The sequence below is a fragment of the Rhipicephalus sanguineus genome, chromosome 3 (genome assembly GCF_013339695.2).
Source record: "Rhipicephalus sanguineus isolate Rsan-2018 chromosome 3, BIME_Rsan_1.4, whole genome shotgun sequence".
Classification (NCBI taxonomy): domain Eukaryota; kingdom Metazoa; phylum Arthropoda; class Arachnida; order Ixodida; family Ixodidae; genus Rhipicephalus; species Rhipicephalus sanguineus.
This window is the reverse complement of record NC_051178.1, coordinates 29,556,232-29,628,320: the sequence shown is the minus strand read 5'-3', so window position 1 is coordinate 29,628,320 and position 72,089 is coordinate 29,556,232.

Here is a 72,089-nt window from a genome sequence, read left to right as displayed (position 1 = left end):
GTGCTGCAGAACAAGAACCGGAAACAGGGGGCGCGCTCCTCGCCGAGCTCCCGCTATTCAGCGGCCGCTGAAAAGGACAGTTCATTACATGGACACACCGAGAAGAGCACCTCCGGCGAAGTGCTGTATTTTATTTCCAGATGCCCCATTCGAATTAAAAGAAAAGGCTAACGGCGGGGCGCCGCAATTATTGCGCGGCGGCGGCGGCGGCGGCGGCGTGATCTCTCTTGGGACGTCGGCGGCGGCGCGAGCTGCGTGACCAAACACAGGCGGCGGCGGCAAGGTCTGCGGCGGCGCGGCGCGGCGCGGCAGCGCACACCTCTACGCGTGAGGTACTGATAACAGGCGTGCAGATAGTTAAGATTGCTGTAGGAAACTGTATTCCTTGTCAGACAGGGTGAGTGACGGGGCTCTAACACACTCTGAGGTTTTGCGCATCATCATGAAAGTCTCGAAAATTTCTCGAGCGCGATTGTCATGGTACTTGCATAGTAGCTTGGTGTCTTGAAGCAGAGGTGCGCATCCGCATATGGCACAGTGGATCGCTAGATTACTGCCGTGCTTATTCCTCACGTTGTTCGCATGTTCCCGCAGGCGGTTGTTTAGGCATCGTCCGGTCTGGCCGACGTACGTCCCACCGGAAGTGGTGGGAATTTCATACATTACACCACTTTTGCATTCCACTAGGGGTGACACGTAGTGCTTCCTGCAGGGGTCGGCGTCACAGTGGGTCCCGTTCGCACGTTTGCACAAAGACCCTAGTTTACGGGGGCAACCTGCACACCGGCACGCCCTGTAGCCTTTTTGATTCGGTGGGAAACCGCATGTACGTACGGGATGACCGCTAACTTCGACTTGTTGAGTTCGGGCCGAGCCATTACCTTGGGCGACTTGAGCTCCTGAAGTAGAACCTCTGCCAACGACGAGAGAAGAGGTTCCGGAAAACCGCTTACTTTGAGGCGCTCCATTTGTTTGCAAAAGCTGCGGTTAACTTCGTGGTGGCAGGAGTGGGTGAGAGCATTCTTCAGGGCTCCTACTGCAATGGCTCGTTTGAAGATTCTTGAGTGGGCCGAGGAAAATGGCAAAAGCTGCTTCTTTGAGCGCGGCGCGTATGCCCAGCAGGTGTGGTTTTGGCTGAGGGGGAGCTCAAGGTCGAGAATACGGATACAGACGTCGACTGGGGTCTCTTACGTGAAGGCCTCGGAAGATAGACTGGAAGGCACTGAAAATCAGCTGCACATGTGCGAGGGTGTCTTCCGAATTAGCGCTGAACAGAACAAAAAAAATCGTCCACGTAGCGAAACACTTTGGTTGAGCCACCTTATACGAGGTGGTCCGAGAGCTGTCTATCGTAGTGTGCCAGTAGCAAATCATTTAAGCTTTGTTGGCAGGCAGCGCCCGTCCTCGTTTGCTGTTTCTTCTGTCCATGTTTAAATTAGCGCTGTGTTTTTAAGATGAATCCGTACCAACGAGCTCGCATCCAACTCCTCTAGAGTAAAATCGTATTTTCTTGCAAAAGCTGCAAACTCGTGACTTACAAATTGTGGCCCATTGTCGGTGCACACTTCCATGGATACGCCATACCGTGCGAACATGGAACTCAGTGCCGTGATGGTCGTCCTCGCAGTGGCATCGGCAAGTTTCTCGACTTCAGGGAAGTTACTAAGCGCATCGAACGCCACAGTGTATGAACTTCCTGGGTAAGAGAAATATCTACACCAACTCGATACCACCCGAAGCAGGGACTGGGCGCATCAGCAGTGGCTCCTGCTGTTGCTTATAAGCATATTCATAACACGTGGGGCAACTCTGGATCACAGTAGTGATATCGTGGCTGAGACCAGACCAAAAAACAAGACGACGGGCCATTTCTTTGCATTTTTGAAGACCGAGATGCCCAGCATGAGTTCTTGCCAGGATATCACGGCCCATGAGTCTTCGTATTATCACTTTCGTGCCTTTTAGCAATATGCCATTCACAACGGAAAGTTCAAAGGAAAAATGCTTTAGCTCGCCTTCGATATTTTCGCCAGTTGAGAGGCAAGAGATGATTGTCCGCAGGTAGTCGTCCTTTGCCGTTTCATTCACCAGTTTATGGCGTGGGTCTTCAGTGACCAGGTAGCCAAGGATGGCAACTGCGTGTACTTCGACGTCGTCCGTAGCCCCACTGTTATCGTCCTGAGGAGCCGGAGATTATCGCGACAGCATGTCTGGCAGGATAAGGTGCTTCCCTGGGACATACTGTAAAACAAAGTCATAGTTTAGAAGTCTCAGAAAGAACCTTTTCAGACGAGGAGGCATGTCACAAATTCCTTTTGCAGCTATAGACGACAGAGGTTTGTTGTCCGTCTCGATGACAATCTTCTGTCCGTAAATAAACTGGTAATATTTGTCGCAGCCGAAAGAAATGCTGAGCGCCTCCTTTTCAATTTGCGCATAACGCTGCTCTGTGTTCGTTAGCATACGAGATGCATATGCCACTGGCCACCAGTGGCCGTTGTCACACTGCAAGAGCGCTGCACCCACGCCGTCTTTTGAAGCGTCGCAAGTTATCTTTGATTGCTTCTTTGGATCAAAGATCGCTAGCACTGGTGGTGTGCTTAGAATCTGCACGACGCTTTTCCACTCCCTTATATGGTTGTCAGTCCATTCGAACTGTGCGTGTGGTTTGATAAGCGCTCGCAGTGAAGCCGTTCCCTCAGACAGGCGTGGCACATATTTACCAAAATAGTTTAGAACGCCAAGCATACGCTGCACATCTGATTGGTTTTTAGGCACGTACGTTTGAAGCAAACTTTTTACAAGTTTGGGGTTTGGTGATATGCCCTCGCGAGTACCCCGCCACGGTGGTCTAGTGGTTATGGCGCTCGACTGCTGACCCGAAGGTCGCGGGATCGAATCCCGGCCGCGGTGGCTGCATTTTCGATGGAGGCGAAAATGTTTGAGGCCCGTGTACTTAGATTTAGGTGCACGTTAAAGAACCCCAGGTGGTCGAAATTTCCGGAGCCCTCCACTACGGCGTCTCTCATAATCATATGGTGGTTTTGGGACGTTAAACCCCAGATATTATATATTATTATGCCCTCGCGAGTAATGGTATCACCTAGGAACTGCACTTCAACGACGCCAAACCTGCATTTTTCCGCGTTGAATGTGAGGCCCGCTTTTTCGGCCGCTTTCATGACTACCACTAGCCTTTGGTCGTATTATTTTTTTGGTTGCCCCCCACACCAAAATATCGCCGATGTACACGTGTACACCAGGAAGGCCATCGAAGATCTCGCTCATTTCTTTTGAAAAACTTCGGGGGCGAACGAAATGCCGAACGGCAACCGCAGATAACGGTATCTTCCAAAGCGGGTTGCAAAGGTGCATATTTTTGACGTTTCCTCGTATACCGAAATCTGGTGAAAACCAGAATTTGCGTCTAAACAGCTAAAATAGGCTGCACCACCCGATTCCTCTTCTATGTCCTCGCGATTTGGCTGCTGATAATGCAGCCTTTTGACATGCTCGTTTATCTTTCTTGGGTCCATGCAAATGCGAAGCCTACCATCTTTTTATTGCGATAGCAATTTTATGGGCAGTCTCGGCTGGTTTGTGCCGTCGCCGCCGTCATGCACCGTATATGTGTAAGCATGTATATATATATATATATACATATATATATATATATATATATATATATATATATTGTACCGGAGCATATCGGTGTCAGCTCTGTGCCAGCGTGAAAAAAGACGTTGACGTTCGTGTGGTTCGTGCTTGCCGGGTTTCTGCCTGAACCAGCTTGGCTGTCTCACGCCTTCTACAGAATAATAACAAGTGTTTGTGGGAGAACACGCTTGTTGCATTTGGTGTAGGTGCTGGATAGTCCCCTTCCGCGCCCTGGAGCTCCGCAGCCGTACGCTACCATCGGATTCCAGAATGACTGAGCGCGTCGATCCCTCGCAAGCCTCTTCCACCCCACCGTCGGTCATGTGCTCTGGTGTATTTCGTCTGCGCGACCCTCCAGTCTACAGCGGCACTGAAGACCGTGATGTCGAGGACTGGCTGGCAGACTACGAACGTGCCAGCGCGATTAACAAGTGGGATGACCCTGCGAAGCTGACTCACGTCATCTTCTACTTGACTGACTTGGCCAACCTATGGTTCATCAACCACCAAGACGATATCCCCACTTGGTCGGCTTTTAAAGAGACCGTGACGTCGTTTTTCGGTCGTCCAGCTATGCGGAAACTTCGCGCTGAACACGGCCTGCGGGGACGATCTCAACAAATTGGTGAGAGCTTCACGAGCTACATTGAGGATGTCATCGGCCTCTGCAGGCGGGTGGATGCGAGTATGTCGGAGGCTGACAGAATACGACATATAATGAACGGCATTGACGATGACGCATTTCATATGCTTGTGGCCAAAAACCCACAGACTGTAACCGATGTAATTCAGCTCTGCCAAAGTTTCGATGAGCTGCGCAAGCAGCGAATTTCTACACGTCGCGCTAACATACAAACAGCTGACCTTTCATCTCTGGGGTCCAGGAGTATTGGTGCTGACTACACCGCATTGCTGCCACAAATTCAGCAATACATCCGTGAGGAAGTTGCTCGTCAGCTCTCCCTTGTGGCCACCATCAACGAGCCCCCCACTGCACTGGACCACTCACTTCGTCGTGCTATCCAGACACAAGTTGCTGAGGCTCTCCCTTCGCCGGTGCCGCCAGCACAAGTTGCTGCGCCGCTTACTTATGCGGAAGCCGTCACCCGAGCTCGTGCCCAAACGACACCCTCTTCATTCAGCCCAACCACCAACTACTACAGGTCGCCACTTCCGGTACACACGGTAAATGTACCCTTCTCGCCTCCCCGAGCACCTGTGAACCCTTGGCGTACTCCATATAACCGGCCCGTCTGCTTCGCCTGCGGTATTCCAGGGCATGTTGCTCGCTATTGTCGTCGCCGTGGACTCCATTTTCGTGATGCTCAGCCCTCCGGCTACATCCCTCAGCAACCAGAACCTCATGTTACACCTGATGCACCTGACTCCCGCTCACGTCGACCCGAATTGACCTCACGTCGGCCCGACTTCACCTCACGTCGATCTCCTTCGCCCCGCCGCCGGTCTATTTCCCCCATGCTTCGCCGTTCCAACCACGCCCAGGAGGAAATCTAGCAGTCGCAGTTCCTGAGGCAAGAGCTGCGCCACCGACGAAATTTTCAAGGCCTCATCTTTCGCCCCCTAACGAGATTGCGGTGTTTGTCGACGGTTTCGCCACAAACGCTCTTGTCGATACAGGCGCCGCTGTTTGTGTAATCAGTGAAGTGCTATGCCGCAAACTGAACAAAGTGACGACGCCACTGTTTGACCTTTCCCTACGCACGGCGAGTTCGCAGCACGTCAAACCTTCGGCCACATGCACTGCGCGTGTTGTGATTCAAGGCGTGCTTTACATAGTCGAATTTGTCGTCCTTTCACACGCGTCGCATGCAGTTATCCTTGGATGGGACTTCCTTTCCGCTAATGATGCGGTTGTCGACTGCGCTCGTGCACAACTCGCCTTGTCTCCGTTCAGTACCACAACTGTAGATCTCGCTTGCTCGCCCGAAAAGGTGGTTGTCGCTGCTGACGTCGTCGTCTCTGCTTTCTCTGTCGCCATTGTGTCCATTTCGTGTGCCTCTGTTCCCAATTCGACCGCCCTCTTTATGCCGTCTAAGGAATGCACTCTTCGCCGGAACCTTGTCGTCCCGTTTGCCGTCCTCACGTTTGCCGGTGGTTCCAGCAGCGTTTACGTGTGCAATCCGTTCCCTTGCCCTTCTACTTTATTGCAAGGCGAATGTATCGGGCGTCTTGACGCTTACGATGCCATCTTCCCTTTCGATGTCCCTTCCGACACGACGCTACTGCCCGTGAATGCCGTCACGTCTGCCGCCGCACCCTCACTACCTGACGAAGACGTACTGTTGCGCAGCGTGGACACCACGCTTAAGCAAGATCAGCGCAATCAGGTCGTTCAACTCCTTGACCGTTTCCGCGCCTCCTTCGACCACGGCCAACCTGCCTTGGGACGCACGTCAGTTGTTGTTCACCATATTGACACTGGTCATCATGCTCCGCTGCGCCAGCGTCCCTACCGAGTCTCCCAGGCTGAGCGCGACGTCATCACTCAACACGTCGACGACATGCTGCAATGTGGCGTCATTCAGCAATCACACAGTCCTTGGGCTTCTCCAGTCGTCCTGGTGAAGAAAAAGGACGGCTCAATCAGATTTTGCGTAGATTATCGGCGACTAAACAAGATCACCCGCAAGGATGTCTATCCCCTGCCACGCATTGATGACGCCCTGGATTGCCTTCAAGGTGCGGAATTTTTCTCTTCGCTAGATTTGCGCTCTGGATATTGGCAAGTGCGGATGGCTGAACCAGACCGTCCAAAAACGGCGTTTGTGACTCCTGACGGCTTATATGAATTTAACGTAATGCCCTTCGGCCTTTGCAATGCGCCTGCAACTTTTGAAAGGATGATGGACAGTATTCTCCGGGGACTCAAGTGGCGCACCTGCCTTTGCTACTTGGACGACATAGTTGTCTTTTCTCCTAATTTCGAGACTCATCTCACCCGCCTTGAGCAAGTTCTTCAGTGCCTTAGAGCAGCCGGGTTGCAATTAAACTTGAAGAAATGCCATTTTGGCGCTCGCCAACTTACGATCCTAGGCCACGTCGTCTCAAAAGAAGGAATTCTACCAGACCCTGCCAAACTCCGTGCCGTTGCCGAGTACCCCAAGCCTACTACCCTAAAGGAGCTCCGTAGCTTCGTCGGCTTGTGTTCCTATTTCCGCCGTTTCATCCGTAATTTCGCCTCTATTATCTCTCCCTTGACGCAGCTTCTTTCCGGCAGCGCTGACCTCTCGGCCTGGACTTCCCGTTGCGACGACTCATTTACGACGTTGCGCCGTCTCCTCACATCTCCACCAGTACTCCGCCACTTCGATCCCAATGCGCCTACTGAAATCCACACGGATGCTAGTGGTGTCGGTCTCGGTGCCATTCTCGCTCAACGCAAGGATGGCTGCGACGAGTACGTTGTCGCTTATGCCAGCCGTACCCTAACGAAGGCAGAGTCAAACTTTTCTGTAACAGAAAAAGAATGCTTGGCCATTATTTGGGCTATAGGGAAATTTCGTACTTATCTTTACGGACGCCAGTTTAATATTGTCACCGACCACCATGCCTTATGCTGGCTATCGTCCATGAAAGACCCTACTGGCCGCCTTGCTCGTTGGGCTTTACGCCTTCAAGAATACGACATTCGTGTTGTTTATCGCTCGGGACGCAGACATTCAGACGCCGATGCCCTATCCCGTTCTCCGCTACCTCCTGACCCTGTCTGCTTACCCATTGACACCTGCGATTCATCATCTTTGAGCGTCAATGACATGCCGGCCGAGCAGCGCAAGGATTCCTGGATCGCTTCCCTGCTCGACGTCCTCTCTCGCCCTTCGCCAGCATCCACCTCACGCTCCCTCCGTCGTCAAGCAAAACACCTTGCTGTGCGTGAAGGCTTGCTCTATCGCCGAAATTACCTGACGGATGGCCGTAGGTGGCTGCTTGTCATTCCCCGTCATTTGCGTACCGATATATGCGCCGCCTTCCACGATGACCCCCAGTGTGGCCACGCTGGAGTCTTCAAGACTTACTCCCGCCTTCGTCTAAGGTACTACTGGCGCGGCATGTATCGGCACGTTCGCCAGTATGTTCGGTCATGTGCCGCGTGTCAACGCCGCAAGACGCCTCCTCACAGTACAGCTGGCCCTCTGCAACCCTTGCCATGCCCGGCAAGACCGTTCGACCGCGTCGGAATTGATATTTACGGTCCTCTTCCAAACACTCCTCAAGGCAACCGGTGGATCATTGTCGCCGTAGATCATCTCACGCGCTACGCGGAAACATCTGCGCTGCCAGCTACCACCGCGAAAGACGTTGCCTGCTTTCTTCTTCACCATCTCATTTTGAGACACGGTGCCCCTCGTGAATTACTAAGCGAGCGTGGCCGCGTGTTTCTCTCGAACGCCATCGACGCACTGCTAAAGGAATGTCGCATTGTCCACCGCACAACCTCGGCATACCATCCTCAAACAAACGGCATGACGGAACGCTTTAATCGTACCCTTGGAGATATGCTCGCGATGTACGCCTCTGACGATCACACTAATTGGGATCGCGTGCTCCCTTTCGTCACGTACGCCTACAACTCTGCGCCACAAACTACCACCGGCTTCTCTCCGTTCTTCCTTCTATACGGACGGGAACCCTCGTGCTCCATGGATACCATTCTCCCCTATCGACCCGATGTTTCCGAAGCCACGCCTGTTTCCGAAGCAGCTGCTTATGCCGAAGAGTGTCGTCAGCTCGCTCGCTCTTTTACCGCGCAAGACCAATGGCGCCAAAAAAACTCGCCACGACGCCTCAGCATCTAGTACCCACTATACGCCGGGAATGCAGGTTTGGCTCTGGGTCCCGTCCACCACTCCCGGACTTTCTACCAAGCTTTCGTCGAAATACCACGGCCCATACCGTGTGGTGCAACAAACATCACCCGTCAACTATGACATCGAGCCGATCGATCCACCATCCGACCACCGCTGCCGAGGGCGTGAAACAGTTCACGTATCACGGCTAAAGCCGTGCTACGACCCCCCTGTCGTGTCATCTCCTTAGGTCGCCAGGATGGCTCCTTTTTGCGCGGAGAGTAATTGTACCGGAGCATATCGGTGTCAGCTCTGTGCCAGCGTGAAAGAAGACGTTGACGTTCGTGTGGTTCGTGCTTGCCGGGTTTCTGCCTGAACCAGCTTGGCCGTCTCACGCCTTCTACAGAACAATAACAAGTGTTTGTGGGAGAACACCCTTGTTGCAATATATATATATATATATATATATATATATATATATATATATATATATATATATATATATATATATATATATATATATATATATATATATATATATATATATATATATAACTCCCAAAGAAATATAATTCATAAAAAATTACACCATCTCCCGCTAAAGGGGACCATGAGGCGATGCGAAGCCAGAGCACTTGCACGATCGCGTTCCGTTGGCGTTCGTTGGGCATGCTACCGACCTCGCGTCGTGGAACCCGAAGAGGGACGCTACGCGAGACGTATCTTCCATCTAGCCTGGCCGTTAATTCTCACAGGGCGAGTGGGGAACGCGGTCGACAGGCGGGCGAGAGGGGGGCAGCGTAGGAGAGGAGAGAGAAGCGGAGGGGACGCGCATGCGCTCGAGCTTATCGCGGCGTTGCGCAGGAGAGAATTTCGGCATGTCTAGCCCGCGTTTCAGAGGAAGAGTGGAAATGGAGAGGGGAGAGGGGGAGGGAAAGTGGAGAGGGGAAGGGGAGAGGGTGTGTGGAGAGGAGGTGTGTGGAGAAGGTATGCGCATGCGCAGTAAGGGTGGTCACGCCGCACACCACCACCACCACCACCACCGCCGGATTGAGCTCCGCCTTAAGATACTTCGCATCTAAAATGCTTCCGAAGCGCGGAGTCAAACCAGCAACCCCTCGCTCCGCAGCGCGTGGCGCTAACCACTACGCCACAAAACGCAGATCCTTCAGGTTGCTGACGGCGAGCGTTATATACACACCCTTTACCGCTGGCAGTACTCAAAGATTGCCGGCGCTTATAAGCGTTTCTTTACCAGCGAGATGGCACGAGGAGCGCAACAGGCGCATTTAAAAGTCGTCGGCCAGCTCCCTCACTTCTTCTAGTATTGTGCTTGTGGTGGAACCTTGTGCTTCCGCTGTCTGCTCGCGCGGTGATCTCGTGGTGAGGGGAGGAGGGATGTTTTAAGCTTTCACCGTGATGTCCGCACTGATGTTACACGGGGCGTACAAAAGTCACTCGAGCTCAAGGGACGCCGCTAAACGAATAAACAGAACATCAGCGCGAACATAAAGTGTCACAGCTCGACACTTGAAGCACGATAGTTTCCTTCGCTGCTTCGGCCGACTTTGCAACAGGAGCGCTGTTCAAACTGAGAGTATCCATTGTCACAGCTTATTCGCGATCGTTCGGTGTGTATCTGTGCGTTCGTTTCGTGCGTGCTTCGCTTCATAGTTCGCGCCCATCTTCTGTTTGTTCATTTAGAGGCGTCCTTTGAGCTCGAGGGGCGCGCTGGAAATTTGAAGCTGCTTCCCACTCTTCGCGTTGCGGTATCCTTTGTTGCTATCAGATTTATTGCTTAGCTCTTTTCAATGAAACTAAACGCCCAGCAGCCTAAACGAGTTTCAGACGCGGGGGGGTAACCACCGCACCGGATGTAGTACTGACATACGTAGAGCCGCTGCAGTGCATTCCGCTGATAAGTCACCTTTGATGGCGGCGCCAGCGCGCCCCCGTCACCTTCATGGCATAGGGCATGTTCGTGAAGTGAAGGACATCTATGCTCCCCTGCCCGCCTGGTCAGCCAGCGTTTCCCACCTCTTACTAGCAATAGTAGTTGCTGCCGGGGGGCAGATGTTTCTGCAGCGTAGCAGCGCGTCCACCACGGGCCACTTCGCGCTGTCATGTCCCTGCGTGTCGTCCGAACACCGGCCGAACAGCTTCAACGAAATGCTACTCGTCCTGAAGCAAGGCGGGCTCGCATACGTGCCCAGACGCAGGAACGACGTGCTGCTGCGCGTGCATCTAACACAGCAGCTGAACGCCGAAGGCGCCAAGACGCGGTCCTGCGAGAACACGAGGCTGTGCCGAGGCGACAGCGTCGACAAGACCCGGCACCTCGAGAGCACGACGCGGACAAACGTCCGCGTCGTTTGCACACCGGGCCCGTGACCTCCCCCCCCAAATTTTTTTGCCATGACATACAGAGCTCAAAATTAAACTCGATCACGTCTGCCTGCCCGAGCCCCACTTCATATCAAGGAGGTGCCCCCCACCGAAAAAAAATTTCTGGCTACGACCCTGAGCGGAGGCACATCGTGCCCGTCATCAAGATGCCTCAGTGCTGGAACGCGAGGCCGAGGCGAGGAAACAAAGCCCGAGAGGACCCTGCTGTTCGAGCGCAGGAAGTGGCTACTCATCGAGCTCGGCGTGACGATGCACGATGCACGTGACGATGCACGTCACGCCGAGCTCAAGTAACCGCGTCTTGCCCACTGCATCACATTGGACAGCAGCCACCGCACATTTCGAAAAACAGTTCTTCAATAACCCATTTGGACATACATGTGATGTTTGTGATCGCCTTTGATTTACAGCTGACCTCTCGCCCATCCGCGTAGGTCATGTGCCCCTGCTAGCTACCGAGTTTCTGAACGAAGACGTGCATTCCTTCATGCTGTGTTAACATGCCGCGGGGCACTGCAAAAGAATGCAATACCAGACCTCTCTCGGAGTAACGGTTACGTTTACCCGGCCATTCCCGCTGAGTTGCCTCCACTGAACTTCGTGAGTGAGCGTTTGATTGCTCCCCGTCTACCATTCATGGAAATTCGTCGCCTTATGTACGGAGGGGGACAGCATGGCATCGTGGACCCCGTCGTTAACGTTCTCGTCGAAGTAGAAAGAATGGTTAAATCGTTACTACGAAACGTCCACGAAGAACATGCCATCAATGTTCGCATTAAGCGAAAGCTTCTCAGCAAGACAACATACCTCTCTGGTGTTGTGAAAAAATCTGAGTTGAAACCCTCGCTCGATGTTTTGTGTCGGAGTACATTGTACAAGTACTTTGGTATCACTCTGGACGTTTCTGCTTTAGATGCTCTTCCCTACTACGATGCATTCCAACTGCATTCTACTACGATGCATTCCAACCGAGGTGCGCCTCGCAACGCACTTCGTGTCACTCGATACATGTTTGTTGCCGCGCCTTCGTACTCAAGTGCACAAACACACGCACACTTGCTACAAGCGCGGAAACGCTCGTTGCCGTTTTGGCGCTCCTTTTTGGCCCACTGAAAACTCCATGGTGCTGCTTCTCTATCCGCTCACAGAAGACGATGCCGAAGCCGCGTGGCACTTAAATAACGCTTCTTGCAGATGCACGCCGCTCTAAAAAATAATGACTACGAGAATATCACTCAATTCATTCAACACCACGCAGTCACATCCCATGAAAAGTACGTCTCCGTGCTCCGCGCTGGCATTACGCGCCCGACCTTGTTTATCCAACAAATAGTGCAGCGAAAATGGATCAACGCATTCAACCTGTGGGTCGCCTCTATGCTAGACTCAAACATGGACTTTCAGGTGATCCTGAACGCGTACTCGTGTGCGACTTATGTCGTAGATTGCGTGAATAAGTCTAATGGCGCAGTCTCAAACCTACACAAAGCTGTCTCGGACATTTTGGCAAACACTCCAAACATACCTTATGGCCAGGCGCTTCGTGTACTTGACGTTAAGATGCTCAAAGCTAACAGGGCTTGTTGCTGAGCTAGTTGGTTCATAACTTGAGGAAAAACTGTAATGACGCAAAGAAGACGGGGACGAAGCGAAGACACGAACAGACAGACGCGGGCGCCAAAGCTCAAAGCTGTTGAGATGAGTGCTCAGGAAGCTGCTTGGACTCTGCTCCGACAGGGTATGTCAGAATCAAGTAGACGGATCTTGCATATTGCCACACGCCTCCCGGCAGAGTGCACACGCGTTCGCAAAACACGCGCGCAGATGGAAGCAGCTGGTCTCGACGCGGCGTCAACGGATGTGTGGTGGAAATTTGGGGTGTTGCGGAGATAAGAAGACCGCCGCGACAACTTGGAACACATGTGCTTGGCAGACTTTGCAGCGCTTAACATTGTCCACTCCTACCAAAAGCGTAACGATCCAGCCGTCATTCGTTACCGCGGCTACTCCGTCGGCGACTCACTTAACTACAAGCGAGAAGCGGTAACACTGTTCCTTCGTTTCCGCCGGGAAGTGGACATTTTTGATGGTAATGCTTTTGAACATATTTACGCCGAAAACGTGGACGCCTTGCTTCTGAAGCGATCTGAATATGACAGCAGGTTTGACCAGGGGAGTGAAACTTCCTATACCATCCATGGAACGCGATATTCGCTCGCAGCGCTGGACGAACGCCTGGTCTTTGGGGGCGGTGCTAAACATGGCGGCGCATTGCAGACACGCGCTCGGGGACGCCTTCTTGATGAGGACTGAGGATCCGAGTGGCGGGGGGAGGGGGGCAAAGGCCTCTCCCATGTTCCGCCAATCAACCCGGTCCTGTGCTTTCTGCTGCCACGTTATACCTACAAACTCCTTAATCTCATCTACCCACCTAATTTTCTGTCTCCCCCTCACGCGTTTGCCATCTCTCGGAATCCAGTCAGTTACCCTTAATGACCACCGGTTATCCTGCCGACGTGCTACGTGCCCGGCCCATATCCATTTCTTCTTCTTGATTTCAACTATGATGTTCCTAACCCCCGTTTGTTCCCTGACCCACTCTGCTCTCTTTCTGTCTCTTAAGGTTACACCTACCATTTTCCTTTCCATCGCTCGCTGCGTCGTCCTCAATTTAAGTTGAACCCTCTTTGTAAGTCTCCAGGTTTCTGCTCCGTAGGTAAGTACCGGTAAGATGCAGCTGTTATATACCTTCCTCTTGAGGGATAGTGGTAGATTACCATTCATGATTTGATAATGCTTGCCGAATGAGCCCCATCCCATCCTTATTCTTCTAGTTATTTCGCTCTCATGGTTCGGCTCAGCGGTTACTACCTGTCCTAAGTAGACGTACTCCTTTCTAAAGCACCAGGCAACATTGCTCGAGTCAAGTCGAAGACTATTCGCGAAGTTGCAGGCCCTGTCGTGCCTGTCGACTCCGTGCCCATCGAACTACGCACCGCCACCATCACTTTGGACAAAAAACGCATATTTCTTGCCGTCGCAAGCAATTCCCCGTAATGCATGCGAGTGCTGTCACCATACGCAAACCTTAGGGGAGAACATACAGCCAGGTGGTGCACGATAGAGTGCCTCGATGCGCGCGCCCCCGCTTAGAGTGGTGTCAGCTTTTGAAAGGGCAGGTGCCGCCTCCTCGGCCTTGGCGGCAGCGTGGCCGCCATTTTGAATCCCCCGCCCGGTCGCTTGTGCGTGGCGCGCGTGCTATTTTTAGGTCGGCGCTCGTATCCCTCCAGTTTTATGCGCTCGCTACCGTCACCATCGCCGGGTGTTGCGTGCCGCAGTGCACCAATCATTACAGAAATTCGCTGGGAGCAGTATCGTTTTAGAAGATACGAGGTTTCTTTGGACAGTAAAAATCAAACGTGACAAGCGGCATCCGAAGAACACATTATGCACTTGCAGCGTAAGTTTCCGTCCGGTATTTCGAATGCACATACAAGGATAACTTCTGCCGGTCTTAACCTTGCGTAATAATTGGACACACTGATATCAGCTACATGCTTAAATGCTTTGGTTCACGTGTGCATGAATCCTGCATTTTTCTTCGCAAACATTCTTTACTGCACTTGGTTGGTCCTGTATCTGCCTTTGAGTTTTGCTTTTGCTATTTTTGTGATTTGAAACGTATCATGGAATATATTATGCGTGTTTTTCTGCAGATCAGATCCTTCTTTTTTCCTAATAACAATTATTTGTGAGAATTTACGTCCCATGAACCCCGATATGATTACGAGTGGCGCCGTATATAGTGGAAGGCTCCCAAAATTTTGACCATCTGTTGTTCTTTAACGTACACCTAAATCTAAGTACGCGGGCCTCTGTCATTTCACCTCCATCGAAATGGGGCCGCTTCGGCAGGGGTTCCATCCCGCGACCTTCGGGTTCCCAGTCAAGCACCATAACTAAAACCACGGCGGGTTATTGTTTTTTATATTGCTTTCCGTGTTTCAAGCACGCCTTGTGTGCTGGTCTGATGCCCATGTATGTATGTGTGCAGTTAAATGTTTTTTATCCTTCCCTGTTTCTGTGTTTCAAGGTTACATTTCCGCCCCATCTTAAATAATTGCGCAGCTCCCGTTTTTTTAATCATTTACGATCACTGTGAATCGACTAGTGGCAGTTGTGTTTTATTGTGTAATTTGCGTCTTATTTGTGTAATTGCTTCTGTCAGCGCAGCATTAATGCGCACAAATAAATGGCCTGTACACTGGATATTAACACACACACATTCAGTATCTTATTTCTTTGAGCAAGCATAATTGATTTATTAATAATGTAAGCCCTGAAGGCTCATACAGGAATGCGCATACAAACAGTTCTCGCGAAGCGTCTATACAAAGAAGACGCATGAAAACAAGAAGAAGAAGCATTGTGTACAGTAGACACGCTATGTAAGTAAAAAAATACAAGAAACAAAGTCAAGTTGTACAATGAGTACGTCATAGAAAACCAGTTAATGAAATAACAACTCACAGGCTCATATGCGTTCGCTTAAGACGGCTCGAAAGCGAAAGCCATCTTCTTCTCAGTTTTTTGCGCACAAAGCGCGGTTTTGCATTGCCTCCAAGATCGGAGGCACCTCACCTGGTTTTGCACTGCCTCCGTGATCTGCCCACTTTTGACCAAGCTACGATGTCATGTGATAACGGCATCATGTGACGTCACGCCAAAATTTGAGAAGCCATGATGACGTCATCACGTGACGATGATTTTTTGCATCCCTCGTCCCCAACGTCGTGGTATGCTGACGCCGTAGACGCGGCACGCCGACGGTCAAATTGCCCCGCCACGGTGGTCTAGTGGTTATGGCGCTCGACTGCTGACCCGAAGGTCGCGGGATCAAATCCCGGCCGCGGCGGCTGGATTTTTGATGGAGGCGAGAATGTCTGAGGCCCGTGTACTTAAATTTAGGTGCACGTTAAAGAACACCAGGTGGTCAAAATTTCCGGAGCCCTCCACTACGGCGTCTCTCATAATCATATCGTGGTTTTGGGACGTTGAACCCCTGATATTATTATTAATTATTATTACGGTCAAATTTCGCGTTTGATGAGGCATTTAAGGCTTTCTCCTTAAAAGATACGTCCGCCACGGTGGTATAGTGGTGACGGAGCTCGGCTGCTGACGCGAAAGTCACGGGTTCGATCCCGGCCGCGGCGGTCGCATTTAAGTGGAGGCGAAATGCTAGAGGCCCGTGTACTGTGCGATGTCAGTGCAGGTTAAAGAGCACCAGATGGTCAAAATTCGTGGAGCCCTCCACTACGGCGTGCCTCATAATCATATCATGGTTCTGGCAAGTAAAACCCTAGACACTATTATTAATAAAAGAGACAAATAAACGACGCCGTGCGTCTGCCGCACAAAGTGTAAAACAGTGTTGGAAACACTCAATAATATGTGCATGCAATTGGGCAGGCGAGAAAACCTCCAGAAAAAGAAATTGCACATACAAAAAGAAGGAAAAACGCACTGATACTGCGCGCAATGAAGTTTTACGGCATACTGCTCAACAACGTATCCATCGTTTTGATAAGGACTCGAGGTGCAGCTCGAGTGTCGATACAGTAGCGACTACAGATTGTGAGCAAGAAATGTCAGCAATAATAATGATAAAGAAGCTTTCGTTTCATTTTACCAGGATATCCGCACCATACTGTCCCTCCGCCATTTATTCTGTGTTCAATATGTATGATACGATTTATAATAAACGAGTAAATTGTTTGCAAACTTAGCAAAATGAGCCACCTTAATCGCGCTTAGGTAGCTTCGCAACACTAAAGTGTGTGTGTTCAGATACATATACTGCTGCTGCTGACATGTATACAAACACTTTAAACGATTGTTTGTGTATTTGGAATACAGAGCTTACGAGAAAATTAGGTAAGACTTTAGACTTTGTCGTTTCCGGCGTAAGGAAGAGGATTGGTTTTCAACATAACAGAGTCTACGTCTACCTCTAGCGCATAACACATGCACAGGCCGTCAGCTTACATGAATTACACGCTTCCTTAATAAACATTTAGGCAACAACAGCAATAAAAGCTGCCCAAGCTTCAAAAAAGAAAAGAAAAAGAGAAAGCTCACTAGCGTGCACTTATTTCCGGACATATCCGCGCACCGCAAGCGCTTTGTGTAGCGCGTTTCGCATGCTGCCGAGCTGCGGCGGGATTCGCAATGGCGGCCGTCGTAGCAGACGACGCGCCTGTCCTCACCCTCAGCGGAGCGCGCGGGCATCAAGGCACCCTAGTGCACGAGTATCACAGGCGCCATCCTCAGTAGCTCGTCTACGTTGCTTTGAGTTGAGCCACCACACTTGTCACGGATCTCCGGACAGCAATCGGCCAGAAGGAACGGACGAGGCGAGAGCTTTACACACAACTATTTAATTACACAAAAAAAGAAAAAAAAACACACATTGTTATCCCAAACCACTGAAAACATTAAAAAGCAACACTCAAAAATAAACTAGCGCTAAACATAGTTATCGCTCAAAGAACAATTGAGTGAGAGAAACAAACAACTAAAATTACGAGGCGTTCATCGCTTACGCCACTCACGGCGTTCTGTCCCGTTGGAAGAGTCGAGGCGTTGCGGGGGGCACAAGCGTTGCAGTAGGCGTCCCAGTCGATGTACCAGGCTTTAACCGTGGCCGAATGCGGACTGGCGTTGTAGACGAGGGTGGGCAGCACCGGGTTCAGTGACCTGAGCGTCGCAGGTCCTGGAGATGGCCAGCGTCTCCCGGGAGGAGAATCTGGCTCGGTCTAAGCCTACGGAGCGGTGCTGTAGGTCGGTGCGCTCGGTGCACGAGCCGATGGCGCGTCCTGGGCGTTGCTGGTAGTCCCAGGTCCGTGGACGTGTCCTCGAACAGGCAGTGGCTACGGTGCGATGCCGTAGCCCGAGGAAGAGCCGGAGCGCCCGGAACACAGGCCGGCGACGCTCGTCCCCAGCTTTCCAAGCTCACGCGCTGCCGTTCGAACACTCCAGGCCCCCTATGGCCACGTCACCTTCGTTTTTATATGTCCTACTTCGTTTTCATCTTCTCCTCGTCGTGCGGTTATACGTCAGGCTACGCTTGACGTCTTCCTTTTCTTCTATCACATTTTCTTTGTCACCTCCTATATGTGACAATGGCCCCCTTCTTCAAGAGTTTTCTCAGGAAGAAAACTGCTTCAAACCTCCGGTATCTTCACCCGAGTCACAATCCGATCTTTTCCACGATCTGTCTTGATCTAACACTAGAACACCACCACACTCCTAATAAACTTATCACTGAGCAGTTTCAGGGACACTTCACCAAAACACTAGAATCACTCACAGTTTGCATTGTTCAAAAATAACTTTGTAAGCACATGATGGTTAAGTCAACACTAAACTAGGTTTGCTCTATGCACAGGCTAATTACATCATCACAATTCCTTTAGTGCGTGCCAACCAATATAAGCGTTCAAGCTTAAGTCGTCTCTTTCGGACCTTACGCGACTTTCTTCGGCGTTTCCTTACTGAGCGCCGTTGCGAACGCCCAGTACCACCCGTGCTCTTATTCCTTCTCTCAATCATCGCACGCCGCATCCACACAACTCTTCTATAATCTGTCCTAACTACACGTCCCCGGCTGAGCATTTGCGCATCTCTTTTGTCATTCGGGTATCTACGGTTAACTTTCGGGGCGATTTTATTTCTACAATGCTTTGCCTGAGCAACCCCGTGGGTATCAGCCAAACCCATGAATTTCTTGCTCTCCAGTAATACTACGTCTTGCATACGACCTGTGCTTTTCTCCTCAAGACGCGTTCCTTTCCGCGAAGTGCTTCTCTCGATTTCTGCGACGCCAGTCAAAGCAGCGACCGTTTCTTGAGGTCCCTGATCATCATCTTCAGTGCGTCGCTCACTACCAACCTCATTACTGGATCTGCAAGCCACATCTGAGTCCACTTCTTTGTTACTCCTAACTACGAGACAATTTTCCTTTTTACACTCTCCACGGTAACTAGTCATCTGTTCCACAGGACCACAGCTGTGGGCCTCAGGCTCTGTAAGTTCCCGCAGGAACTCCACCTTTGGAATTCCTCTGCTATCATCTGTGGCCTTTGCCAACCTCATTTTGTGCTCCCCACCTTGACCTAAAGCTGTCCGCTCACACCAATGCAAGTTAACATCCAGGTCTTCTCGTCTGTCGTCTAAAGGAGCAATCACTTTTCTGGGACAGACTCGCGTCGATGTTGGAGGTTCTGTCTCTGCTATGGAGCCCCTATCATATGTGCTCCTCTCACTACCTCGCTCTAAAGTCCGCTGTTTCCGCAGAATTAACTCCTTCTCGTGCTCAATCCTCCTGATTTCGCGTTCCTCCTCTTCGCGCATTTTCTCGCGCCTCTCCTCGCGTGCCTGCGCTCGTTCACCTCTCAGCCTCTTTTCCTCGCGATCATAGAGGCGTATTGCTTCTTCACCCGACAGCCCAAGCTTTACTGCTAACTCTAAAATCTTCGTCAAGTCCATCCTCCCTGCCGAATAGAAATCCGTGAGATCCACAACAAAAAATACGAAAAAGAATCCTGGCAGGCTCGCCACTTATTTTTGTCACGGATCTCCGGACAGCAATCGGCCAGAAGGAACGGACGAGGCGAGAGCGTTACACACAACTATTTAATTACACAAAAAAAGAAAAAAAACACACATTGTTATCCCAAACCACTGAAAACATTAAAAAGCAACACTCAAAAATAAACTAGCGCTAAACATAGTTATCGCTCAAAGAACAATTGAGTGAGAGAAACAAACAACTAAAATTACGAGGCGTTCATCGCTTACGCCACTCACGGCGTTCTGTCCCGTTGGAAGAGTCGAGGCGTTGCGGGGGGCACAAGCGTTGAAGTAGGCGTCCCAGTCGATGTACCAGGCTTTAACTGTGGCCGAATGCGGACTGGCGTTGTAGACGAGGGTGGGCAGCACCGGGTTCAGTGACCTGAGCGTCGCAGGTCCTGGAGATGGCCAGCGTCTCCCGGGAGGAGAATCTGGCTCGGTCTAAGCCTACGGAGCGGTGCTGTAGGTCGGTGCGCTCGGTGCACGAGCCGATGGCGCGTCCTGGGCGTTGCTGGTAGTCCCAGGTCCGTGGACGTGTCCTCGAACAGGCAGTGGCTACGGTGCGATGCCGTAGCCCGAGGAAGAGCCGGAGCGCCCGGAACACAGGCCGGCGACGCTCGTCCCCAGCTTTCCAAGCTCACGCGCTGCCGTTCGAACACTCCAGGCCCCCTATGGCCACGTCACCTTCGTTTTTATATGTCCTACTTCGTTTTCATCTTCTCCTCGTCGTGCGGTTATACGTCAGGCTACGCTTGACGTCTTCCTTTTCTTCTATCACATTTTCTTTGTCACCTCCTATATGTGACAACACTGGACGGACTTTTCTTAACAAACGCAGAACAGGACTTCACAGTTTACCATGGTACAGAAAATCGCGATGGGGCCTTGTCGGACGAATTTCGTCGATTGGAAAGTCGTCGACTTAATTCAATCACCGCCAAGTGCCTCGCCGTCCTCCAGTCACCGTACACATTAGCAATTTGCAGCATGAACGTGCGCTCGTTGCCCGCGCACGCCGTCGATGTCTCGCACGATCACATAATCCCCAAGATACCTCTACTGTGCTTCATGGAAACCTGGATGGATACTGCCGTCGAACTGCAAGGATACAAGTGCGTCAGCATCGAAAAACGACAAAATCACCGAGCTGCTGGAATCGCCGTTTACGAACGCTTCGACGACACCGCACTTTCACCGCGCAGCGTTCCATACGAATTCATCTCGCTGCCCCAGATGAGTTGCGGTGATGCATGTGCCGTGAAAACATACCACGGCTTCGTCGTCGCAGCAGTCTACATTTCGCCAGCAACATCGCGGGAAGACATCATTAACTTATTGCTGCACAAATTCAGCGCGATGTGCCAACAGGATGTGCCGGTGATCGTCACTGGATACTTTAATGTGAATGTACTTCGACGTGAAAATGAGTGGCTTGTGGCGTTTCTCGGTGCTGAACTTGGACTCCACCTCCTGTCTGACGTCACACAGCCAACTACATGCAACAACACCTGTCTACACATTGTGTTCGGAAAGGGTGTTGCGTCACGTGTGCACTGCGTGCCATTGCCAACGCATTTAAGTGAACACAAGGCGCTTGTCGCGTTCGTCGAATGAACTATGTTTAATTTATCTTCACCTGTGCCGCAAGAAACTTATTCACTTAGCAAGTGCATGTTTTTTACAATTATTATTTCTCCTGAAGCTGCGAGTCTCACTTCGTATAGCATTACAGTTTCTTGCTATCGTATTCTTGCTTCCCCTTGAGCCGAAATTGTGACTTTTCTTAACCCAGACCAACGGGGTTACCCAGTCTGTGGGGCCATCCTATTTCATGATGATGCCTGCACGCTTCATTCTTTGAAGTTCGTCTCGAAGTGGCTCTCCCAGAGACAGGGGAACCCGCCGGGCTGCTTGGACGACTGGCGTTGCCGAAGGTTGCATGACTATGCTGTAGGGCTTCTTAAGCCTAGCCCCTGGAAGACATGCTTGTAATCCCTAATTGCTTCGTACTCTAAAGCCTTGACAGTGGCCACCGTCCGTTGAAAGACCCCCAACGATTCGCTTGCCTCCAGTCCCAGTAAGGCTTGGTGGGCGTTCTTCACGACGAAAAATTTAACTGTGGTGGAAGAGTTACCGAGAGAGATTTTCAGTTGCGCCGTTCCAAAGTGGAGTAATCACGCCCCCGGTGTAAGCTCGCAGCACCGCACCTGTGGGCGTTAACTTTTCCGCCCCTGGAATCTTGCGGTACACCGCGAACGGTAGCAGGTTGGCCTGTGAACCGGTGTCCACCTTGAAGGCGATATTTCTTCCAGCAATTTCAGCTTCGAACATCCAATCTTTGCTGCCTTCTCTGTCAGTTCCAATTTCTAGAACGTCAAAGTCGTTGTCACTGCTGTCCTTGCTCACTTGGCCAACTCCACACATTTCTCGACAACAAACTGCGAAGTGATGAAGCTTGCGACATTCATTGCATATTTTGCCGTAGGCCAGACACTTTCTTGGCAAGTGTCGTCTATTGCACTTTTTGCAACGGTACTGCTTGCAATCCTGATCACTTTTGCCTCGCGCTGTTGTCGCGGGCCTTGAAACAGCATCGATGCGGTTCTCCGTGGCGTTGATTCTGCGAATGATTCTGCCACCTTGCACAGTTCCTCAGCTTTCAGCAACGGTAAAGACTTTTCTCGAAGCATTTTTTTTCTCGCAGCTTCGAGTCATTCGTGCCAAACACGATTTGATCCCTAATCAGAGAACCTCGCTGCCTACAAAGTTGCATTGTGCGGCTTGCCTTTTGTGGTCGCGGACAAACTTCTCGAAAGGTTCTCCCTCCGCCTGCTTCCTTGACCGAAACACGTAGCGTTCGTGAACTTTGTTGCCCACGTTAGCACAGTAGGACTCGAATTTCCCAGCGAGCGTGGTGCAGTCGTCCTTGCTTTCGTCTTCCTCAAACACGTCGAGAACATCATCACCGGCTACGTTTAGCAGCAGCGCCGCTTTCGCAGCTTCGATTCGAGGATGCTCCTTCGTCGTGGTCGCCAGCAGGAACAGGTCGAACTTCTGTATGAAGCGCCTCCAATCTTCGGAGATGTAGCCGGTCAGTTACAAGGGGGCCGGAGCCTTGATAAGTTCCATTGTTGTGGCTGGTATCCCACTTCTGACTCCATATAACGTGTCGCGTGTCTGACCAAGTACAGAGGCAACTGCATGTTCACGGGAACAAGAAGAACGGCAGGGTTTATTAACACGTCTTTATATAGGTGGTGGGGATGTGGCAGTCTCAGTGATAAACGCACGGATCACGATAACCCAGTCAACACGCTGTCACGATAACACAGACAGCGCATGTCCGATACAGTGGTGAACGAATCTTCGCGAGATGGACAAGCCCCACAAGAATGCGAAATGAGTCGTTTAGAACCACTTATAAAATCTGAGAAATCGCCTTTGAGCTCCCATCACACGGCGCAATAGAGCTGGCTAGTTGCGTAGAGATCCTGATGGAGTGAATGGTCCTTGCCAGACTCAAGTAGTTCTGGAACTCTATAGCGTATACCCATATGCCGTGGCCTGTTTTCGATGCGTACGTTATTCCATTGATAATGTCATTGATCTGGTAACATACGTCTAGCACCAGAAAATGAGCAGACGGTTATTCGTTGCGCTATTCTTCGATATAAAGTGAGTATATGACAATTTTTCTCATGACTCCATACTTCATGCTTTCCAGTCGCTTGGTCTTGGTGGTGGAGTGCACCGTTGGATCTTCCGCTACCTGCACATGAGATAATTCTTTGTGTAAACTGATGATGGGCCGTCTTCTTAGCACTAAACACACTGCGGTGTTCCTCAAGGTGGCGTTTTAAGCCCCACATTCTTCAACCTTGTGGAACGTATACCGAGTTCTGTTCATATATTAGTTTATGCCGATGACATCTGTGTTTCGACATCGGGTGTAACACGGCCTCAAGTATTTGCGACGCTCTAAAAAACCGCCATGACGTGTGCGCTCGAACGCGAGTGCCGACGTCATGTCGGACCTTACATTCGCCTTGCAATGCTTAGCTGCATGTCAATTATTGCTTCATTAACAGCCCCTTGCTAACTGCTCCGCGTTACATATTTCTTAAAGTGCATTGGGCCTGCGCAAATGTTCTGAACTATTTTATTAGCATTCCTTATTTTTTCGATGTTCACAAATTGTCAAAGTTAATGATGCTAAAGCCGACCACTGTAGATGAAGCATTGAATTTATTTTTTTTCTTTATCGAGTATTTCTATAGCATGTGACATGAACAATGAAGGTGCGTTTCTGGATGATACGCCCTGAGTGTTCCTGGACCTTCACAGTCTCATCTCACTGATGGGAAGATAGTGTGCTCCTCTCTGTGCGTACAATTGCACCGCCGTTGCACTCCAATGTGCAGTGATGTAACCTATAGCTCAAATTCTTTTTTACTTGTATATTTTCAAGCGTGCGGCCTAAAAAATTGCTGCTGTATTGCAGACTTACCTTTACTAATGCAACGCATCCGGCCAGCTGTTCCTTAGAAAATCCAATATATGACAGTGGTTGTCCTTTACGGGGACATAAATCAAAGAGCATACAAAGGTAACCCTTCCTTTGTCCTGGGTGTAGGAATTGCATGTGAAGCATATGTAGAGGTGGAGTCATGTGAAAATGCACAGAAATATGAGAAAATATCAGCATATTCCTAATAAAAAGTATTTTTGCATCGCCTGTCTACTGGATGACTGCGCTGCCCCGCAGCGTGTTTTTCGAGACAGGTTCGTCGGCGCAGTATTAGAACGCATGGTGCTGACTAGACTGGAATGGCTGTTGGAGAACAATGCACCTTGCCAGATTTCCTGAATGGCTTTCGCAGGGGTCCATCATCGATAGATGGCGTTCTAGAGCTAGTTTAGTCTGTGTAAAAAGGAAAGACGTCAGAGATTAGCAGACGCAATTTTTTGGGTATAACAGGAGCATACGATGCCGTCCTTGACGAGGGCATTCTAGTTGCGATTCATGACGTTGGTATAGGAGGTCGATTCCTAGCATGGATAGGCAGCTATCCTTCCTAAGTGCGGGGCAGCATGCCAGTTATTCCCATCTGGTTAACATCCCTGCCCTTACTATCTCCCCTGTTTCGCTTCCTTTAGTGGACGTACTATATTATGTCGACTTCTGACTGTGGCACGGGTCGGCTCGACGTAAGGCATGGAGTTCCACAAGCCGCTATACTGAGCCCCATACTTTTCACCACAACACTCATTCATCTTTAAAACCGTCCAGGCTGCACCTATTCACGATGCTTCTATACACGAAGGCACATTACTTCTTCAGACTTTACACCCGCCCTGAACCCCGGAGTGCCACCATGGACACTAAATAAGCCATTGGTGTGCCTTCAGATGCCTGCGTTTTTGAAAAAATAGCATATTAGTAGTGCTTCCCTCAAGCAACACACCTTGGTACATTTGGCTGAACGGTGCGACGACTCTTTGCACAAATGCACCAATGGATCTGTGACTCCGTCCGCTTCGACTCCAGCCTTTTTGATCCCTCAACTGTCCACTTCCCAGAAGTTCATGTTAGATCAAAAGTCGGCTTCGACAGCCGCACAACGTCTTGCTACATGGGAAGCTGTTCAATTATTATCCAGGCAAACTACACGTATCTGATGCAAAATGAGCGTTCAGCCATTGATTCCCGCTCGAGAAAATTCCAGTATATTTTGCATAGGCTTTAGGAACTATTCAAGCATTCGACCTTACGCAGAAGAGTGGTCCCTCAATCACATTTCGATGGGTTCCTGGAACTGTGATTTAGTCAGCAACGAGCGAGCTGCTAGCTGACACTGAAGAACCGCTGTGTACAACGGCCCTCGAGATAACAATACCGTGTTCGAGAAATTACATAAACTCTTTTTTGAGATCGCTCATGCTCGAGTGCAAAGCAACTTACAGCTCTCAACGAGACCATCGATACAGTCATCAGCGGGAAGCAGATTCTGATATGACGTTTCGCCTCCTGACTGAAATCAACCGAATGCGGCCCAATGTGCTCCACCAGTTTCGCCTGGGCGTTGCGATCACCTAACGCTAATGATTATGATATATGGTGTTCATTGGAGCAAGGGCCATTTGATGATCAAACAGCGCCAGGTGGTGCGCCGAGAGATGTGAACCATGGTGATACAAAGCGGCTGTACAGGGGCCAAAAATTCTCGCGCTAAAGGCGGGTAAAACATAGAAGTACTAAAGTTATGAGAGTGACGTGACATGTGTCCAGTAAGGATCAATGACAAGTGGTCGTGACAATCAAATGACGGTGATATGGTGTTATCCCGAATACCTCGTCAACGGCCCTTGAGTCCTAGGACCACGAGGCAGGTGATTTTCCTAAAGCAGGTACCGCTGCAGCAACCTCTATTCAGAGGTCGTGCTACGGGTTGCCCGGAAATGTGACATGAAAACTATGTACATCCTTTAAAAAAATTGGCCGCGTGTCTGCGTGCTTTGCTGCAAATGTCGTCTAAAGACGACAGAAGAGACGCTGCGTGAGATATGAACGCCATCTGGCAATACGTCGGGAAACGTGAATGCTGTGTTGCGGGCTGGTAGTCCCGGCGCAGTAGCAGGCCAAGACCGGCGGTGACCAACGCGACCGGCGGGGACGCCAGCCAGCTCGAACACGAGGTTTGGCGCGAAGCGCCGAAGCAGAAGAAACGTCCGCACTCAACGAGTACTCTCCACACACTCTTTTATATTCACGTCACCTGGGTAAAGCAGGAATGCCAGAGCGGCGCCCCATGGCATTCGTACAGTGCAATACTGAACCGAAACCGAAACACAACAATGAGCTCGTGCAGAGGGCACGGAGGAAGCCAAGTTTCGGCGCAGTCGCATTTTCAGCGCAGCTTAAGAAACTAGGGTCTCTAGAATTACGTATCTGTCTATTTTCTATTAAAGGAACACATCACCTAATACTTACCTAGTGATGTTGCGCCTCAGATATGCGTAATCTTTGCTTTTTGCTCAACAATGTACACAAGTATGAACCTAGTCAGCCGTTCACGATGGCTGGCCCTTGGGCAAGTGGTTCAACTTTGGCCGAGTGGCTGAATCGAGGGACGTGCCGACAAACAGAAAGACAGACAGAAAGACAGACCAACATTTCTGCGTTTAAGTTCCCCAAGAAAGATTATCGTCTTTAAAAACGGACAATGAATCATATTTAACAAGCGGATCCCTTCTGATGAACATGGTAGGATGCAGTGGCTATTGCTGTCGGTAGGGTAATGAAAAGTGATTTTTCCTGATAGTGTCGAATTCATTGCACTGGATTAGGTTGTGGAGCACGGTAAGTGGTTCTCCACATCTTTCACACATGGGTGGATCACCACCGGACAGAAGATATGCATGTGTGTTGTGTGTGGGTCCTATGGGTGCCTTGTAAGTGTTACTTGTGTGCGGCGCGACCTTGATACTGCTGGTCAGTTTCCAAGATTCGGCTTCTTAACAAGTAACTTATTTTGAGTTTGACTGTCCCACGAGCGCTGCCGGTAAGCCGCGAGGTTTCGTTTGAGGAAGTGTTTAAGATCTAGTGCAGGGACAGCTATGAATATATCGGTAGCGTTTTCGTGGACGGATGCAGCTAGCCGGTCCGCCAACACATTTCCTTGTATTTCGTGGTGCCCTGGCACCCAGCACCCTAGACATGCTGTTTGAGTGTGTAGAGTGTGCATAAAAAGTCACAGTTTCGCCGCAAGGGCGAAGCAATGAATGCGATAGCAAGGAACTAATGCTATACGAAGTGAGGCTCGCCAATGGATACTCTCAGTTTGAACATCGCTTCTGTTGCAAAGGCGGCCGAAGCAGCGAAGGAAACTAGCGTGCTTCAAGTGTCGAGCTGTGACACTTGATAGTTCGCGCTCATCTTGTGTTTGTTCGCTTAGCGGCGTCCCTTGAGATCGATTGACTTTCGTAAGCTCCGTAACATGAGCGCGGACATCACGGTGAAAGCGGGAAACATTCCTCTTCCCCTCACCACGAGAAAACCGCGCGAGCAGACAGCGGAAGCGCAAGCTTTTCCCATGCGCAAATATAAGAAGAAGCGAGCGAGCTCGCCGACGACTTTTAAATGCCCCCGTCGGGCTCCTAGCGCCATCTCGCTGGTAATGAAGAAACGCTTATTATCGCCTGCTGTCTCCGAGTCCGTCCAGCGCTAAAGGGTGTGTATATAACGCTCGCCGTTAGCTACGTGGAGGATCTGCGTTTCGTGGCGTAGTGGATAGCGCCGCTCGCTGCGGAACAAGAGGTCCCTGGTTCGATTCCGCGCTTCGGAAGCATTTTTCTGAATTATTTTTCTTTGGGGCTTTTATATATATATATATACATACTTATACATATACGGTGCATGACGGCGGCGACGGCGACGGCGACGGCAAAATCCAGCAGAGACTGTCCATATAATTGCTATCGCAATAAAAGTGAGTAAAGCGAGACAACGACAGGAAGTTTGTGCGTTTTAAGAGTTTTCAAAGCTTTTACAGCGCTTAAGGAATCAGCGTAAATAACGGCGTGGTGTAAGCTTGTTTCTCTAATCTGTTTAACGGCCGCCAGTACCACATAAGCCTCTGATGTGAAAATGCTTGCGTTGGGGTGGAGGACATCGGCATTCGAAAAGGATGGACAGACTGCTGCGTAGGACACACCAGCGTGGGACTTCGAAGCTAAAGAATTCAGGAAAGTTGTATTTGTGCTGGAGTTCGATGAACTACGTACAGATATGTGCAATAGGCGCGTGTTTTGCAACTTCCTGAAATGATACATCACAGTCACGGCGGCAGCTGTACAGCGGTTGCCATAAACGCGGTGGTTTAAGAGTGGGACTCCAATTTTCCCAGCAAGGCCTCGCACTCGTAGCCAGTAGGGCGGTCTCAATGCTGGATGGTTGTGAAAGGGATACGAACTAAATAGATCATTTACAGCACTATACGTGGGGTGTTCACTGTTTGCATTGCCCTTTAGAAAATATACGAAGGAGATTTAGAATCTCTGCAATTGAAGTGACGATTCGTTGAATTTGACGTAAAGGCTTTCTAGGATGGGGGTACAGAGTCGATGAAATGCTACACGACGACATCATGATGATGATATGTGGTGTTTAGTGGCGCAAGGGCCAATTGATGGCCAAAGAGCGCCAGTTCATGAGACAAAGGATGTGAGCAATGGTTGCGGTAAGTAGCTGTAAAGGGGCCTTAAAATTCCTCGCGCTAAAGGCGGGTAAAACATATATGTATATATTAAAATCATGACAGTGACGTGAAGTATGCCTAGTGGAATGAATGGCAAGTGGTCGCAAGAATAAGACTATGAAGATATGACATCAGCACGAATGCCTCGTCAATGCCCTTGAGTCCAAGGGCCGCGAGGCAAGTGCTGTCTATAACGTATTCACCGCAGCAGCGACCTCTGTTTAGAGGCCGTGCTACGGATCACCTTGATATATGACATGAAAACTCTGTACGTCGTTTAAAAAAGCACACAGTGACTGATATGTAAAAAGCGGGTCCCTACCGATGAACATTGAAGGATGAAATGGAAATTGCTGCCGGTAGGGTAATAAAAAGTGCTTTTTTCTGATAGCATCGAGTTCCTTGCACTGAATGAGGACGTGAAGGACAGTGAGTGGCTGACCACATCTATCACACAAAGGTGGCTCGCCACCGGACAGAAGGTGTGTGTGTGTACTGTATGTGTGACCGATCCTAAGTCTGCAGAGTGTAACTTCTGTGTGGCGTGATTTTGATACTGGCGGCCAGTTACCGAGATGCGGTTTGACAACGTGTAGCTTATTTCGTGTATGCATATCCCATGTGGTCTGCCAAAAGGCTCTGAGCTTTCTTTTCAGGAAGTGTTTTAGGTCTAGTGGGGGAATAGCTAAGGATGTATTGTGACTGTTTTCGTGGGCGGATGCTGCTAGCTGGTCCGCCAACACGTTGCCTTGAATCTCGCGGTGCCCTGGCACCCAGCACACTACGACATGTTGTTCGAGTGCGTATATCGTGCTCAAAAGAGAATACAGCGAGACAAAGACGGGGTTTTTGTGTGTTTTCAGAGTTTTTAAGGCTTTTACCACGCTTAGAGAATCTGTGTAAATCACTGCCTTTTGTAGTTTTAATTGTTGAATGTGTTTAACGGCCGCAAGTATCGCGTAAGCTTCTGCCGTGAAGATACTTGATTCAGGGTGTAGAATACCGGAATCCGTAAAGGATGGCCCGACGGCTGCGTAAGACACAGAAATATTAAACGTTGAGGCGTCTGTAAAGAATTCTGCACAAGTGTATTTGTGTTGTAGTTCAAGGAAGTATGTACGAATATGTGCAATAGGCGCGTGTTTCGTTACTTCCATGAAAGAAAGATCGCAGTCTATAAGCTGCCACCGCCACGGCGGTAGTTGTGCAGCGGGAGCCAATAGACAGTGTTCGGATAGTGGCACACCCGTTTCCTGAGCTAAGCCCCTTACACGAAGTGAGTAGGGCTGTCGCATCGAAGGACGGTGGTCGAAAAGGGCAGAACTAGATATATCATTAATTGTGGGGTGTGAGGGGTGTTCGTTGTCTGCGTTCACTTTGAGATAGTATAGAAACGACATGTGTAGTGGAGCAGATGCACGAACGAGTATGCGCCTGTGAAAGAGGACGAAAAGACGACCCGCGCTCTGATTGCACGAGAGCCTGTACCGCCTCCGTCAGCGTTGCATTGCGTTGCCGTACGGTCCTTTTTTCGTTGCGACCTCGTTGCAACTTCATTACTCCAATAAACCTCATCACATTTGGTGGAGGTTGCTGAGATCCCCAAACAGACCTGGAGCTCCGCTCTCGCAAGTTGGCCGAAAGACCACCGGACAACATGACTGACGCAGTCACTGCCCAGCCAGCACCACCGGCTGCCCCGTCCCCTTGCCCCGGCTCTACCCGTCAACGAGACCCGCCCATCTTCAGCGGAAGTGGTGAGCACGACGTCGAAGACTGGCTCTCCTTATACGAACGCGTAAGTGCCAGCAACAAGTGGGACGACGCCTCTAAGCTTGGCTACGTTATCTTTTACTTGGCTGACGTCGCTAAACTTTGGTTTACCAACCGCGAATCCGCCATCGCCAACTGGTCAGCCTTCAAGACCCTCGTAACTGAAGCATTTGGCCGACCAGAGGTCCGCAAGCTCCGCGCTGACCAGCGTCTACGCCACCGAGCGCAGCAGCCTGGAGAGACATTTCCCAGTTACATTGAGGATGTGCTAGACCTATGCAGGCGGGTTAACCCATCTATGCCGGAAGACGAGAAGATCAGGCACATCCTCAAGGGTATCGAAGATGGCGCATTCCAGATGTTGCTGGCGAAAAGCCCGACCACTGTGGAAGTGCTCGTCAGCCTGTGCCAGAGCTTTGACGAATTGCGTCGTCAGCGTTCCATCGCCCGGCAAAGTCTCCCATCACCAGATTCGATCTCGGCCGTCGCAGTCGCAAACGGCAACGTTTGCCAGGGCACACTTACCAACCAGATCAAGGACTTCATCAGAGAGGAAGTGGCCCGACAGCTCTCCCTGCTACCTCATAGCGACTCGTCCACCGCAACCCTGCCTCCGACACTGCAGCAGGCCATACGCACCGAAATTTGTGGCGCCCTCCCTGCAGTTCCGGCCCCTTACCCGCGCACTTCCATGCCGTCCCGCCTCTCGAGTTCCGACTACGCAACGCCTGCTCCATCTCAACCTCTCAGCTACGCAGCTGTGGTCGCGCGGCCCCCACCGCATCCAAGCTCCTTATCGGCACCACCCAATCCCGCCTCGCCTCCAGTTTACAGGCCCCCACCACACTTCTTCCGTCCATCAGATGCGTGGCGCACTCATGACAACCGCCCTATCTGCTTCGCGTGTGGTATCGCTGGCCATATTGCGCGCGTCTGCCGCCGCCGTCCCACACCTGCGTACGCCTCCTTCGGCACTCCTGCCTACGCGCCGCAACATGCCACCACATCTGCATCCGAGCAGAGGCACTCCGACTCGGATCGCCGCTCAGCAAGTGCTCGTTTCCCTTCTCCTCGTCGCCGGTCGCCATCGCCTATGCGTCGTCGCCCACCTTCTGATGAGGGAAACTAATCAGTGCAGTTCCGGAGGCAAGAACTGCAACTTGTGCGCAATTCTCAAGGCCTCCATTTTCGCCGCAAAACGTTATTGATGTCGAAGTTGAGGGAGTCGCCGCACTAGCACTTGTAGATACCGGGGCCGCCGTTTCTGTGATGAACGCGAACTTTTGTCGGAGGCTCAAGAAAGTGACAACATCTCTCTCTGGCATGGTGCTGTCCACGGCTAGCGCGCAACGCATTCATCCCTCAGCTGTGTGTACGGCGCGCGTCATCATCCAAGACATTATGTACATCGTCGAATTTTTTGTCCTGCCATCTTGCTCTCATGACGTCATCCTGGGTTGGGATTTCCTTTCACGTCATGACGCTATCATCGATTGTTCACGTGCGGAAGTGTCCCTTGTGTCAACATGTGAATTTTCATCTCCCGACCGTTCTCTCCTTCCCTGCAAACTCATCGTTGATGCCGACACCACCTTGCCACCGGAAGCTTCAGTCCCTATTACCCTTTCGTGTACTGCTCAACCTGACGCCACGGTCGTGTTTACGCCATCTCCATTGTTTACTGAACGCAAGGGCATCGTTCTCCCATTTGCCGTTCTCACAATTGCGTCTGGGTCAACCGTAATGCTGATTACAAACCACTGCAACTACCCCATTGCCTTACTCCGTGGTGAAAGTTTAGGATCCGTACAACCTGTCGACCACATCGATGATCTTGATCTTTCCGATGACACCACATGTTGTCACATCGCCACAATCACTCCCGCATCTCAGCCATCAAGTTCGTCAGCGTTCGACAACGCCATTGACGCAAACCTCTCCCCCTCTCATCGCCGCCAACTTGTTGATATCCTTAACAAGTTTATCTCTTCTTTCGACTGTCAACAACCTTCGTTAGGCCGCACCACGACTATCAGTCATACTATCGACACCGGCTCCCACTCGCCCCTGCGACAGCGGCCTTACCGCGTTTCCGCCGAAGAGCGCCGCGTCATTACGGAGCAAGTGGATGACATGCTTCAACGTGGAGTGATACAGCCTTCTCAAAGTCCTTGGTCATCACCTGTGGTATTGGTAAAGAAAAAAGATGGCACCATTCGATTTTGCGTTGACTATCGCCGCTTAAACAAGATTACGAAAAAAGACGTCTACCCGCTACCGCGAATAGACGATGCTCTTGACTGTTTACAAGGCGCCGAGTACTTTACATCCTTGGATCTGCGTTCTGGGTATTGGCAGGTGCCCATGGCTGAGTGTGATCGCCCTAAAACAGCCTTTGTAACGCCCGATGGCCTATATGAGTTCAATGTCATGCCATTTGGGCTCTGCAACGCGCCTGCAACATTTGAGCGCATGATCGATACCATCCTTCGAGGCCACAAGTGGAAGACTTGCTTGTGTTACCTGGACGACATAGTAGTCTTTTCAGCAGATTTCCCGACACACCTTGATCGTCTGCACGAAATTCTCACGTGCCTAACTTCTGCGGGCCTACAACTTAACACCAAGAAGTGCCACTTCGCAGCACGGAAACTAACCATCTTGGGACATGTCATCTCAAAAGACGGCGTTCTTCCGGATCCCGATAAGCTTCGAGCTGTCGCCGAATTCCCAAAGCCCACATCGATAAAAGCCCTCAGAAGTTTTGTCGGCCTCTGCTCCTATTTTCGCCGCTTCGTGCGCAACTTCGCGTCCATCATCGCACCTTTGACGAGTCTGCTTGCCAACAGCAAAGGTATCTCTGCATGGTCACCTGCATGTGATGACGCATTTCGCCAGTTGCGCCGCCTGTTGACCTCACCACCTATCCTTCGTCACTACGACCCCACTGCTCCCACAGAAATTCACACCGATGCAAGTGGCGTCGGTCTTGGTGCAGTTTTGGCACAACGGAAAGGCACCAAAGGTGAATACGTTGTCGCTTATGCAAGTCGTGCTCTCAAGAAGGCTGAATTGAACTACTCCGTGACAGAGAAGGAGTGCTTGGCGATAATCTGGGCATTGACGAAGTTTCGCCCGTACCTTTACGGCCGTCCTTTCGACGTGGTTACAGACCACCACGCTCTCTGTTGGCTTTCCACCTTGAAAGACCCGTCGGGACGCCTGGGCCGTTGGGCACTTCGATTGCAGGAATACGACATTCGTGTCGTATATCGTTCCGGTCGCAAGCATGCGGATGCTGATGCACTCTCCCGCTCGCCAATAACACCAGATGTGGCTTCTCTGTCACCCCTCTCTAACACCTGGTCACCACTCGACACCACTGACATGCTTTCGGAGCAGCGTAAAGACGCATACCTTGCCTTGTTGCTCGACTACCTTACCGATCCTTCTGCTGTCCCTTCGACGAGAGCGCTACGCCGTCAAGCAGTCCACTTTTCCGTGCGAGACAACATTCTGTACCGCCGCAACTACATGCCAGGTGGTCGGAAATGGCTCCTTGCTGTCCCTAGTCATATGCGCTCTGACATCTGCGCGAATTTCCATGCAGATCCCCAAAGTGCTCACGCCGGCGTCTTGAAAACCTACGAAAGGCTACGTCAGCGATATTACTGGCGAGGAATGTATCGCTTTGTGCAGAAATACGTTCAGTCTTGCCCTACATGCCAACAAAGCAAGACACCTCCGCGACACCTTACTGGCACGTTGCAGCCGCTCCCGTGCCCGGCTCGCCCATTTGACCGCGTGGGTATCGACCTCTACGGCCCCCTCCCGTATAGTGGCTCTGGAAACCGGTGGATTATTGTCGGCGTCGATCATCTTACGCGCTACGCTGAGACTGCAGCTCTCCCGGCAGCGACCGCCCGCGAAGTTGCACTTTTCATTCTCCGCAGCTTCATTCTACGCCATGGTGCTCCGCGGGAACTACTCAGTGATAGGGGTCGCGTGTTCTTGTCAGAGGTCATCCAAGCCCTCCTCGCTGAATGCAACATCATTCACCGGAAATCTACCGCCTACCATCCACAGACAAATGGTCTCACCGAGCGGTTCAACCGCACACTCGGCGACATGTTGAGGATGTATATCTCCTCCGACCACACCAACTGGGACACTGTACTACCTTTTGTTACGTTCGCTTACAACACCGCGACGCAAGCGACTACCGGCTTTTCCCCGTTCTTTCTCTTGTACGGCCGCGAACCTTCCCACCTACTGGACACCATACTCCCGTACCGCCCTGATGCCTCTGAGTGCACTCCAGTTTCTGAAGTCGCCAGATACGCCGAAGACTGCCGTCAGTTGGCTCGTTCCCTTACAGCGGAAGCTCAAGGTCGACAAAAGACGCATCATGACGACGTTCGTCACCCAGCTCCTACGTTTCCTGCTGGCTCCCTTGTTTGGCTTTGGGTACCCCCCCACGTCCCTGGCCTTTCCTCTAAACTTCTGGCGCGGTACCATGGTCCGTACCGTGTCATTCATGCCACCTCGCCGGTGAACTACATCGTCGAGCCCCTCACACAGTCGCCAGATTTGCGCTGTCGAGGGCGCGAGACTGTACACATAGACCGTCTCAAGCCCTACTACGACCCCCTCATTCTACGTACTCCATGAGTCGCCAGGATGGCTACGCTTCACCCCGGGGGTATTGTAGTGGAGCAGATGCACGAACGAGTATGCGCCTGTGAAAGAGGACGAAAAGACGACCCGCGCTCTGATTGCACGAGAGCCTGTACCGCCTCCGTCAGCGTTGCATTGCGTTGCCGTACGGTCCTTTTTTCGTTGCGACCTCGTTGCAACTTCATTACTCCAATAAACCTCATCACTGCAGGTGGAGCTGCAGGTGGAGCTGCAGGTGGAGCGACCACTCGTTCGATTCGACGTAGAGGCTTTCCACGGGGCTGGTGCGAAAAGCACCCGTAGAAATACGAATGCCCGAGTGGTGGACAGGGTCAAGCATCTTCAACGCGCTTGCTGTCGCAGACTGATATATTATCGCCCCATAATCTAGGCGCGTGCGTATGAGACTTTTATAAAGATTCATCAGACACTTCTTGTCACAACCCCACGAAGTGCGTGACAGTACCTTTAGAATGTTCATGGTTTTTATGCACTTGTTCTTTATATACTTTATGTGTGATATGAAGCTTAGTTTCGTGTCTAGAATTACGCCGAGAAACTTATGCTCCGTTTTCACTGGTAACCGCTGACCATGCAGATCAACGTCTGGATCGGGATGTAGGCCTCTCATTCTTGAGAATAATACGCAAGTACTTTTTTGCGGGTTAAGGCTGAACCCGTTCTCGTCTGCCCATTTGGTTACCTTGTTTAAACCAAGTTGCACCTGCCGCTCGCACATTGAAAGGTTGCAAGATTTATAACCGATCTGCACGTCGTCAACATATGTGCAATAAAACATATTCCGTGGAATACACAGACGTAGGGAATTCATTTTTATAATAAAAAGTGTGCAACTCAGAACACCACCTTGCGGCACTCCAGTTTCCTGGACAAATATTCGGGACAAGACATTACCCACTCGAACACGGAACGTGCGATTGGACAAATAGCTTTCGATTATGGTCAACATCTTTCCTCGGACACCTAAGTGGGATAGGTCTCTTAATATTCCAAATCGCCATGTGGTGTCGTAGGCCTTTTCCATATCGAGGAACACCGAAAGGAAGAATTGCTTGTGAACAAAAGCGTCGCGAATTTGTGCCTCGATACGGATAAGGTGGTCAGAGGTAGATCTACCCTCTAGAAAACCGCACTGGTATGGGTCAAGTGAGTTGCTGGCTTCGAGGAAATGTAGAAGCCGCCGATTTATCATTTTTTCAAAAACCTTGCACAGACAACTTGTTAGGGCTATTGGCCTGTAACTGGATACTGAGGATGGGTCCTTACCCTGCTTCAGAATCGGAATTATGATGGCTTCTTTCCAGGCAGAGGGGATCTCGCCGGAAAACCAAACAGCATTGTACAGGGAAAGGAGGGTTTTTTGGGTTTCAGAAGGCAGGTGTTTCAACATTTCATATACAACACGGTCGGAACCTGGGGCGGATTTATTGCATGAGTTCAGCGATGCTTGTAGCTCAGCTATGCAGAAAGGTTCATTGTATGCTTCGTGTTTTGTGGATTTACGCTCTAGTTTCTCTTTTTCGATTCTTGTTTTGTATCGTTGGAAAGCTCCCGTGTAATGTGACGAGCTCGACACCTGTTCGAAGTGTGCACCTAGGAAGTTCGCCTGGTCTTCCAAGCTGTCACCTTGTGTGTTTACTAGGGGAAGTGAATGTGCTTGTCGGCCTGCTACCCTACTAACCATATTCCAGACTTTAGCCTCCTGTGTATATGAGTTAATTCCCGATAAAAATTTCTGCCAACTTTGTCTTCTTGCCTGTCGGCGAGTTCTCCTGCCTTGTGACTTTATGTTTTTAAAACTGTCCAGATTCTCGGCTGTCGGCGAGTCCCGAAGCAGCCTCCATGCTTTATTTTGTTTTTTGCGCGCGTTTCGACACTCGGTGTTCCACCATGGCACACGTCGTTTGCCGGGCAGTCCAGCTGTTTGTGGGATACATTTCGTTGCGGCATCAATCAAAAAAGCTGTAAAGTAGTCGACAGCTTCATCTATGCTTAAAGCACGCATGTTGGTCCAACTTAAGAGAGCCATTTTACGAAACTGTTCCCAATCGGCTTTGTCAATTTGCCATTTGGGAACCTGTGGAGGACATACATTGACTATTGGGGTACTCAGAACTATAGGAAAATGGTCACTTCCATAGGGATTATTAATGACTTTCCATGTTAGAAGGGGCAGAAGTGATGGAGATGTGATGCTGAGGTCTATGGACGAGTAGGTATTGTTCGCAAGGCTATAGTATGTTGGCTCTTTTTTATTCAAGAGACACGTGCCGGAAGAGAAAAGGAACTGTTCAATTAGACGACCTCGCGCATCGCAGCGGGAGTCACCCCATAGACAGCTATGCGCATTAAAGTCCCCAAGTACAAGGTAAGGTTCAGGGAGCTCATCTATTAAAGACTGAAATTCATGTTTTTGCAGTTGGTAATGTGGAGGTATATAGAGAGAGCAAATGGTGACGAGTTTGTTCAAAAGAACCGCTCGAACAGCCACTGCCTCAAGGGAAGTTCGAAGTGGTAAATGTGTGCATGCTACTCCTTGATTAACTATAACGGCTACACCCCCGGATGGCGCGAGTGCATCATCCCGGTCCTTCCGAAAAATAATGTAGCTGCGTAGAAAGTTCGTGTGTTTGGATTTTAAGTGTGTTTCTTGTACACACAGCACCTTTGGTGTATGTTTGTGTAATAAGTTCTTGGACATCGTCGAGATTTCTAAGCAGTCCTCTCACGTTCCATTGTATAATTTGTGCTTCCATATTGGATGTCAGGTAGTGCTGTGTGTACGAGAAGAAGTGGGTGTTGTTTAGGTCGAGATTTAGAGCTCAAGTAGCAGGGCCGTCGTCGGGCCCCATTATCGGCTTTTTGGTTTTCTTAGCGCGCTCCAGGGAGCTACGCCGCTCTTTCGGTACCAGAGGCACCGGAGTTGTGTCCATTGCCTCGTTTGAGGCACTGGACGCCCGCGTATGCGAGCTGCTGGCTTGTTTGTCCGACCTCGCCTGGCGAGGCGTGGTCGTGAGACCCGACGACCCTGGAGTCGCCGGCATCTCTGGCTTGGCAGGTGGGGACTTCGCCTGGTGTGACGAAGTCTTGGACGCCACCGAGCCGGAGGCCGATGTGCTCTCCTTGGCCTCTACGGTGCCGGAGCTTGTAGTGGCCGCCGGTGTGGTCAGATTCAGAGTAGGCGGGGCAGCCTTCGCTGCTCCCACCATGGGGGCGGGTGGCGTTTGCCTCGGCACGCTGCGAGTGGTCCGGGCAAACGCGATAGGCCGTTGTGGTGCTGCCCCCCGTCGCACCACTTCGGCAAAAGACGTTCTTGCTGGAAATGACGATGAAACTCGCTGTCGTGCTTCGCGGAACGTTATGTTTTCTTTTACTTTGATCGTGAGTATTTCTTTCTCTTTCTTCCAGGCCGGGCAGGCCCTGGAGTACGCAGGGTGATCACCTTCACAGTTCGCGCAGTGAGTCCCATCGCCAGCGCAGTCATCAACAGAATGACCCGTCGTTCCGCATTTTGCACAGGTGAGCTGCCCTCGGCAGCTTTGAGACGCGTGACCAAATCTTTGACATTTAAAGCATCGCCGCGGGTTTGGTATGAAAGGTCGTACAGCAAGCTTGACGTAGCCGGTTTCTATGGCCTCGGGTAGTGTGCTGGAGGCAAAAGTAAGTATCAAATGCTTGGTCAGTATTTCGGTGTTGTCGCGCCTTATCTTGATCCTTTGGACTTGAGTGACATTTGAATCTTTCCATCCATCTAATAGTTCTTCCTCGCTGAGGCCAATCAGGTCCTCATCGGAGACTACACCTTTGACAGTGTTCATGGTCCGGTGCGCGCTCACAGAGACGGGGATGTTTCCAAACGCGACCAGATGTGACAGATTAATGTACTGTTCCTTGTCTTTTAATTCGAGGAGTAGGTCCCCGCTTGCCATCCTTGTGGCCTTATAACCCGTTCCTATGGTGTCTTTCAAGCACTTCGCAACAAGAAAAGGTGAAATGGCTCTAGCTTTTTCGGATGATTGTTCACAGTGAATTACGTGGTATTTCGGAAAAGTGTCGTTGTTTTTGGGCCAAAAGAATTCAAATGCATCGGTGCGTACCCTTTTTGGGGCACGATCGGTGGAAGAGGGGTTCAAGGGTCCCATGGAAAAAGTCGCTTGTTCGGCAACGGCGCCTACCACCCACCACGGAGCCCAACAGGGGGACGTGGCAGAACATGTGAAAAGTCTGCGCAACGCCAGCAGTACGCCGTCACTATAACCTAATATGGTCTACCCAAGGTTGGGAGCCACACACGGTTAACCCTTGCCGCCAGGAAAAATCGGAAGTAACGAGAAGGGAGACGTAGACAGGAAAGTTTAAAAGTGAGAGAAAAAGACGAAGATGAGGCGAGAGAGAGAGACAGGAAAAGGCGACTGCCGGTTTCCCCTGGGTGGGTCAGCCCAGGGGTGCCGTCTACGTGAAGCCGGGGTCAAAGGGGTGTGTTGCCTCTGCCGGGGGGCCTTAAAGGTCCAATCACCCGGCGTCGGCTCAACCCCCAGGATCCCCTTTTCCCCGGACACGGCAATGCCACGCACGGCTAGGCGTGGGGGGGGGGTCGAAACCCCCCCGTTAGCTCGGGTCCGTGGTGTCGCTACACACCAAACGCCTGCTTGCGCAGACGCCCCTGCGGGGTACACGACGACATCATCCAGCCTTCCAAGAGTCCGTGGGCGTCACCCGTGGTGTTAGTGAATAAGAAAGATGGAACCCTGCGCTTCTGCGTTGATTATCGCCGTCTGAACAAGATCATGAAAAAGGACGTGTACCCTCACCCACGGATAGACGACACCATAGATCGACTCCACAACCGAGGCACTTTTCTTAGATAGACCTCAAGACCGGCTATTGGCATATCGAAGTCGACGAGAGAGAACGAGAGAAGACTGCCTTTTTATAACACCACACGGCCTCTTCGAATTCAAGGTCATGCCCTTTGGCCTTCGCTCAGCACCTGCGACTTTGCAACGCGTTATGAATACAGTACTGGGAGGATTGAAGTGGCAGACTTGCCTCGTGTACTTGGACGATGTCATTGTGTTAGCCTCAAACTTCGACGAACACCTCCAGCGCCTTGACGCTGTACTTCAAGCAGTCAAGACCTCTGGCCTCATTCTGAAGCCTGAAAAGTACCGCTTTGCATATAAGGAGCTATTGTTCTTGGGCCATGTCATTAGCAAGTCTGGAGTTCGCCCGAACCCGCAGAAAACAGCTGCCATTGTTGCCGTCCCGCCGCCCACCGACAAGAAGGCCGTACGCCTATTTCTGAGCTTGTGCGCCTATTACAGACGTTTCGTCAAGGCATTTTCGTCGAGCCACTGACGCAACTCACGAAGACCAACGTCGAATTCAGGTGGGAAACCTCGCAAGTTCAAGCATTTCAAGAATTGAAACGACGCCTGCAGAGGCCTCTGATACTTGCGCATTTCGACGAATACGCCGATACGGAAATCCACACCGACGAAAGCAGCGTAGGGCTCGGCGCCGTTCTTGTGCAGAAGACGGACGAAATGGAAAGGGTTATCAGCTATACTACCCGGTCGCTATCAAAAGCAGAAATCAACTATTCCACAATAGAAAAGGAGTTTCTGGCCATCATCTGGGCTACATCCAAATTTCACCCCTACCTGTACGGCAGGCCCTTCAAAGTTGTGAGTGACCACCATGCCTCGTGTTGGCTAGCTAACTTGAAGGAACCTTCAGGTCGCCTTGCACGATGAAGCTTGAGACTTCAAGCATTTGACATTACCGTCGTTTACAAGTCCGGAAGAAAACACTCTGACGCCGACTGCATCTCTCGTGCCCCCGTGGACCCGCCACCGCAAAACGACAAGGATGATGGCTGCTTCTTGGGAACCATAAGTGCCGACGACTTCGATGAACAACAGCGATCCGACACACAACTCAGAGGCCTTATGGAATACCTCGTGGGCAAGACCGCAGTCGTTCCGAAAGTATTCAAGCGAGCACTGGCATCGTTTTCCTTACGCAACGGCGTTCATCAAAAGAAGACCTTTACCCCACTTCGCTCCGAGTACCTTCTCGTGGTACCTTCAGAGTTGTGAGCGGAAGTCCTCTAGGCCCTGCACGGCGACCCGACAGAAGGACACCTCGGTGCTTCCCGAACGCTGGCAAGAATACAGGAAAAGTACTACTGGCCGCGCCTTGCTGCCGACGTCGCTCGCTACGTAGAACATGGCGAGACTGTCAGCGACGCAAGACACCACAAACAAGACCAGCGATCGAGCCACCTCGGCTTCAGCCGATCGAGCCACCTCGGCGACCGCTGCAGCAGATCGGGATGTACCTCCTGGGGCCGATCTCAACGTCGACTAGCGGTAATAATTAGGTCGTCGTAGCTACCAACTACCTGAACCGCTTCGCCGAAACACGGGCCCTGCCCAAAGGCAGTGCCGCCGAGGTAGCCAAGTTCTTCATTGAGAACGTCGTCATACGTCATGGCGTCCCAGAGGTACTCATCACGGACAGAGGAACCGCCTTTACTGCAGACCTCACACAGGCGATTCTGAGATACAGCCAGACAAGCCACCGCCGGACCCCCGCCTACCACCCACAGACCAAGGGCCTCACCGAGCTTTATAAATAAGACCATCGCCGACATGCTGGCCATGTACGTCGCCGTCGAGCACAAGACCTGGGATGCCATCCTTCCGTACGTGACCTTCGCATACAACACGGGCGTGCAAGAAAGGACGCAGATGACGCCCTACAAGTTGGTCTACGAAGGAACCCGGCAACGACGCTCGACGCCATGTCACCCAACATCCCCGAGGAAGAAAACCACGACGTCACTGTTTACTTTCAGCGCGCCGAAGAAGCCCGACAGCTAGCCCGACAAAGCATCAAGAATCAGCATGTGACCGACAGCCGTCGTTACAATCTTCGACGACGCTTCGTGGAATACCAGCCAAGCGACCGTGTTTGGGTCTGGCCGCCTATACGCCGACGTGGGCTCAGTTAAAAAACTTCTTCGGTGTTACTTCGGGCCATACAAGGTTCTTCGACGTCTTGGCGCTCTTGACTACGAGGTCATCCTGGACGGCATTACGCACTCCCAGCGACGCTGCGCACGACCTGAACTCGTCGATGTCATGCGCCTTAAGCCGCTTTTGCGAGTTAGCGAACCTGGGGACTCTACTTTTTCTTTGTTATTGTAATTTATTTGTGTATTCACTTGTTTTTTCCCTTCTATGTTCTGCCACAAGCATCGGGACGATGCTTTTTCAAAGGGGGGCAATGCCACGCCCGCTTCTTGTTTTATTTTGATGTTTTGGAGTTTTACCCGCAAGGACGGTTAGCAACGCTCGACGCTGACCACGCCGCACTGTTCGAGAAGCTTCGCGATTGTTGTAGATCACTTCGCTACGAATACGCGCAGAACGCGTACAGAGTAGATTATTCCAGAGATTGCGCGACCACCAGTGATAAGAATGGAAAGTTCGATGCGTGATGTATAAAAACGACGCGTCCCAGCCATGAGAACTTTTTCGACGGCCGACGCTCTGTTTGCCGCTATCAGTGTACAGCGTGTATGGCTGTAGCTTGACTTTCAGTGTCCCCACACAAGTACGGCGAGTTAAAGAGTTTGATATTAGGCAATAATAATATCTGGGCTTTGGAATAATATCCCAAAACCAAGATATGATTATGAGAGACGCCGTAGTGGAGGGCTCCGGAAATTTCGACGGCCGCGGGGTTCTTTAACGTGCACCTAAATCTCAGTACACGGGCCTCAAACAGTTTTGCCTCCATCGAAAATGCAGCTGCCGCGGCCGGGATTCGATCTCGCGACCTTCGGGTCAGCACTCGAGCGCCATAACCACTAGACCACCGTGGCGGGGCGATCTTCGACAAGCCGAGTGCAACCTTCGTCGACATCACGACCACGTTACAATAGATAGATAGATAGATAGATAGATAGATAGATAGATAGATAGATAGATAGATAGATAGATAAATAGATAGATAGATAGATAGATGATGATGATAGATAGATAGATAGATAGATAGATAGATAGATAGATAGATAGATAGATAGATAGATAGATAGATAGATAGATAGATAGATAGATAGATAGATAGATAGATAGATAGATAGATAGATAGATAGATACGCTCAAAGAGCCTTTTGGTTGCCAAGAAATGTTGTCACGTCTAATCGGATCTGCTTTTCGAAATACCTCGCACTTAGAAGCACTGGCCCGAGCACAAATTCTTTTGGGACACCCCGATGTGAAAAAAAAAATCACAGCATATCCACGGAGTGAATGATGATGAGTGAGCGAAGCTGCGGAGGTTCATCGGTAAACCGTGAATCTTCCGTGAATTCTGCCCAGTACATCATCACCGACGTGAGATCGGGCGCGTTTATACTAAAGGTTCGATGAGTTATGACGACTTGCAGCTCACTTTAATTTTACATGTACGCTGTGAATTTTCATTGTTTAGAAAACCATTGCTTTAGAAAACATCTGGCGTCTTTCGTTAAGCAGCTGGCGTCTTTTCGTTTTGCTTTAGAAACATCTGGCGTTCTTTCGTTTTGCTTTTACAAAACATCTCGCGTCTTTCGTTGGTTTATTTCATCACTCAACGGCGTTTTGAACAAAATTTTTATTGTTTAATCACGCACAGGAGAAATCTCACCAGGCACTACCTTGGAGGTAAACAATGGCTGCTAATGGGAATGAGAGACAGAAGAAGTCGGCTTTTAGCTAACGCTGCGAATTTTTTATTGTTCAACAACGCACAGGAAAAATCTCCCACCGGCACCACCTTGCAGGTCAAAGCGTAAGACTGGTTACGCACTACGACTACTACGACTACGACTACGAGGGACGAACGGGTGCCGCCTTAAGGAGCTTCGCCCCTAAAACTGCCTGATTGGTCGCCAGGTAAGAAAATAGAGAAGATGCAAGTGTCAAGACAGGCAACTTAATGGAAAGCTCGAAAGAGCCAAAGCATGAAAAGAACACGGGGCGAGTGCTGACTTACAAACGAAAGATTCATCGCGCAAACCCATCTCTGTAATTGCATCTGTCACGCACCACGTGTTCAGAACAGCCCGGTAAGAAACGAAAGCTGTCAAGTGAGACACAACAACTACTATGTCATAATAATAATGATTGTTGGATTTTGACGTCTCAAAACCACGATATGATATGAGAGACGCCGTAGTGGAGGACTTCCAAAATTTTGACCAGCTGGGGTTCTTTATCGTGCACCTAAATCTAATGCACACGGGCGTCAAGCATTGTCGCCTCCATCGAAATGCGGCCGCCGTGGCCGGGATTCGATCCCGTGACCTGCGCGCAGTGCTGGGCAGTATCGAAGATACATGTATCTTAGATACTACGTTAGATACTCTATAGGTATCTTGTATCTGTATCTCGATACTTCTCGAAAGACGAGTATCTCTATCTGTATTTCCGATACATTCGATAATGTATCGTGTATCTTAGCACACTATTGCATGTATTACGGTAAAGTCATTTGAAAAATTATTTTCCCGCCTTTTATGATAACATAGACGAAGAAGACCATATGCAAAAACTTTCAGATTTATTGTGACTGTAATAATGAAGATATTGGTTTGTGTCAAATATGGCACACCATGCAGATGGGCGAGCGATATTGCTGCCATGGCTGAAAAACAAAATATCACTGATTAAGATTTTTTTAAGGTGATGAGTGGAATGAAGCAAAGTTTTGCTTTCTGTGTTGGAGGCATAATTGAACATTTCACTTAGTGCATCTGATCGCCGATATCTATGTACAAGATGGCCGCTTACACGTTTGTCTGTTCGATGTTGCCACCTTGTTATGCTTTCCTGCTGGAATTACCAACCACTGATTTGCAGTTGGGAGCGTCAGTTGCCGAGGAAATCGAAAAAGCTAAATATCGATCGACTTCAACTGGTCGGAACTCACATAATTTTTCATGCATCCACGCCAATATTGTAACAAAAAAATTGCCAGTTACTGTTGCTGGCACCTCAAACTTTCGTGAAGGAGCTAAATACCCACCACCACAACCTAAATCATGCACAACAGAGCTGTGCTACACGATCTCAGAGGCTGTGCTTTATTTATATTTGTATTGTGGAGCGCAACAGAGACGGCAGCATATTGCGCATTTCGTCACTGATATTCATACTGTGCCAAATATGGCACATACCGGTTTCCGGCTGTATACCGTAGTGGCAAAAAAAATTGAGAAAAGTAACAAAGAGCATGAATTTTTAAGGTCACGAGATATCCCAGAATAATTTTTTCATGCTTCTGCAGCGAAAAAAAGGATGCGATAAAAAAATCGCAATCGCTGTTGTTCGCATGCCGAACTTGCACGTGCACTGCGAGATCTATTTGACGTCTGTTTTTCTTACTGCTCCATGGATGGCAGCTTTTTTATGTTAAATGCGCATAACTATGGGAATTACTCTGGCAGTGTCACATTCTCAACTGGGTCTCTTGCGCCCTCAATAAAAAATGTTAATCGGTATGTGCCAAATATGGGACGCTATGCAATACTTCTATCGCAACATAACCGTGCGAAACAAAAATTACACCATCTCCCGCTAAAGGGGACCATGAGGCGATGCGAAGCCGGAGCACTTGCACGATCGCGTTCCGTTGGCGTTCGTTGGGCATGCTACCGACCTCGCGTCGTGGAACGCGAAGAGAGACGCTACGCGCGTCGTATCTTCCATCTAGCCTGGCCGTTAATTCTCACAGGGCGAGCGGGCAACGCGGTCGACAGGCGGGCGAGAGGGAAGCAGCGTGGGAGAGGAGAGAGAAGCGGAGGGGACGCGCATGCGCTCGAGCTCATCGCGGCGTTGCGCAGGAGAGAATTTCGGCATGTCTAGCCCGCGTTTCAGGGAAGAGTGGAAAGGGGGAGGGGAGAGGGGGCGGTGAGAGGGAAAGTGGAGCGGTGAAGGGGAGAGGGGAAGGGGAGGGAAAGTGGAGAGGGGAGAGAAAGGGTGAGTGGAGAGGGGATGTGTGGAGAGGGTATGCGCATGCGCAGTAAGGGTGGTCACGCCGCACACCACCACCACCGGATTGAGCTCCGCCTTAAGATACTTCGCATCTAATAATCGCTGGCCAAGCTCCGCTTCTCAAGCTGGTACTGGTGCCACCAAGCCATCTGAATAAGTCTTAGGGCAGTGACGCAATTTTATTTTTCCGCCAGAGTACCCCAGTGAGGGCAGAAGATGAGGAAGACAAGCGCGCGGACGTGTATACGCCCAGCCCACGTACCTTTTGTTTGCTCGTTTTCTTTTCTTTTTAGTTGCGCCAATGCCGCGACACTTGCTCTTAGCCACTGTCCTGCGCCGCGTCTATCGCGCGAATTCTGATGTTGCTACAGTGTCGTTATTGAAGATTCTCTTGCGTCTTGCGTCTTGCTCCGTAACGAAATGTGATGCGTGCAAGAATGGGGTTCCTTTGCGTCGCGTGGATTTTACATATCAGCGATTTGAAGGATCTCCTGGACGTAAGTTTGACTTGCATGCCATGAATTAACTTATATGAAAATAAGAATCTAACAACGTTAGCACCACTGGTACTGATGCTAGATCTAAAAGAGCAAGCGTTTACCTAACAGAAAATACCTTGGCGTACCGTATTTCTCACTTCTTGCTACATTTATTCAAAGAATTTATGAAATCACAATTTGATTATTAGCACAAGTGCTTTCTTAGCTGTCATTTTGCATTCCTTACATTACCTAAATCTCTGCACTGTTTTTCCGGTCTGGTCACTGCAGTATGTCTTTTGTAACGTGCTCCCAAAATAAGATCTCTGCTTTATTCTTCTAACTGTCTACTTAATTTCCACTATTGTTTACACATTTACACGTTGCCAAGGCGATTTTGAAAACAAATATATAATTATGTGAAATAAATATATAAATATATAATTATGAACAGTACAAAACATTCTGCTTACCGCTTAGGAAAATAGCGAAATTGAGTTTGCATTATAAATATTGGAAATCACTAGGAGCCATCTTAAAGACGTTAGGAAGGGGATCCGAAAAACGTTGTTTTACTGAATGCTCTGTTTTGCTCATGAGCGTCCCAACGAGCGGTTTCAGGCAATTTTCCATAGGCACTGAATTTTCTATTGTCTCAACAGGTAAGTTGACAATACTTCATGCTCGTGGCTATTAAGGGCGCCGTCTCTATGGTGTTTCTGTACTTATTTGATGTGAATGTTTAATACACAACCACCTCTCTATTTTACTTATATTTGTTTTCCTGTTTTTGGCTTTCTTAAATATTTTTCGCAATACTAATCGCCACCTAATGGGAGCTATAAGTGGCAATAGCGCGAATAGCGGGGGTGTCCTGCGACGCTTTGTGGAACTATACAATACTCTGAGACGTTTCTGTGTTGCACATGTTCTCTCGTTGAAGAAAAATTGCTAAAAAGGTTGCACGTTAGTGAATATATCAACAAAAAATCGTTTACGCCGGCAGATAAGTAGAATATGAAAACTCATTGCAGTTTTACAAAAAACGGCAGGAAGTGGAAGATGGAAGCTGCGATGAAAAAATCCGTAAACAGGGGGTGGGTGCTCGAGCCAACGTTTCGACAAGTGGACTTGTCTTCTTCAAGGCTGGAACTGATTTCCTTAGCTATTGTGTGTATATGCTTTGTGCCCTCTCCAAAAGAGGGGAGAAGGGGTGGGGAGGGGGGGGGGGGAGAGGCCACCGCGACGACTGGGTGAGTCATAAGGAACGAGAAAAAAAAACGGGGGCGGGGGGGGGGGAACGGGAGGGTGTACGTTTCACTGAATGATTGTCAATGGAAGCACGTGGCATTTTAACAATAGTAGGTTCAAAATGCCTAGAAGAAGGGATTAACTCTCATTCGTTTTCGTTGTGTATGTACCATATCGAATAGATTCCAGAGCCCCCTTAGAAACGTTAATGCCAGCTGGCTGGAGTGTATTGAACTTGTGAATAAGGTATGACTCTGTATATTTTCTGTCTCTTGGGGACCGGAAGTTTGACTGAAGTATGTAAAGTTTGAGATCTTCGAAGTTGTGACCTGCTACATTAAAATGCTGTGCCACTGCTTTGGGTAACTTTTTCGCTGTGTGCGCGCGATGCCCGTTTATTCTAACATTAACAGGTTGTCCCGTTTCGCCAATGTACCGTTTTTGACAATATGAACATTCGATCATGTAGATAACGTTTGAACTAGTGCAGGTAAAACTAGATTTTATATGATGGACGTAATCACTTCCGGCGTTTCTAACTATAACGTCATCTTGAAGGTGCTTACAAGTCTTACATCTTGGATGAGAACAAGGTGTTATGTGGGCAGTAGAATGAGGGTTTACTTTCGCGTGCACTAACATGTCCTTAAAATTTTTATTGCGGCGATACACGACCTTTGGTACTCCGGGAAACGCTTTTCTAAGGCGCTCGTTGCTTGCCAGTATTGGGTAATACTTACGGAGGATATTATTTATGTTTGGTAGCGCATTTGAGTATTTGGTTATAAATGCTGGCGGCTGGTTAAACTGTGCTACGGGGGCCCTTTGAGCTAGTGATGATTTCCTATCTAGTTGACATGCTTCGTTGAAGACCTTGTTTAGAGAATCTTGTGGGTAATTTCTTTTAACTAATGTTTCTTTTAGGTTGCTTAAGTGGTGAACGTAGTCGCTGTCATCGCTACAGATCCTTCTTATACGCCTCGCCTGTCCTACAAATATCCCTTGTTTGCAGTGTCGCGGGTGATGACTAGTGTAATCTAGGTATTGCTGGCTGTCTGTTGGTTTTCTGTAAATTGTCGTCTTTAATTTTCCTGCTTCAATAGATACCGTCGTGTCTAGGAAGTTGATTTCACTGGATGAATGGTGCATGGTGAATTTAATACTAGAGTGAAACTTGTTACAGTGGTCAATGAATGCGTTTAGTGTACTTACGCCATGTTGCCATATTATAAATATGTCGTCTATGTAACGGAGATAGGTGGAAGGCTTCACTGGACATGACTCTAACAGCTCCGATTCTAGGTGTCCCATAAAAATGTTGGCGTATGTCGGCGCAAAAGGGGTTCCCATACTAGTGCCGAAAGTTTGCAGGTAGTAGGACGAATCAAATTCAAAATAATTTAGCGTCAGGACTAGTTTAAGTAATGATAGGTAAACTTCAGCATTATGTGCTTGCTTGCTTTCTATGAGTGATTTTGAGACCGCTTCAATCCCTTCAGCGATAGGTATATTCGTATACAAGGAGCAGACATCTAATGTTACCAGAATGGCCTGATCAGAGAGTGTTTGTGTTTCGTTAATAGAATCTATTATTCGAAGGAAATGAGGTGTATCTTGAACAAAAGACGGTAGGTTAGATGGTATTTTAGATAAATGATGATTTAGAAATGTTGATAGTGACTCAGTAGGTGTATTATTGTTAGATACTATAGGCCTGCCCGGGATTTGCGCGATAAGCAGTTCATCTATGGATACCTTATGGATCTTCGGAAGAAGGTAGAAGCGGCCTGCTTGCTTGTTTTTAGGCATCAGGAAGCGGTGCTCAGAGTGTGTGATTAATTCCCTAGCAAGAAAATCCGTGATCGTATGTTGTATGCTATTACTATATTCTTGAGTCGGGTCCGTGGCTAATTTTCGATAGTGCGTGTTGTTGCTGAGTTGTCTGATAGCTTCGTTTTTATATTTTTCTATAGGCCAGATTACTATACTACCTCCTTTATCCGCTGGTTTTATGACAATGTCCTTTCTGTTTGAAAGTTGTTTCAAGACCTCGTGTTCTGCGTAAGTTAAGTTCTTCGGCTTTCGACTCCGTTTAGCTGTGCTCAGAAATCTGAGCACAGCCACCCCGTCCACCGCGTCTTGGGCCATGGATGGGACCCACCCCGGCGAACCGATGGCGCACTTCCGACAACCGCCCCATCTGCTTTGCGTGCGGTTGCGCCGGTCACGTCGCCCGCTATTGCAATCGCGTGCAGTCGCCTCAAGTCGCCTCAACCATGCCAAGCCAGTCGAGCCGCCCGTATTACGATTCACCGCAGCCTATGTCACCGCCGTCTCGCCCAGCGCCCTCTACCCGCCGTTCACCGTCACCACGACGCCGCTCACTGTCCCCGATGCGGCCACGTCTGGTCCCACGCGACCAGGAAAACTAATCGTCGCAGTCCACGAGGCAAGGGCTGCGACGCGATCGAACTGCGAAAGCCCTCAGCGAAGCCCATCGAACGTGATAGACGTGTTTGTAGACGCTGTTCGTGCATCTGCCCTTATCGACACTGGAGCCGCTGTATCCGTTATGGACGCAAAGCTTAGCCGAATACTGCGCAAAGTGACGACGCCACTTTCCGGGCTCTCCCTCCGTACAGCCAGCGCCCAACGTATTCACCCTACAGCGGTGTGCACAGCCCGCGTCATGATTAAGGACGCTATGTACGCCGTCGAACTGATCATAATTCCTGCCTGCTCTCACGACGTCATCCTCGGATGGGATTTTCTCTCCCGCCACGACGCCGTCATTCATTGCGCACCAGCCGAAATAGAGCTGTCACCATTCTCTAATTTGACGCCGGAAGACAGTCCATCGGCTGCCAGCAAGGTGCTCGTCAAAGACGACATCAAATTGCCTGCAAACTCGTCAACGGCGGTGTCCGTCTACTGCGCCAGTCTATCCGACACCGTTGCACTCCTCTCGCCATTCGACCGTATTTGCACGAGGAAAGGCTTCCTGGTGCCTTTCGCGACCGTTCAAATCACTCAGGGAAGCACCTCTATTTTTGTAATCAACCCCTCCCCGTACAGTGTTACGTTGGTGCGAGGGGAATGTCTCGGCAGCGTGGAACCCCTCGAAGACGCACAAGTTATGGACGAACCCGATGACACGCACGGCCGCAGTTCCAGTACGCTCAGTGCTGTTTCGATGTCTGGTTCATCACCCGCTGACGTGTTTGGTTCCACCATAGCTGACAACCTTACGCAGGTCCAGCGTTCCCAGCTTCTGGACCTGTTGGAAGAATTTCGCTCTTCTTTCGATGTCGCTCAAACGTCTCTCGGCTGCACGTCGGCCGTTACGCACGGCATCGATACTGGCGCCCACCTGCCACTGCGGCAACGTCCATATCGCGTATCTCCCACAGAACGCCGTGTAATCACCGAGCAAGTCGACGACATGCTTCGACGCGATGTTATTCGACCCTCCAACAGCCCCTGGGCGTCTCCTGTCGTTCTTGTTGCGAAGAAGGACGGTTCTGTGCGGTTCTGTGTCGACTACAGACGACTCAACAAGATCACTCGTAAGGACGTGTATCCACTGCCGCGAATAGACGATGCGATTGACAGCCTGCAAGGCGCCGAATTCTTTTCATCTCTCGATTTGCGCTCAGGGTACTGGCAAGTACCTATGGCTGACGACGCTCGACCGAAGACCGCCTTTGTCACGCCCGACGGCCTGTACGAATTCAACGTCATGCCGTTTGGGCTGTGTAATGCGCCCGCCACCTTTGAGCGCATGATGGATACCGTTCTGCGCAACCAGAAATGGCACACGTGCTTGTGCTACCTCGACGACGTCGTCGTTTTTGCTCCGGACTTTTCCACACATCTTCAACGCCTACGGCATGTTTTGACGCGTTTGAGCGACGCCGGTCTGCAACTGAATCTAAAGAAGTGCCGATTTGCAGCACGGCAGCTGACAATCCTCGGCTACGTCGTGTCCAAGGACGGAATTCTCCCCGATCCAGGCAAACTTCGCGCCGTGACCGAGTTACCGAAACCTACGTCCGTCAAAGAACTGCGCAGTTTCGTAGGACTGTGTTCCTACTTTCGGCGCTTCATTCGAAATTTCGCGACTATCATATCGCCTCTGACGAAGCTCCTCGGAAGTAACGGGCCCCTCCATTCATGGTCGTCCGAGTGCGACGACGCTTTCGAAAAGCTCCGCCGTTTGTTGACGTCGCCTCCCATACTACGCCACTACGACCCTACGGCTCCTACAGAGGTACACACAGACGCTAGCGGTGTTGGCCTTGGCGCTGTCCTTGCGCAGCGCAAACCAGGGTTCCATGAATATGTCGTGGCATATGCAAGTCGTACGCTTATTAAAGCCGAGACCAATTACACCGTCACCGAAAAGGAATGCCTGGCGATCATCTGGGCCCTTACAAAATTCCGACCTTATTTGTACGGTCGCCCATTTGACGTGATCACCGACCATCATGCACTATGCTGGTTGTCGTCACTGAAGGATCCCTCCTGTCGCCTCGCCCGCTGGGCACTTCGCCTACTGGACTACGATATCCGCGTGCTGTACCGCAATGGACGCCAGCATGCTGACGCCGACGCACTCTCGCGCTCCCCCTTGCCTGACGACAATACCCATAGCTCAGTGTCTCACAATGCCGTTTCTTCTATCGACATTCACACCATCGCTACTGAACAGCGCAAGGATCACTGGATCGCCTCATTGATAGACTTGCTGACTGATCCATCGGCAACACCATCCACTCGCGCGTTGCGTCGTCAAGCCCACCATTTCGCCGTTCACGACGACCTCCTCCACCGACGCAATTACGGCGACGGCCGGCAGTGGCTACTCGTAATACCCCGTAGTCTGCGTTCTCACATATGCGAATCGTTCCACTCTGATCCGCAGTGCGCACACTATGGGGTATCGAAAACCTACCACCGCATTCGCCAACGGTACTTTTGGCGAGGGATGTACCGCTACGTGCAGAAGTTCGTTCGCTCCTGCATCGATTGTCAGCGCCGCGAAACATCAACGCACCTGTCGCCGGCAGTTTTGCAACCTCTGCCTTGCCCTGACCGGCCGTTCGGGCGCGTTGGCATAGACTTGTACGGACCACTTCCTCTAACGTCGGCTGGTAACCGCTGGGCCATCGTCGCTGTTGACCACCTTACGCGATACGCCGAAACTACCGCCCTCCCAGCGGCTACAGCGCGCGATGTTGCTTCCTTCCTGCTGCACCGATTCATGCTGCGCCACGGTCCACCCCAGGAGCTGCTCAGCGATCGAGGTCGTGTCTTCTTGTCGGAAGTCGGCGAAGCCATCCTGAAAGAGTGCAACGTTGTTCACCGGAAAACTACTGCTTACCACCCGCAGACGAATGGCCTCACCGAACGCTTTAACCGCACGCTCGGCGACATGCTCTCGATGTACGTCGCCGCCGATCACACCAATTGGGATGCCATTCTGCCTTTCGTCACCTACGCCTACAATACCGCCCCTCAGAGCACTACTGGTTTCTCCCCCTTTTTCTTATTGTACGGCAGACACCCGTCGCACACAATCGACACAATCCTTCCATAGAAGCCGGATCCGTCTGAGTGTGCGCCTATTTCTGCCACAGCCAGACTTGCTGAGGAGTGTCGGGAGCTTGCCAAGACGTTTACTACGCATGACCAAGAGCGGCAAAAGAGCATTCGCGGTGACACCACCACTTCTGCGCCCACGTTCCGCCCTGGAGCACTCGTATGGCTCTCAGTCCCGACCACTGCACCTGGCCTCTCTTCCAAACTGCTGCCCAAGTACGACGGCCCCTACCGTGTAGTCGAACGCACATCCACGGTCAACTACCTGATCGATCCCATTGAACCATCTTCGGACATGCGCCGTCGAGGGCGCGACATTGTCAACGTGGAGCGCCTGAAGCCCTATCATGACCCGCTCATAGTGACAAGCAGTTAGGTCGCCAGGCGGCTCCCTTTTTCGTACCCGGGGTAATTGTAGCGAAGCATTGGAAGTTTGTGATGGGTCGCCCTCTTGAGCGCTTTCTAGTGGGTCGTCCCCTTCGGCTCTTCTCTGACAGCACGCTCCTCGCGCTCAGAGTCCGCGCTCTGTCTTGACTGTCGCCGTTGTGCTTCGTCGACTAGTGCCGTCAATAAACGCCTTTATACATTGTATAATTTGTGCTTCCATATTGGATGTTAGGTATTGCTGTGTGTAAAAAAAAGGAAGTGAGTGTTGTTTAGGTCGAAAGTTAAAGCTCAAGTTGCAGGGCCGTCGTCGGGCCCCATTATCGGCTTTTTGGTTTTCTTAGCGCGCTCCAGGGAGCTACGCCGCTCTTTCGGTGCCAAGGGCACCGGAGTTGTGTCCATGTGGGCGTCCAGGCACTGGACACCCGCGTATGCGAGCTGCTGGCTTGTTTGTCCGACCTCGCCTGGCGAGGCGTGGTCGTGAGACCCGACGACCCTGGAGTCGCCGGGATCTCTGGCTTGGCAGGTGGGGACTTCGCCTGGTGTGACGAAGTCTTGGACGCCACCGAGCCGGAGGGCGATGTGCTCTCCTTGGCCTCTACGGTGCCGGAGCTTGTAGTGGCCGCCGGTGTGGTCAGATTCAGATGATGATGATATATGGTGCTTATTGGCGCAAGGGCCATTTGATGGCCAAAGAGCGCCAAGACATGATAACGAAACTGAACAATGGTCATGTTACCTGGCTGTATAGCGGCCTAAAATTCCTCGCGCTAAAGGCGGGTAAAACATATATGTAATAAAATAATGAGAGCGACGTGAAGCATGGACATGGAGAATGAATGGCAAGTGGTCATGATGGTAAAACAATAGTGATATGGTGGGAGCACGAATGCCTCCTCAAGGTCTTTGAGATCAAAGGCAGGGAGGCAGGTGCTTTCTCCAGTATAGCTACCGTAGCAACAACCTCTTTTCAGAGGTCGTGCTACGGATTCCCTGGGTATACGACGTGAAAACTATCGACGTCTTTAAAAAACGCGAACAGTGACTGATGTTTAAAAACGGCTTCCCTACCGACGAACATTGATGGGTGTAGTGGTAATTGTTGCCGGTAGGGTAGTAGGAAGTGTCGTTTTCTAAGCGTTTCTAGTCCCTTACACTGTATTAAAATGTGAATTACGGTTAGTGCTTCACCACATCTCTCACACATGGGTGGATCACCACCAGATAGAAGGTGTGAGTGTGTACTGTGTGTGTGTCCTATTCTTATCCTGGTAAGTGTTACTTCTGTGCGGCGTGACTGTGTTACTGACGGCCAATACGCGATATGTGGCTTGATAAGATGAAGTTTATTTTGTGTTTGCGTGTCCCACGACCGCTGCCAGTGATCTCGGAGCTTTCTTTTAATGAAGGGTTTTAGGTCGAGTGCAGGGACAGCTATGGATGTATCGGCGGTAGCATTTTCGTGGGCAGAAGCAGCTAGCTGGTCCGCCAAGACGTTTCCTCTAATGTCGCGGTGCCCTGGCACCCAGCACACTACGACATGCTGTTTGAGTGCGTAGACCGTGCATAGAGTTGTGTAAACCGAGACTAGGACGGGGTTCTTGTGCTTTTTAAGATTTTTCAGAGCTTTCACTACGCTTAGCGAATCAGTGTATATCACTGCACTTTGTAGTTTATTTTCTTTAATATGTTTGATGGCCGCAAATATCGCGTATGCTTCACCTGTAAAAATACTTGTATTGGGGTGCAGAACGCCTACATCTGAAAAGGATGGGCCAACCGCTGCGTAGGACACAGAAGTGTGAGACTTCGAGGCATCGGTAAAGAATTCTGGGAAAGTGTACTTGTGCTGGAGTTCAAGGCTGGATTCAGAGTAGGCGGGGCAGCCTTCGCTGCTCCTACCATGGGGGCGGGTGGCGTTTGCCTCGGCGCTTTGCGAGTGGTCCGGGCAACCGCGATAGGCCGTTGTGGTGCTGCCCCCCGTCGCACCACTTCGGCAAAAGATGTTCTTGGTGGAAATGACGATGAAACTCGCTGTCGTGCTTCGCGGAACGTTATGTTTTCTTTCACTTTTATCGAGAGTACTTCTTTCTCTTTCTTCCAGGCCGGGCAGGCCCTGGAGTACGCAGGGTGATCACCTTCACAGTTCGCGCAGCGAGTCTCATCGCCAGCGCAGTCATCAACAGAATGACCCGTCGTTCCGCATTTTCCACAGGTAAGCTGTCCTCGGCAGCTCTGAGACGCGTGACCAAACCTTTGGCATTTAAAGCATCGCCGCGGGTTTGCAATGAAAGGCCTGACAGGGAGTTTGACGTAGCCAGTCTCAATGTTTTCGGGTAGTGTGTTGCAGGCAAAAGTAAGGATCAAATGCTTGGTCAGTATTTCGGTGTTGTCGCGCCTTGATTCGTTGGACATGAGTGACACTTGAGTCTTTCCATGCATCTAGTAGTTCTTCATCGCTGAGGCCAATCAGGTCCTCATCGGACACTACACCTTTGACGCTGTTCATACTTCGGTGTGCGCTCACAGAGATCGGGAAATTTCCGAAAGCAACGAGATGTGCCAGTTTGTCGTACTGCTGCTTATCTCGTACTTCTAGGAGTAAATCGCCAGCTGCCATTCTTGTGACTTTGTAACCAGTTCCAATTGTTTCTCTGAGACATTTCGCAACGAGGAATGGCGACATCTCTCGTGCTGACTTAGTTTCATGTTGACTGTGTATGACATGGTATTTGGGAAATGATTGTTTCTGTTGCTGAGATATGGTTAGCGTTTCATCGGTGCGCCAACGTTTGAGGGAGCGATCAGTTGGTGAAGGGACGATATGTGCCATATAAGACGTGAAAATTTCGGCAGCGATGGTGGCCACCCACCACCGAGCCCAACAAGGGGACGCTACAAGGTTGGATAACGCTTGGAGACGCCAGCCATGCATCGCTGCTATAACCTAATATATCTAACCAAGGTTGGTTATTTACACCAGGTTAACCCTTGCCGCCCAGAAAAATGGAAGTCAAAAGAAGTGAGGAGAAGACAGGACAGATCAAAAGTGAGAGAGAAAGACGAAGATGTGAGGAGGGAGAGATACAGGAAAAGGCGACTGCCGTTTTCCCCTGGGTGGGTCAGCCCAGGGGTGCCGTCTACGTGAAGCCGGGGCCAAAGAGGTGTGTTGCCTCTGCCGGGGGGCCTTTAAGGTATAATCACCCGGCGTCGGCTCAACCCCCAGGATCCCCTTTTCCCCGGACACGGCAAAGCCACGCACGGCTAGGCGTGGGAGGGGGTCGAAACCCCCCCGTTAGCTCGGGTCCGTGGTGTCGCTACACACCAAACGCCTGCTTGCGCAGACGCCCCTGCGGGCCATTGCTGGACTTGACCGAATGGTTTTTTTTCCAAGAGTTTTTTGTGTCATACTCACAGAAGGGTAACTGATCACTGGCCTAGTATTGTAAGGGGCCGTTATTAACACAGAGGATAGGACGATGAGAGAATAAGAAAATAGCGTCTCATGGTTTACGAATGTATTATTTCTTGTTTAGACGTCATCCTCCTCTTCGCATTGTTTTAACCCCATTACAATATTATAAACAGTCTTACCTGACCTGCTATGTATATTTTTAAAATCGTATATTATCGTCGATTATTCCGTTGCGCAAATGCGCAACACAGTGCACTCAAACGTACGCTTGTTTTAGCATCAGTACTGCTGTCATCAGCTGTTAATCTTTTTACGTCCATCGCGGATACCCGCATGCGAAGCGGTGTGTTTATATTGCCGTTCATAGGCGTGTGCAGGGTTCCCCATCAGGGGGGGGGGCAGCGATTCATCGCAGCGCACCCCCCCACCCTACTAAGTCAATGTATGGGGCACATTTTGCGCCCCCCCCCCACTCTTGTGTGATTAGGGGGGCGGCGGCCATCTTCCAATCGGCGCGTACTTCAAGGAATGCAAGTTATAGCCTACCTTCTTTACAACCCCATCTCACGCGGAGAGCGAGGCAGCGGCCGTATTTTGTCGTTAATTTTGATCGACGGCTCTTTTTGATGTTTGGGTGGTAGCTTGCTGCATTGTTGGTAGCTTGCTGCAATGTCAACGTCGTCGTCGTGTGAGGTGGCCCTTCTCCTTGCGAGGCAGCGATGCAAGTCGCTGCTGCTTTTCTTAAATGTTGCACGACTGCAAGAGGAAACGTTGTCGAGATGCGCCTCGTGGACTAACCCTAACATAACGCAGTTTGCGAAGTGCGACGTAGTAGCGTAGGCAGCGTACGCTTCCGGGCGCTCCATGGAGATCACAGCAGATACCACTCTCGCGGTTAAACATAAGATTGCGAAAAAAGTCAGGAAACGCTTTTATGCCTTCCTTATCTCACACAAGACAATTATAAATTTGGCATGTTGTCATTCATCCACTTTGTACTTCTTTTTCGCAATTTACCGGTGTGCACGGAATAGTTTTCAATCGAGCAACCGTGACACTTTGTGGCGAACATGTGGGTGCTCCCGTCGCGACGCGACAGCGCGACGGAGCCCATTTGTCGCTGTCGCTTGAAAATCGCGTGCATGCGGTTGGGCCTTTACAAGGAACGCTCAAAAGGGCCCGTATTTGCACTGCAAATGGATATTCCCGAACCCGTTGCATCTGTAGGTACATGCATTCGAGTTGAAGCAAAGATGCTTTCGCCTTACTGCCCAAAGTTCTTTTCTTTTTGCCGCTGAGGTCAGCGACGTCAAAAAAAAATCAGATTATATCCGGCATGATCTCTGGAATACTGTTTGTAGTGTGAATTTTTAGAAGGTTGGTCTGCTGTGTATATCTATTAAATTGTTATGGCTATTCTGAGACATGCATGTAACATATGTTACCTCTTATTTTGCAGGAACGCTCTCATTGGTCACGGGTACGTGAATCTCACGGAAAAAAATCAGGATTGCCGCAAAACACAAAAAAAATTAAGTGCTGTGTAATGTTTCTAAAATAAACGTTTTATGAGTATCCAAGGTTGGTTTTTTTTATCCTTGCATTGGAGCCCAAGTAAATAAATAGCCCCATCAGGTTGGATTTTTACTGGGACCAGCTGCAGACCCCTAGCGAGTAGTCCTAATGGGAGACCATTTGCGACAGGCAACTGGTTCTTATTGAGATCTCAATAAGAGCCATTGGCCCCCGCTGGGACCCACTGCCAACTGCCAACTCGCGACGAGTACGAAGGCACGGCGGCGGCACGTGGCTCTTGAGACCCCCACCACCGATAACAAGCCCTGAAAATGCCCGAAGCTGTTACAGCAGAAAGAATGGAAGTGACCTTGGGAGATTTTCCACGGCTCAGGATGGACCTTCCCTCAGGCAGCCGTCGGAAGAAGACCCCGACGATCGAGGCGGCGGCCCCAGCGATAACGGAGCCAACAGCAAAACCAAAGGACCGAACGAGCTGCGCAAGACCCAATCGGCAGTGCAGAGGGTTGCAGCCGCTTCGTGGCTACTCCGGCTGCCGAAGGACCAAATTAAGGTTATCATGAGACCCCGAGGGGGACTCGACGTGGCGAGAGTCAAACTCATGCTATTTCCCCGAGCAATCACCATGGCGGCAGCGCTAACTGAGCAGCAGGCCGAAGACGACACGATGTGCGCCAACAAGCTGCAAAACATCCTAATCATTTCCACGTCACACCAGAGCAACGCAGCAGCGTACGCCAAAGTGCAGAAAATCCACACGAGCGTCGGAGCCCACGAAGTAGCCGCATCTGTGGCGCACCAAACAACACCAGCCAGGGGGGTCAAGAACGTCGACCCATCACTGGACGAGGCGACCCTACATCGCCTCACAGTCCATGCCCGAAACCCCACCGTCATAGAGGAAGCGAATGAACACCCCTAGAATGTTGATACGCCGCGATCCTCTTCGAGGGAGTGCGGGTGCCTAGCAACGTCTCGTGCGGAACCGCTATGGTGCCCTGCTCACTCTAAAAGCAACAAATAGACGTGTGCAGATCGTGTTTGGGAGCCACGTGGGCGGACAAGGTCGAGAGCAGGGCCTGAAGCACAGCCAACAAGCAGTCAGGTAAGGCTTTTGTCGGTCCCCCGGAATGCAAAAATAAACCAAAAGAAAGTGGGGGGAAGCCCATTCCGCAAAAGCGTGCCGAGTTTAAAGCCAAATGAAATAAATTAAGAGGGGAAATATCCCAAAATTTATTTGAGTTTAAAACCAGTATTAGGTAAACCAAAATGAATTGAGGGTAAGGAGCAGCGTGCGACCTAGCGGGTGTGATAGCAGGGAGATGAAATATTGCAAATCAGTACTGCGGAATCTCGCACGGTGGCGGAAGGGTTCACAAAGGGAAAACAGACAACCACCCACGCGCTGCCAATTGCTAGCTTCCTGGTCAGCTCTATTAGTATAGCGACCACCCCGAAAAGGCGTTGGTCCCGGGTTCCAACCGCAGACCAGGACGACTTTTTCGGCAACTAAGAGTCATTATTTCTGAGAAATCCGCATGGTTTTCCTTGTGGCTTCGCGCTACAAACAGGTGGTTGTCCGTTGTCTATTTTCCCTTACTTGGGAAATGAACCAATGGATATCAATTATGGCCGAATGGATCGCTTGCAGAAACCCTTATGTTTGTTTCTGAAGAGTAAACTATGGGAGAAAGTAATTGTGCGGAGGAAACTTAGACGAAATTTAAATATGTGATGGGCTACTGATGCATTGGCTGTGTCCTGGCTTGCGTTTATTGAAAAATCAAGAGCGATATGAGGAAAAATTATGCAAAAAATCTTGCAGTGGCTTAGCTCGGCTATGCCAGGATAACTTAGCGTTAGCAAAGGTTCAGCTATTATTCTTAGCTTTCCTGATTGTCTGGGATTAGCTTGATTATCATGCTGACTCCTGCTGCAATGACACACACACATGGTATACGTATTATGTGGCACATGTATATTTATTTTGCCAGGCAACTACTTCGAGATCCGATGGGTTAAACTCATGCGCTCTTCTGCGCCGTTGAGCAGGATTTTGCGTTCTCCTTCTCCATGGCTATACCACAATGGCAAACGCCAGTCAGAGGCGCTATCAAGCGGCTCCAGCGCAGTGTCAGACGACGACTGCACGGCGAAGGCGAATAGCAGCGCGCGCGCGCCGGCGCCAATACGTCTGCCAAGGCTACGACGTCACTCCTCCGGAAAGCGCAGACCAACGGCGGCGGCGAATGCGCGGGAGTTGCCGGCTCCGGTGCGTCACATCACTGATCCTCGCGCATGCGCAGTACGGCTCTTGAGGATCCACGCGAAAGTGGCTCGGCTAGGCCAGCGTAGCTAACGCTACAAAAAGGCGAAAGCTCGCACACGGCCGCGCAAGGCTTGAGACAGAGCGAAGCTGGCCGAGCACGCCTATGCCGCTCGTACTCCGCTTTCCGCCAGGCTGGATATTGACAGAGCTCGCACACGCGCAGCATTCCACTCACGGTGATCGGCAATGTCTTTTCGTCGTCTCTTTTCCGCCTTTCCCTGACCGCGTGTTCTGGATCTGCTCGTCGCTGCTGTTGCCATTCTCGCACAGCGACAAGCCTCTCGCCCAACATATTACCTTGTGGGACATGCCTCGCTTAAAGATGCGCTGCTTCTTCGGGAGTACCTACTCTCTTTGCGCGTCCCATGGCTGTACCTGATCAAGCGGCGAAGCGCCGAGGAACTCGGTTGCGCGAGCTGTCTCAGTCGCTGGGCGTGGCTTAGTGATAGCAGCTGCGTGGTTGCCGTTACAGCGCATGCGCGGCTTGGCATGACGTCACGAGGTTATGCCAAGCGATCTAGCAGCTGCAGCGCTGCTGGTTACCATGGCTACGGCACGGCTGGCTTTTCGTGAAATGCGCGCGTTTTAACGGTGGCTTAAAAAACTTCACTCTTAGAAGTACAAATAAGAAAGCACGAAGAAACGCGAAGTCTCTTTTGTCGAAGAAACCGAGATGGTCCGTTGCTATGATATTGAACGCCAGTGGGATGATCCTGTGTCGCGGCAGGCAATTGTGGTTGCAAGGGTTGATTGGAACAGATAGTGACCTTGGAGAAGTCTGAGTTTGTGCGATGAAGTAGCAAGTAGGAACTGGAACTCTGGACTTCTCGATGGGAAAGAAATGTTATGATAGAATACGACAACAGTAACGGGATATGAGCAATGGAAATATGAATAAGTTTGGCGATGCCTCTGCCATCCCTGCAGGGGTAACCCCACCTTTGTTGGCTGAACGTACATGGATGGCTGCGACATGAATCCTGATTGGCATGAGAATTAAAGGGGTACGTGTTTGTTGTTTGTGCAATTCTAGTGATGCAGGTATGAAAGGGGTGAGCGCTTTATAGATGATGTGTAAATACAAGGATTCTTAATTTGAAACTGGCAATTTGCTGTGTAAGGGAAAGGTGGAGTTGAAAATGAGAGGAAAATACATTTATATGGCATCTGGGATGTGACTGCGGTGCTGCGGTGAAATAATCACTGCGGAATTCTTCATAACTGTGATGTGTTGGAGTAGTAACGCACGGCACCTTTTTGAGTAAAGAAAGCGAGGGTATTCTGAGCGTGTAATTGTTGTGCTTTTTGGATAATAATAATAATAATATGTGTTGTTTAATGGCGCAAGGGCCATTGATGGCCAAAGAGCGCCAAGACATGATAGGGAAAATGAACAATGGTTATGTTAAGTGGCTGTATAGGAGCCTAAAATTCCTCGCGCTAAAGGCGGGTAAAAACATAAGTAATAAAATCAAGGGAGTGACGTGAAACATGTGCACAGAGAATGAATAACAAGAGGTCGTGATGATAAAACAATGAGCGTACGTCGTGAACACGAATACCTCCTCAAGGCCTTTGAGGCCAAAGGCAGGGAGGCCAGTGCTTTTTTTTGAAATAACTACCGCAGCAGCGCCCTCTGTGGAGAAGCCGTGCTGTGGTTGCCAGGGTAGATAACATTGAAACTATGTATATCTTTGAAATAACGAAAGAGCGAGTCTTGTTTAAAAATAGGTTCCCTGCCTAAGAACATTGAAGGGTGAAGTGGGAGATGTTGGCGGTATGATGGGAAATGTTTTTCTCTAATATCTTCTAGATGCGTGCATTGAAGCAGGATGTGCAGGACAGTAAGTGGCGCGCCGCATTTTTCACACATGGGTGGGTCACCACCGGACAGAAGGTGTGCGTGTGTACTGTGTGTATGCCCTATTCTAATTCTGCAAAGTGTGACTTCTGTGTGACGTGACTTTGATACCGGTGACCAAATGCCAAGACGCGGCTTGATGACGTGTAGCTTATTTTGTTTGTGCCTATCCCATGTATTCTGCCAAAAGGCCCTGAGCTTTCTTTTCAGGAGGGGTTTTAGATCTAGTGCAGGGACGGCTATCGATGTATTAGGACTGTTTTCGTGGGCGGATGCAGCTAGCTGGTCCGCCAACACGTTGCCTTGGATCTCGCGGTGCCCGGGCACCCAGCACACTACGACACGCTGTTTGAGAGCGTAGACCGTGCATAGGAGTGTGTAGAGGGAGATGAGGACTGGGTTTTTGTGTTTTTTGAGAGTTTTGAGGGCTGTTACCACGCTTAATGAATCGGTGTATATAACTGCCTTTTGTAGTTTTAATTGTTTAATGTGTTTAACGGCTGCCAATATCGCGTAAGCTTCTGCCGTGAAGATACTTGAATCAGGGTGCAGAATGCCGGAATCCGAAAAGGATGGACCAACGGCTGCATAAGACACAGAACTATTGGACTTTGAGGCGTCTGTAAAAAATTCTGAACAAGTGTATTTGTGTTGTAGTTCGAGGAAGTATGCACGGATATGTGTAATAGGCGCGTGTTTTGTAACTTCCACGAAAGATATATCGCAGTCAATACGCTGCCACTGCCACGGCGGGAGTTGTGCAGCGGGAGCCATTAGACAGTGTTCAAGAAGTGGCACACCCGTTTCCTGAGCTAGGCCCCTCACACGAAGTGAATAGGGCTGTCTCACTGAAGGACGATTGTCAAAAAGTGTAGAGCTAGACAAATCATTGACAGTAGAGTGTGAGGGGTGTTCGTTGTTTGCGTGCGCCTTGAGAAAATATGTGAACGATATGTAGGATCTCTGCAGGTGGAGCGACCACTCATTGGATTCAACGTAGAGGCTCTCTACGGGGCTCGTTCGAAAAGCGCCCGTAGAGAGACGGATGCCCAAATGGTGGATAGGGTCAAGGATCTTCAAGGCGCTCTGTGTTGCAGACTGATAAACAACGGCCCCGTAGTCTAGGCGCGTTCGAATGAGGCTTTTATACAGGTTCATTAGGCATTTCCTGTGACTGCCCCATGAAGTGCGCGACAACACTTTTAGGATATTCATAGTCCTCATGCACTTATTTTTTATGTATTTGATGTGTGCTATAAAGGTGAGTTTAGAGTCCAGAATGACGCCTAGAAACTTATGCTCCACCTCTACAGGTAACCGCTGACCATGCAGGTCAATTTCGGGATTTGGGTGGAGGCCTCTCTTTCTAGAAAAGAGAACACAGGTGCTCTTTTGTGGATTTAAGCGGAACCCATTATTATCTGCCCATTGGGACACCTTGTTCAGGCCGAGCTGGACCTGCCGCTCACAAATGGCGAGACTGCAAGATTTAAACGCTATTTGGATGTCGTCAACATACGTGCAATAAAACATAGTTCGTGGGATACAAAGATGCAACGAGTTCAGTTTTATGATGGAAAGTGTACAGCTGAGCACACCACCCTGTGGAACGCCGGTTTCCTGCACGAACGGTCGTGACAAAGCATTTCCAACCCGAACACGGAATGTGCGGTTTGACAGGTAACTTTCAATTATATTTAGCATCCGGCCACGTATGCCTAAGTGTGACAGGTCTCTCAGTATGCCAAACCGCCACGTCGTATCATAAGCCTTCTCCATATCAAGGAACACAGAGAGGAAGAATTGTCTGCGGACAAAAGCCTCGCGGATTTGTGCCTCAATACGTACGAGGTGGTCAGTGGTGGATCGACCTTCTCGGAAGCCGCACTGATATGGATCAAGCAGCTTGTTTGATTCTAGGAAATGTGTTAGGCGACAGTTAATCATCTTCTCAAATACTTTACAAAGGCAGCTTGTTAAGGCTATGGGCCTGTAGCTGGAAACACTAGATGGATCCTTTCCCTGTTTCAGAACAGGGATTACAATGGCCTCTTTCCAGGCAGAGGCAATCTCGCCGGAAGTCCATACAGCGTTATAGAGGCAGAGGAGAGTTTTCTGTGTTTCGTAGGGCAAGTGTTTAAGCATTTGGTATATAACACGATCAGATCCTGGGGCAGATTCATTACAGCAGTTAAGCGCTGCTTCCAGTTCAGCTAAGTTGAATGGTTCGTTGAAGGATTCGTTTTTTGCACATTTTCTTTCTAACTTTTGCCTTTCTATAGTTGTTTTGTGTCGTTTGAACGTGTCGGAGTAGTGCGTAGAGCTGGACACACGTTCAAAATGTGCACCAAGAGAGTCTGCTTGGTCTTCCAGACTGTTGCCATCTGTGTTTACTAAAGGAAGTGAATGTGTTTGTTTGCCTCTTACCCTATTTACCCTGTTCCACGTCTTAGCCTCGTCTGTGTATGAGTTAATACCTGATAAATACTTCTGCCAGCTCTCTCTTCTTGCTTGTCGGCGTGTTCGCCTGCCTTGGGACTTGATCTGTTTAAAATTGATAAGATTCTCAGCAGTAGGGGAGTCGCGTAGTATCCCCCACGCTTTGTTTTGCTTTCTTCGAGCGTTCCGGCAATCGTCGTTCCACCATGGGACACGACGTTTGGAGACAATGCCACTTGATTGAGGAATGGATTTCGAAGCGGCGTCAATAATAAAAGCGGTAAAAAACTGAACAGCAGCACCAATTTCCAAGGACGACATCTCAGCCCGGGAGACACGGGTAAGAGTTCCAAATTTCTCCCAATCTGCTGCATCAGCTTTCCACTGGGGAGCCTGTGTTGGAGATTCGTTTTCTTTTGGAGTGCTTAAGAGTATGGGAAAATGGTCGCTACCGTAGGGATTTTTAATGACGTCCCAGTTAAAATCAAGTAAAAGGGTGGGTGAAACAATACTAAGATCGACAGGTGAGTAACTCCTGTTTGCAAGGCTAAAAAATGTAGGCTCCTTCTTATTGAGCAGGCATGCACCAGCGGAGAACAGAAACTGCTCAATGAGACGGCCTCGCGCATTGCTGCGAGAGTCTCCCCACAAGCTACTGTGTGCATTGAAATCGCCAAGGACGAGGTATGGTTCTGGCAATTCATCAATAAAGGCCTGAAATTCGTGTTTGTGTAACTGGTATTGTGGGGGTATATAGAGTGAGCAAATAGTTATGAGCTTGTTGAAAAGAACAGCGCGAACGGCCACTGCCTCCAGGGGCGTTTGCAACTGCAATACCCGACATGCTACATTTCTATCTAATATTATAGCAACGCCGCCAGAGGATGTGAGAGCATCCTGGCGATCTTTGCAGAAGATGATGTACTGTCTGAGAAAGTCAGTATGTATTGGTTTCAAGTGTGTTTCCTGTACACACAGCACTTTTGGTTTGTGTTTGTGGAGAAGTTCTTGAACATCGTCGAGGTTCCTGAGAAGGCCCCTCACGTTCCATTGGATTATTTGCGTGTTCATGATGAAACTAAGGTAGTGCTGTGTGTACGAAACGGGAGTTGTGGTTGTTTAGGTGGGGAGTTGGAACTCAAGTAACAGGGCCGTCCTCTGGCCCCGTTATCGGCTTCTTAGTTTTCTTAGCACGCTCCAGGGAGCTGCGCCGATCTTTCGGCACCAGGGGTGCCGAAGTAGTGTCCATTGCCTGCTGGGAGGCACTGGATGCCCGCACGTGCGAGCTGGTGGCTCGAGTTTCGGGCCTCGCCTGACGAGACGAGGCCTTGAGACCCGATGACCCTGGAGTCGACGGGCTCTCTTTGCGAGTCGGCGGAGTAGATTGAACTACTGCCGCCTTGGGGGCAGGCGCCACAGCCGACGGTTCGCTCTGCGTGGACCGAGGGAGTGGCGGAGGCCGATGCGACGTTGCCCCCCGGCGCGCCGCATCAGCGTAGGGTGTGGTGTGAAATGGCGAGCACCTTTTACGGGCTTCGCGGAAGGAAATGTTCTCCTTGTACTTTAGTGTGATTATTTCTTTTTCTTTTTGCCAGTTTGGACATGCGCGTGAGTACGCCGGATGATCGCCGTTGCAGTTGACACAGTGCGGTGCGCCATTACAGTTGTCGGATATGTGGCCTTGAACACCGCATTTAGCACACGTTTGATGACCACGGCAGCTCAATGATCCGTGGCCGAATCTCTGGCATTGGAAACAACGTCTGGGATTAGGAATGTATGGTCTGACAGTTAATTTAATGTAACCTGTTTCGATGGTTTGGGGGAGAACACTAGATGCAAATGTAAGAATGAGATGTTTCGTGGGGATTTCCTTGCCTTCTCTCCTAATAACGATCCGTTTTACGTGGGTCACGTTTTGGTTCTTCCATCCCTCTAGAAGTTCATCTTCAGACAGGTCGATGAGGTCGGTTTCCGAAACGACTCCGCGTGAGCTGTTCATGGACCTATGGGGTGACACTGAAATGGGTACGTTTCCAAGTGTTACGAGACTGCCGAGTTTCTGGTACTGTTGTTTGGCTGGGACCTCGAGAAGAAGGTCACCGCTTGCCATTTTGGTTACCTTGTAGCCCGGCCCAAAGGCTTCGGTCAAGGATTTTGCAACTATGAAAGGGGAAATAGTTCTTGCTAGTTTTTCGGGGTTCTGGCTGTGGAGTACATGAAATTTAGGGAACGTTTCTGTTGGTCGGGTCAAAGAGTTGAGTATTTCGTCGGTGCGCACCCTCTTGTGAGGGTAACGATCAATGATGATATGTGGTGTTTAATGGCGCAAGGGCCAATTGATGGCCAAAGAGCGCCAGTTCATGAGACAAAGGATGTGAGCAATGGTTGCGGTAAGTAGCTGTAAAGGGGCCTTCAAATTCCTCGCGCTAAAGGCGGGTAAAACACATATATATATATATTAAAATCATGACAGTGACGTGAAATATGTGTAGTGGAATGAATGGCAAGTGGTCGCAAGAATAAGACAATGAAGATATGACATCAGCACGAATGCCTCGTCAATGCCCTTGAGTCCAAGGGCCGCGAGGCAAGTGCTGTCTTTAGCGTATTCACCGCAGCAGCGACCTCTGTTTAGAGGTCGTGCTACGGATCACCTTGATATATGACATGAAAACTCCGTACGTCGTTTAAAAAAGCAGACAGTGACTGATATGTAAAAAGCGGGTCCCTACCGATGAACATTGAAGGATGAAATGGAAATTGCTGCCGGTAGGGTAATAAAAAGTGCTTTTTTCTGATAGCATCGAGTTCCTTGCACTGAATGAGGACGTGAAGGACAGTGAGTGGCTGACCACATCTATCACATAAAGGTGGCTCGCCACCGGACAGAAGGTGTGTGTGTGTACTGTATGTGTGACCGATCCTAAGTCTGCAGAGTGTAACTTCTGTGTGGCGTGATTTTGATACTGGCGGCCAGTTACCGAGATGCGGTTTGACAACGTGTAGCTTATTTCGTGTATGCATATCCCATGTGGTCTGCCAAAAGGCTCTGAGCTTTCTTTTCAGGAAGTGTTTTAGGTCTAGTGGGGGAATAGCTAAGGATGTGTTGTGACTGTTTTCGTGGGCGGATGCTGCTAGCTGGTCCGCCAACACGTTGCCTTGAATCTCGCGGTGCCCTGGCACCCAGCACACTACGACATGTTGTTCGAGTGCGTATATCGTGCTTAAAAGGGAATACAGCGAGACAAAGACGGGGTTTTTGTGTCTTTTCAGAGTTTTTAAGGCTTTTACCACGCTTAGAGAATCTGTGTAAATCACTGCCTTTTGTAGTTTTAATTGTTGAATGTGTTTAACGGCCGTAAGTATCGCGTAAGCTTCTGCCGTGAAGATACTTGATTCAGGGTGTAGAATACCGGAATCCGTAAAGGATGGCCCGACGGCTGCGTAAGACACAGAAGTATTGGACTTTGAGGCGTCTGTAAAGCATTCTGCACAAGTGTATTTGTGTTGTAGTTCAAGGAAGTATGTACCGATATGTGCAATAGGCGCGTGTTTCGTTACTTCCATGAAAGAAAGATCGCAGTCTATAAGCTGCCACCGCCACGGCGGTAGTTGTGCAGCGGGAGCCAATAGACAGTGTTCGGAAAGTGGCACACCCGTTTCCTGAGCTAAGCCCCTCACACGAAGTGAGTAGGGCTGTCGCATCGAAGGACGGTGGTCGAAAAGGGCAGAACTAGATATATCATTAATTGTGGGGTGTGAGGGGTGTTCGTTGTCTGCGTTCACTTTGAGATAGTATAGAAACGACATGTAAGATCGCTGCAGGTGGAGCGACCACTCGTTCGATTCGACGTAGAGGCTTTCCACGGGGCTGGTGCGAAAAGCACCAGTAGAAATACGAATGCCCGAGTGCTGGACAGGGTCAAGCATCTTCAACGCGCTTGCTGTCGCAGACTGATATATTATCGCCCCATAATCTAGGCGCGTGCGTATGAGGCTTTTATAAATATTCATCAGACACTTCTTGTCACAACCCCACGTAGTGCGTGACAGTACCTTTAGAATGTTCATGGTCTTTATGCACTTGTTCTTTATATACTTTATGTGTGATATGAAGCTTAGTTTCGTGTCTAGAATTACGCCGAGGAATTTATGCTCCGTTTTCACAGGTAGCCGCTGACCATGCAGATCAATGTCTGGATCGGGATGTAGGCCTCTCTTTCTTGAGAATAATACGCAAGTACTTTTTTGCGGGTTAAGGCTGAACCCGTTCTCGTCTGCCCATTTGGTTACCTTGTTTAAACCAAGTTGCACCTGCCGCTCGCACATTGAAAGGTTGCAAGATTTATAACCGATCTGCACGTCGTCAACATATGTGCAATAAAACATATTCCGTGGAATACACAGACGTAGGGAATTCATTTTTATAATAAAAAGTGTGCAACACAGATCACCACCTTGCGGCACTCCAGTTTCCTGGACAAATATTCGGGACAAGACATTACCCACTCGAACACGGAACGTGCGATTGGACAAATAGCTTTCGATTATGGTCAACATCTTTCCTCGGACACCTAAGTGGGATAGGTCTCTTATTATTCCAAATCGCCATGTGGTGTCGTAGGCCTTTTCCATATCGAGGAACACCGAAAGGAAGAATTGCTTGTGAACAAAAGCGTCGCGAATTTGTGCCTCGATACGGATAAGGTGGTCAGAGGTAGATCTACCCTCTAGAAAACCGCACTGGTATGGGTCAAGTGAGTTGCTGGCTTCGAGGAAATGTAGAAGCCGCCGATTTATCATTTTTTCAAAAACCTTGCACAGACAACTTGTTAGGGCTATTGGCCTGTAACTGGATACTGAGGATGGGTCCTTACCCTGCTTCAGAATCGGAATTATGATGGCTTCTTTCCAGGCCGAGGGGATCTCGCCGGAAAACCAAACAGCATTGTACAGGGAAAGGAGGGTTTTTTGGGTTTCAGAAGGCAGGTGTTTCAACATTTCATATACAACACGGTCGGAACCTGGGGCGGATTTATTGCATGAGTTCAGCGATGTCTGTAGCTCAGCTAAGCCGAAAGGTTCATTGTATGCTTCCTCGTCTTTTGTGGATTTGCGCTCTAGTTTCTGTTGTTCGATTTTTGCTTTGTGTCGTTGGAAAGCTTCCGTGTAGTGTGACGAGCTGGACATCTGTTCGAAGTGTGCACCTAGGAAGTTCGCCTGGTCTTCCAAGCTGTCACCTTGCGTGTTTACTAGGGGAAGTGAATGCGCTTGTCGGCCTGCTACCCTACTAACCATGTTACAGACTTTAGCCTCCTGTGTATATGAGTTAATTCCCGATAAAAATTTCTGCCAACTTTGTCTTCTTGCCTGTCGGCGAGTTCTCCTGCCTTGTGACTTTATGCTTTTAAAACTGTCCAGATTCTCGGCTGCGGCGAGTCCCGAAGCAGCCTCCATGCTTTATTTTGTTTTTTGCGCGCGTTTCGACACTCAGTGTTCCACCATGGCACACGTCGTTTGCCGGGCAGTCCAGATGTTTGTGGGATACACTTAATTGCGGCATCAATCAAAAAAGCAGTAAAGTATTCTACGGCTTCATCCATACTTAAAGCACATATGTCGGTCCAGCTCAAGAGAGCCATTTTACAAAACTGTTCCCAATCGGCTTTGTCAAGGTTCCATTTGGGAACCTGTGGAAGACATTCATTAGTTATTGGTGCACTCAGAACTATCGGGAAGTGGTCACTTCCGTAAGGATTAATAATAACTTTCCAATTGAGTAAGGGTAGAAGCGATGGGGATGTAATGCTGAGATCCATGGACGAATAGTTATTGTTGGCGAGGCTATAGTATGTTGGCTCTTTTTTATTCAAGAGACACGTGCCAGAAGAGAAAAGGAACTGTTCAATGAGACGACCTCGCGCGTCGCAGCGAGAGTCACCCCAAAGGCCACTATGTGCATTAAAGTCGCCAAGTACCAGATAAGGTTCCGGAAGTTCATCTATCAAGGACTGAAATTCATGTGTTTGAAGGTGGTAGTGTGGAGGTATGTAGAGAGAGCAAATGGTGACGAGTTTGGTCAAAAGAACCGCTCGAACAGCCACGGCCTCAAGGGAAGTTCGAAGTGGTAAATGTGTGCATGCTACTCCTTGATTAACTATAACCGCTACACCCCCGGATGGCGCGATGGCATCATCCCTGTCCTTCCGGAAAATAACGTAGCTGCGTAGAAAGTTCGTGTGTTTGGATTTCAAGTGTGTTTCTTGTACACACAGCACCTTTGGTGTATGTTTGTGTAAGAGTTCTTGGACATCGTAGAGATTTTTAAGCAGTCCTCTCACGTTCCATTGTATAATTTGTGCTTCCATATTGGATGTCAGGTAGTGCTGTGTGTACGAGAAGGAGGTGGGTGTTGTTTAGGTTGAAATTTAGAGCTCAAGCAGCAGGGCCGTCGTCGGGCCCCATTATCGGCTTTTTGGTTTTCTTAGCGCGCTCCAGGGAGCTACGCCG